The sequence below is a fragment of the Muscardinus avellanarius genome (genome assembly GCF_963383645.1).
Source record: "Muscardinus avellanarius genome assembly, chromosome: 11".
NCBI classification, from domain to species: domain Eukaryota; kingdom Metazoa; phylum Chordata; class Mammalia; order Rodentia; family Gliridae; genus Muscardinus; species Muscardinus avellanarius.
This window is the reverse complement of record NC_137797.1, coordinates 99,704,402-99,773,307: the sequence shown is the minus strand read 5'-3', so window position 1 is coordinate 99,773,307 and position 68,906 is coordinate 99,704,402. Positions and strand designations below refer to the sequence as shown.

Genomic DNA, 68,906 nt, shown 5'->3' with positions numbered 1-68,906 from the left:
AGAGTCTCACTAAGTTGCTGAGACTCACGTTAAGTTGCTGAGGCTGGCTTCTAACCTGCAATCCTCTCATCTCAGCCTCCCAAGTACTGGCATTACAGGCATGCAATACCATGCCTGGCTCTTTATTTTATTTATTTATTTATTGGTGGTATTGGGAATTGAACCAACCTCTGAGCTATACCCCAGCCCTATTTTAGTTTTTATTTGGAAAAAGGATCTCCCTAAGTTGATGACAGCCTCAACAAATTGCCAAGGCTGGCTTCGAACCTGCGATCCTCCTGCCTCCGCCTCCCAAGTACTAGGATTACAGCTGTGCACCCACGCCCAGCCGCTCTGCTTATTATTCTCACCTGCAGTGCACAATGATGGGCCCCGCGTGGGGCAGGCTTTCCTGCCGCTGGTTGATCTGGTCCAGGAAACTGAGGACACCCCCAGGCTCACTGGGGACCCCATGGTCAGGCCAGCTCAGGTACTGGTAGTGCCAGATCTCCCGAACAAGGTTCCCCTGGGCCAAGGACCTGGGGTCAGTGCTGGTTGCTCCTGCACGACACCGCACCCTGCCTCCTTCCACCGCCCAGACAAGAGAAGGGCCCCGGGGGGCTCTGGGAGCGGGCAGGGGCTGGGGACACTCACGTTGTCCAGCGGGGAGACCTGCAGGGTGCGGAGTTTGTACTCAGCTGTGTCGTGCTCTCCACAGTTGGCCACAGAGTAGAGTCCGTAGGCGCGCTGCATGCCCGGCTCTGGCCAGTACGGGACGCATTTGTTCTAAAGAGGGGTGGGAAGCCGGGAGTGGTGGCACACGCTTATAATCCCAGCATTCGGGAGGCTGAGACCCGGAGGATCGCGGTTCGCGGACAGCCTCAGCTACTTAGTGAGGCCCTCTGCAACTCAGTGAGATCTGGTTTCAAAATAAGGAATAAAAAATAGGGCAGGGGTGCAGCTTGGAGGTCAAACGCCCCTGGGTTCCATCCCCAGACCCCAGAGGGGTGGGAATGAGGCTCTGTTGTTTTTGTTTTTTGTTTTCAGTACTGGCATGGAACCCAGGGGCATTCTACCTCAAAGCTACACACGCAGCCCTATTTTTTAATTCTTTATTTGGAAACAGGGTCTCAATGAGTTGCAAAAGGCCTCACTAAGTAGCTGAGGCTGTCCTCAAACCCAGATCCTCCTGTCTCAGCCTCCCAAGTACTGGGATTACAAGCGTGCACCACCATGCCTAGCAGATTTTTATTTTCCTTTCTTTTCTTTTCCCTCATTGCTGGGGATGGAACTCGTGCTAGACAAACGCTCTACCACTGAACCACTGCCCCGGGCCCAAAGGGCAGTTTGAAGCTCGAGTCTGGAGCTCAAGTTGAACTCTAGGAGCCACAGTATAGAGCGGAGACTTTGTCTGTAGGCCTGTCACCCAGAAAACACTGGGCCCTTATCCTCAGAGGCCCCGTCCACCCTGGCATCTGAACTTTCTTTGCTTTCCCAGTGGCAAATGACAGGTACTGGGGAGGGAATTCGGGGTGCGGGGTGGGGGTGGCGCGGGGCTCTGCCCTACCCGGCCTTTCTCCACCTCGCGGGTGGTCATGACGATGACGCGGGTGTTTTCTTGCCACACCATCTGCCAGAAGTCGTTGACCGTGGCGTCTAGGCAGCCCTGACTGGCGATGTAGGTCTTAGAGTTCTCATCGGGGCTAAGCAGCTGGTTCTGGAGAGCGCAGAGAGACACGCCCCAGGACCCTGAGCCCCTGGGCCTGGGACAGGCCCCTGCCACCTCCCCTACCCTGCCCAGACATCAGCGCTGGCTGGGCCCAGGTGTGTCAGGATCCAGGGCCCCAGGAGGAAGGCCCGAACAGACCCCACCCAGCCTCTGCTCCCACAGGGCGCAGAGCACCAACCTTGATGTAGTTAGCATTGATGTAGTCAGACCCAGGGATGTTACTGTCACGACCCTGCAGGATTACTCGGCTGTGGTCAACTTGAGTGAATGGAGGGGAAGAGGAAGGCTCGGGTCAGCCAGAGACTTGCCCCCCTACCCAGCCAGACCCTACCTACCCTGCCAGACCATTCTTGTCTCCAGAGCCATCGGGCTCACAGAGGACTGCAGGTGTCAGGGGACAGATCTGTCTGGAGTGGGAAGTACAGGTTTTATAAGGAGGGTGGTAGCCAGGTATGCTGGCACACACCTGGAATCCCAGTGTTTGGGAGGCTGAGACAGAAGGGTTGCAAGTTTGAGCCAACCTCAGAAACTTAACAAGACCCTGTCTCAAAATTTGAAAATGAGCTGGGCGTAATGGCGCACGCTTGTAATCCCAGCATTTGGGAGGCTGAGACAGGAGGATCAAGGTTCACGGACAGCCTCAGCTACTTAGTGAAGCCCTTTGCAACTCAGTGAAACCCTGTTTCAAAATAAAGAATAAAAAATTGGGCTAGGGGTGGGTGTTGCTCGGAGGTAGAATGCCCCTGGGTTCCATCCCCAGTACCACACACACAAAAAAAAAGAATAAAAAATTGGTCTGGGGTGTAGCTCGGGGGTAGATGCCCCCTGGGTTCCATCCCCAGTACCGAATAAATAAATAAATAAATAAATAAATAAATAAAATAAATAAATAAACAAACAAATAGCTGGGGATTTAGCTCAGAGGTAGAATGCTCCTGGGTTCAACACCAATACCAAAAATAAACAAAGAAATATATAAATAATAAATAGAAGTAAGAGGAGAGGGTGGTGTGGACCGGGCCGGGGGCCATCTGCCTACTGTGTGTTTATGAAGAGGCTGCCGGGGAAGAGTTTTCTCTGGAGGGGAGCTCCGCTGGGCGGGGTGCGGCCGCTCTTTGGGCAGAGGCAGAGGCTCTCTGGGATGGGGTCTGGCTGGGCAGAGGCGGTCTGTGGTGATGGGAGTGGGGAAGGGCTGCGGCCGTGGCACTTACAAGGCAGAATGTTTTTGTAGCGGTTCTTGCTCTTGTTCTCTGGCCGCTGTCCTTCCAGCCTCTGGTACAAGTTCTTCACCTCCTGCTTCTGCAGACTCTGAGAAGGGGAGTGGGGGTGAGCACGCCCCACGAGGGTGCCGGCTGGACCCCGCGCCGCCCCAGCCCGCTGTCCCACACACACCTCGAACTCCTCCCAGAAGCCGGCCTTGGCTGTGTCCTCAGACTCCTGCATCTTGTTTAGCTCCAAGACCCGGTTCTCAATGTCAGCCGCGTTCACCCGGGTGGCGTAGTAAGGCTGGGGTGGAGAAGGATGAGAAATCCTTGGTTCTTAGAGTACCAAGAATGTGGCGCACGCTTGTCATCCCAGCCTTTGGGAGGCGGAGACAAGAGGCTCTGGGTTCACAGACAGCCTCAGCTACTCAGTGAGGCCCTCTGCAACTCAGCGAGACCCTGTTTCAAAGTAGAAAATAAAAAATAGGGCTGGGGGTATTGCTCAGAGGTAGAATGCCCCTGGGTTCCATCCCCAGTACAAGAGAAAAAAAAAAAAAATAGCCAAGAAGCTGCACCCCCCGGGGGGAGGTGGCTTGGGGAAGGAAGGAGGCAGCCCGGGCCTCCGCCTCACCTGTCGCAGGTACACGAAGGCGCCGGAGGCCTCCTCGATTCCTGTCTTCTTGAAATGCTCCACCAGGTCTGTGAGGCTGTCAAAGTTCTCCGAGCCGCCCACCGTGTAGCGTCCACCCTGAGGGGTGCCAGCCGGGGCCACGACTCAGGGCCTGAGTGTCCCCGGACTCTGGACTCCCAGCCAGGGATCCGAGGCCAGTGGACACCCCCCCTCCCTCTGTCCATGCACCAGCAGGATGCCCCCCTTCATCCCACAGGGCTTCCTCACCTCACACATGACCTTGATGTGGGTGACCTTGAGCGGGGAGCCAGCTCCGGCCTTGGGCTGGTCGCTGAGCACAGACAGAACAAAATCGCCCGGCTGGCTAAGGCTCTCCCGCACCAGAAACGTCCAGGGCTCGCCCTTGGCCTGCAGCAGCGCCTCTGCCTGCGTTCCAGACAAATGGCCATGGTACCACCTAGAGGAGGCGCAGGAGGGGGTAAGAGCTCTGCTCAGGGGAGGCAGAGCAGAGGCAAGACCAGGCAGGCAGATGGAGACCTACTACATGCCCGAGCCCTAGGCTGGATGCTATCAGATCTACCACACTGTTCCACAAAGTAATGAGAAGAAGCCGGGCGTGGTGGCGCACGCTTGTAATTTCCGTACTTGGGAGGCTGAGACAGGAGGATCGTGGTTCACGGACAGCCTCAGGTACTTAGTGAGGCCCTCTGCAACTCAGTAAGACCCTGCTTCAAAATAAAGAATAAAAAATAGGGCGTGTGGTATAGCTCAGAGGTGGAATGTCCCTGGGTACCACCCCCAATACCACACACACAAAAAGTAATGAGGAAAAAGAGTCAGGGACAACTGTAGTCCACACACCTGTAGTCCCAGCTACTGGGCAAGCTGAGACAGGAGGATCACAGGTTCAAGGCCAGCCTCAGCAACTTAGACCCTGTCTCAAAATTAAACATGAGAATGATCAAAGCCAGGTGTGGTGGTGCACGCTTGTAATCCCAGCATTTGGGAGGCTGAAACAGGAGGATCGTGGTTCGTGGACAGCCTTAGCTACTTAGTGAGGCCATTTGCTACTCAGTGAGGCCCTGTTTCAAAAAATAAAGAATAAAAAATAGGGCTGGGAGTAGCTTGAAGGTAGTATGCTCCTAGGCTCCATCCCCAGTACCGCAAAAAAAAAAAAAATTAATTAATTAAATAAAAATAAAAACTAAAGCCAGGCATGGTGGCTTACACCTGTCATCCTAGTACTAGAGAGACTGAGACAGGAGGATCATTGTTTTGAAGTCTGCCTCAGCAACTTAGTGAGGCTCTCAGTAACCTAGCAAGACTAATAAAATAAAAAATAAAATAGGGCTGGGGTGTGGCTTAGAGATAGAATGCCCCAGTAGCACAATAAACTAATTAATTAATTAATTTAAAAAGGTCAGGGGTGTAGCTTGGAGGTAGAATACCTCTGGTTGCAACCTCTAGTACCAAAAATTTTTTTAAAGTTCTAACCAGGCTTTGAATCCAGAGCCCACCTCTGAAAGACAGACAGACAGGCCCCAGGGTATTTGGAGGGATGAAACCAGCCTGAGCTTGGGAAAGAGAGGGGAGAAAGGGGAGAGAAAGAGAGAGAGGGAGAGGGAGAGGGATAGGGAAAGGGAGCTCGCAAACTGCAGAGCGGTGGGAGACAGGGAGGGACTGAAGCCAGAAGGTAAGATGCTGAGAACTCCCCAGGGAGACGAGGAACACAGACAGCCCCTTGGGAAGAGAGGGACAGGGTGATATCATCGCAGGGGGAGGCTGGGGCTCAAAGGGGCTGTCGAGACAGAAAGCAGAACTAAGACCTTTCCCCAAAGCACACCCCCTTCTCAGGAGGAAACTGCAGCCCCAAGATGCCCAGCCCCACAGGAAACCACGTGACGGAAAAAGCACAAAAGTCCTTCTGGGGAGAGAGTGAGAAATGAGGTTGTGAGGTTTCCTCAGCCCAGGGATGGGGGGAGCATTTTCCAACCGCAAGGATGGGGGGAAGGAGAGAGGGGGCCGGCCCGTCTTGACCCACCTCGCTCCTGCCCAGAGCACGCTTTAGTTGAGACATCACCAAAATCTCTGGGCCACCCCTGGGCCCCATGAGCCCACCTCCGGGGGCTCACCAGAGCCCTCCCCCCCCCGGGCAATGGGGAGGGGGCCGAGCCCCTTCCTCCAGGGCCCAGGATGAGGAAGTCCCCATGCAAATGCCGGCTGACCGCAGGGAGAGAGCTCAGCCGGCTGGCCATCCCAGTGAGGGGAACAAATGCAAATTCCTGCAGAAGAGGAGGGCCCCACAGCTAGAAGTTTGGAGAAGGAGCCTCCTACAAACTGCAAGATCAGGGGTGGGAACCCAGAGCACCTGGAAAAGTTACCCGACTCAACCTCCAGCACCCCGCCTTCCAGCTTTGCCTGTCCCCAACTCTGGGAAGCCAGGCCTCAGCTGCCTCCTGCCTCTGGGCTCCCCCCCCCCCACCAGCTGCTCCTCTCCTTAAGGAGAAGAGAGTGGATGTGGGGTAGCGAGGGAGGTCTGAGCGGCAACCCCCCCAGGAGTGCTGTTGCAGGTGGGGGCTGGGGAAGAAAATACTAGGGAGGGCATCCTTCAGAGTCATTCATCCCTGTTTTTCACTGCCAGAAGAGGAAGGCCTCACAGGAAGCAGATCAAATGGCTCCAGGGTCTTTCTTGCTACGTGGCTGAGGCTGCCCTGGAACCTGAGATCCTCTTGGCTGGGACTCTCAGGTACTGGGATTCCAGGCATGTGCCACCATGCCTGGCTTAGTTCTAAAAAATACTGCTGCACCTGGGTGTGGTGGTACACACCTGGAATCCCAGAACTTGAGAAGTTGAGACAGGAGGATTGCAGGTTCACGGACGGCTTTAGCGAGAAGTGAGACTCTCATTAACCTAGCAAGACCATGTTTCAAAATAAAAATAAAATAGTGCTGGAGGCATAACTCAGAGTAACTGTCTGTGAGTGCCACAATGTGTGTGTGTGTGTGTGTGTATGTGTGTGTGTATATGTGTGTGTATGTGTGTATATGTGTGTGTGTGTGTGTGTGTGTGTGTGTGTATGCATAATAATATTGTCATGAATCTCAAAAATAACTGAAAATTGTCCTGGGGTGTAGCTCAGTGGCAGACTGTGTACTTGGTATGCACAAGGCCCTGGGTTTAAACCCCAGCACACACACACACACACACACACACACAATACCTGACAGAATCAAGGTTCAAAGTCATTTTCAACAATAAATATAGCCAGGCTTGGAGGCGTATGCCTGGAATCCCAGTACTCGGGAGGCTGAGACAGGAAGATCACAGTTCATGGACAGCCTCAGCTACTATTCTTTATTTCAAAATAAAGAATAAAAAATAGGGCTGGGGGGATAGCTCAGAGGTAGAATGCCCCTGGGTTCCATCCCCAGTACCGCCAAAAAAAAAAAAAAAAAAAAAAATTCCTGACTCCCTCCTTTCATCCATGCTTTGGAGGGACCAGCCCATGTTATGGGGACCACATCTTTGCAACAAATGGGAATGGTGGGAGTACTGCCCCATTCCCAGGACAGAACTGGGCCCCTTACACATGTGACCACTTTACACCCTGTTTTTGAGTCTCTATGTTTGGGTCAAGCAACTGGCCAAACTCCATCCAGCCCCAAAGGACGAACCCATCTAATTACATGTTGCTGAGATAAGGCACCGAGTGTCTAATAAAAGAGAATTCCAATGGTCGCCTCCCATGTCAACATCTCCCTGGCGTAAGTCATCCCAGGCCGGTGCGGGATGGTTGCAGAAAGGCAGATTCAGCGCCACAGAAGGAGGAAGAGCTTTCTAGCAACAGAGCCTACCTGCTAGGAAACCCTGGCCATGAGGAGTAGGGCCTTGTCACTCACAGGGCTGGGTTGCCAGGTGACAAGGACCGGGAGAAAGGCAAGGTGGCCCTTGCTTGCTTGCTCAGGGGTAGGCTAGCCTCCGAGCCACCCTGGAGGAAAGGCGCCAAGAGCCCTGAGATGATGTGGGGTGGAGAAGAGACCCTGCCCAGGGCCAGGATCTCCCCTCCCTGACAGCTGGGGGGTGGCAGCACCTCCGGGGGAGGAGGAGGGGTCGGGCCTTGACTCTCTCACCTCTCGCTGGTGGGATCAGAGCAGTTGAGCGGATACTTGAGGTGGATGATGGTGCCGTCGCGGTCCTGCAGGACGCCCTGCTGCTGCGTGTAGTACTCCACCAGCTCGGTCAGCGTGGCGAACTTCTCCCCGCCGTACAGGTCGTAGAAGTCCCCTGAGTTCTGGATCCGAATATGGGTCACCTGATCCCCCACCCTGCAGGGCACCGGGGAGTGAGGCTGGGAGCAGAGGTGGAGTGGGAGGGGACAGGCTGAGTGTCCAGGCACACACAGCTGGGGGCTTGGGGGCCAGGACGTGGAGGAGGCTCAGGGACCAGGGAGGACTGCTCAGGGTGCGGATCGGCACAGCGAGAAGCCACCTACCTGACGGAGAGGGAGAAGTCACCCTGGTTCTTCCTACTGGGCCGAGCCAGGAAGCTCCCATGCACGCCTCGGCCCTTGAGCAGGGTCTCTGCATCCAGCCCACTGAGGTCTCTGTGAAACCACCTGGAAGGTCCAGACAGGATGTGAGGAGTGGCCCCTGGTCCCCCAGGGCCCCCCTGCCTCCTGCCTTCTGTGGATCCCTGGCCCTTACCTCACCATCCTGGGGGCTCCGGGGGAAAAAAAGGGGGTGTAGGAAAGGAGGTGGCACAGCCTGTCTGGACAGGCAGAAAATTCTGGGGCTGAGACTGGACCGCAGCTCTCAGCACCCGGGCCACCTCGACACCCCACTGTGATGGTCCTGGGTCTAGGGCTGGCACTCCACTGGCCCGGGGCAGCAGGGCGGGGACAGGAAGGGGCGCGGCCGACCCCTTGGGGGAACTCACTCTACTTCTCCTTTCAGAGCAGAGCTAGGGAGGAGAAGCAGAAAAATGGCAGGGCCTGGGGGAGGAACCGCCATCCAAGGATCAGGAGCGCAGCATGGCACACAGCGTGTTCCTGGACCGGAACGCCTGGAGAAGGGCTTGGCTCAAGATCATGAGCCCCAAAGGTCCCTCCTCATCTCTCCTCTCCACTAGCTGCTTCTGCACAGCCTTCCTTGACACAGGCTCAGAAGAACAGTGATGCTGAGCCTGGCATGGAGGCACACACCTGTAATCCCATTGCTTGTGAGGCTGAGATAGAAAGATCACAGGTTCAAGGCCAGCCTCAGCAACTTAACAAGAGACACTGTTTCAAAATATAAAAATTTTTTAAAAGGGCTGGGGTAGCCAGGCATGGTGGCGCACGCTTGTAATCCCCGCGCTTGGGAGGCAGAGACAGGAGGATCGCGCAGGTTCGAAGCCAGCCATGCACGCTGGCTTAGGAGAGCCTGTTTCCAAATTAAAAAAAAATGTAAAAATAGGTCTGGGAGTGTAGCCCGGAGGTAGAAGGGCTTCCAGGAACCCCAGTACCACACACACAAAAAAGGGTTGGGGTGCCGGGCATGTTGGCGCACACTTGTAATCCTATGATTTGGGGAGTTGAGACAGGAGGATCATGGTTCACGGACAGCCTCAACTACTTAGTGAGGCCCTTTGCAACTCTGAGACCCTGTTTCAAAATAAATATAAAAAATAGGGCTGGGGCTAGCCGGGCGTGGTGGTGCACCCTTGCAATCCCAGCATTTGGGAGGCTGAGACTGGAGGAATCACAGTTCACGAACAGCCTCAGCTACTTAGTGAGGCCCTTCGCAACTTAGTTGAGACCCTGTCTCAAAAAAATAAAGAATAAAAAACAGGGCAGGGGGTGTGGCTTGGAGGTCAAATGCCCCTCGGTTCCATCCCCAGACCCGCAAAAAAAACCAAACAAAAAAAAAAAACCTTGGAAGTAGAATGCCCCCAGGTTCCATCCCCAGTACAGCAAATAAATAAATAAATAATAAAAAGGGCTGGGGTGGGGGCTGAGCATGGTGGCAAACACCTATCATTCCAGTACTTTGGAGGCTGAGACAGAAGGCTCTCAGGTTTGAGGCCAGCCTCAGCAATTTAGCAAGATTCTGTTTCAAAATAAAAAAAATAAGCCAGGCATGGTGGCACATGCTTGTGATCCCAGCATTTGGGAGGCTGAGACCTGAGGATTGCAGTTTGCAGCCAGCCTCAGCTACTTAGTGAGGCCCTTCACAACTCAGTGAAACCCTGTTTCAAAATAATGAATTAAAAATTGGGTGGGGGGGTGTAGCTCAGAGGGCAAATGCCTCTGGGTTCCATCCCCAGACCCGCAAATAAAATAAAATAAAATAAAAATAAATAAAATAAAAGCCAGGGTCAGGCATGGTGGTGCATGCTTGTAATTTCACTACTTTGGAGACTGAGACAGGACATTCACAAATTCTCACCCCAGCCTCAGCTACTTAGTGAGGCCCCCTGCAATTTAGTGAGGCCCTATTTAAAAAAAAAAAAAAAAAAAAATAGAGCCGGGCATGGTAGCGCACTCTTGTAATCCCAGCATTTGGGAGGCCTAGACCAGAAGATCGTGGTTCACGGACAGCCTCAGCTACTTAGTGAGGCCCTCCATAACTTAGTGAGACTCTGTTTCAAAATAATGAATAAAATAAAAGCCGGGTGTGGTGGCGCACACTTGTAATCCCAACACTTGGGAGGCTGAGACAGGAGGATCGCACAGGTTCGAAGCAGGCTCATCTACTTAGGCTCTCAACAACTTAGTAAGACCCTGTTTCCAAATAAAGTATAAAATAGGTCTGGGAATATAGCCCAGAGGTAGAAGACAGCCCCTGGGTTCCACCCCCAGTACCACAAAAAAATAAAAATAAAAATAAAAATAATGAATACCATATAGGGCAGGGGGTGTAGCTCGGATGTCAGTGTCCCTGGGTTCCATCCCCAGACTCGCAAACAAAACAAAACAATCCCCAGCAATTTCCAGGAAACTTCTGGAGTGCTGCGAATGCTATTTCTCCATCTGGGTGGTTTTTACCTGGGTGTGATTAAATGTGAATTTAGGCTAGGGGTGTTACTTGGCGGCAGAGCACGCACTTAGCATGAAGCCCTTAGTTTCATCCATAGCATCAAAAGAAATACATTAATAAATACGTGTGAAGTGAATCAGGTTATATGCTTAATATCTTTGCACATTATGTTTTGGTAGCTCAATTAAAATAAAAAAATAATACCAAAGCCTTATTTATTTATTTATTTATTGTGATACTGGGGATGGAATCTAGGGGCATTCGATCTCCAAGCTACACCCCCAGCCCTATTATTTATTTATTTATTTATTTATTTATTTACTTATTTGCTGGTCTAGGGATGGAACCCAGAGGCATTTGACCTCCGAGCTACACCCCCTGCCGTATTTTTTATTCTTTATTTTATTTTATTTTTTTTTTACCACATTTTTTTTAACTTTTGTAGACATACATGCACACATCGCCCAGTCAGCCCCCACCCGATCCCCACCCCATTCTCTCCCCATCCCTCCTTCCCATGCTTGGCTTAGTGGTTGACATCTAGTATTATAGCAATTTATCCAAAATTAAAAATGATAATTTCACATAACAGTTTCATTTGTCTGATACCAAGCGTTGATGACTTAAAGATAAGATTTCAATATTTCTTTTTGCTTTCTTTCTTACCAGAGAATATTTTTTTTTCTATTTTTTTTAGGTGAAACTATCATATATTTATATATTTATTTTTCAGAAAAAAACTCTATCCTAATATGGAATATGGACTCTAGATACCCAAAACAATCTTGAAAAAGAACAAAGCTAGAAGATATATATTTTCTGATTTCAAACCATATAAAGCTACAATAATTGAAACAGTGTACTACTATTCTAAAGGCAGATATATAAACCATTGGAGTTAAATAAAAGCCTAGAGCTAAATTCTTCCCTATATTGTCAAGTTATTTTTGACAAGGTTTCCACGAACATTTGGTGGTAGAAATAATAATATTTTAACTAAATATTGTTGAAACATAATAATTACATGGAAAAGAATAAAGTTGGACCCTTACCTAATCCCATATACAAATATTAACTCAAAATAGATAAAAGACCTAAATATAAATCTTAAGACTATAAACTTTTAGGAGAAAATCTGGGTCATAAAACCTCACAACACTGAAATTGGCAGTGATTTCTTGGATATGATTTCAATGGCACAGGCAACAGAAGAGTATTCAAACTCCCTAAAAAATAAAAAAAAATATTGTATATCCAAAGACAACAGAGTTAACAGTTACTAATAGAATGGGATAAAATATTTCCAAATGCTATATCTGAAGGTATATTAATATTCCAACTAGAAATCCTAAAAATTAACAACAATAAAGGCAAACAATACAATTTAGAGATAGGTAAAAGACTAACATAAGTAATGAATCTCCACAGATAACCAATCTTAGTTGACTGTTGGATGGAAACTCTTGTTTCTCTGGTTCTGGTGTGTGTTACCTATTTCTTCTTTGTAGTTAATCTCTTTGAGTATTTTCTCTAGTGCTGGTTTTGAAGACATAAATTCCTTCAGTTTCTGTTTGTCATGGAAGCTTCTTATTTCTCCATCTAATTTGATAGAAAGTTTTGCTGGGTAGGAAATTTTTGGCTGGAAGTTGTTTTCTTTCAGAGTTTGGAATATGTTACTCCAAGCCCTTCTGGCTCTCATAACTTGGTTTGGGAAGTCTGGAGTGATTCTAATTGGTTTGCCTCTGAATGTCACTTGGCCCTTTGTTTTTGTTGCCTTTAAGATTCTCTGCTTGGCTTCCACATTGGTCATTTTGACAATTATGTGGCGTGGGGATCCTCTTCTCCGATCCTGTCTAAAGGGAGTTCTATACGTTTCCTGGACCTGTGTATCAACCTCTTGCTCTATGTTTGGAAAATTTTCTGCTATTACTTCCTTGAAGAGATTGTTGATCCCCTTGGTTTCACTTTCTTTTCCCTCCTCTATTCCAATTATTCTTAGGTTAGCTCTCTTAAAATGGACCCATATTTCTTCAATGTCTGATTCCTGCTGTCGGATATTTTTTCCTAGATTAGAAACTATGCGTTCATTTTTGGAATGATCATCTTCTAAGAGCGAGATTCTGTTCTCCATGTGGTCTAATCAGTTGTTTGTGCTTTGAATTGAGGGCTTTACTTCATTAATTGCATCCTTTATCTCTTTTTGGCTCTCTCTGAGTTCTTTTCGAAGCACCTCTATTATTTCTACAGTTATTTTCCTGATTTGATCTTCTAGAAATCTCTGCTTTTCAGTTTTATTGGGTTCTGATGTTGTGGGGTTGTGGGCATTTATTGCTCCAGTATTATTCCTCTTTCCCATGATTTCGGATGTTTGTGCCTTCTCTGGGTTCTTCCCTTGGGTCACTATGCCTTCACTTAAGGTGTTCTGGATCTCGAGTCAGTAGTATCTCAGACCCCACTACTCCTTTACTGGGTTGTATCACAGAGTCTCCGACCCAGAGAGTCGATAGAGGCTGCTTTAGACTGTGGGGGGTGCCAGGTTGCACGTTCTCCTATGGTGTGATATGTCTGCCACCACCCCTCCCCCACTGGGTCAAGTCCCAGGGAGTACAGTACTGGGATTTCTCCCCTGTGGCCCGCAATTTGACTCACTGTTCTTGAGTACGCAGATGTAGCTGTATTGGATTCGGTGAATTCTCTGCTGCTGCCACTGGTGGCAATATGGCACCGCTGCCACGCCCTCGGCCGTGAGGCTGGCGTATTTCTTCTTGGTTTTGATTTCCACTCTGAATCCCAGCGGCGTGTGCTGAGCTCAGCCACTGGGAGCTTTAGATTTTACCTGCAGCGAGAAATCCCGCCTGGCTGTTTCGCAGCAGCTCACCTCGGCTTGCTGTAGCCATCCGGTGAAGTTGCCGCTGCCGCCGGCAGTATGGCGCTGCTGCCGCGTCCTCGGGCGTGAGGCCGGTGTATCTCCTCTGTGGCTCTGAGCTCTGTTCTCAGTCTGCTTTCTCTCTGGAGCCTGGTGATTTTTTTGTTTCTGGTGATGGTGTTTTCTGGCTATGAAAGGCGCTGATTTGTGGTAATGGAGATTGGTTGTTAGCGGGGCTCTAAAGCCCCGCTTTTCTCGGTCGCCATCTTCCCGGAAGTGTTTATTCTTTATTTTGAAACAGGGTCTCACTGAGTTGTGGAGGGCCTCACTAAGTAGCTGAGGCTGTCCGCGAACCGTGATCCTCCTGTCTCAGCCTCCCGAATGCTGGGATTACAAGCAGTGCCACCACGCCCGGATTATTCTTTATTTTGAAAGAAGGTCTCACTGACTAACTTTTGGAGGGCCTCGCTAAGTAGCTGAGGATGGCTGTGAACCTGCAATCCCCCTGTCTCAGCCTCCCAAATCCTGGAATTATAAGTGTGCACCACCATGCCTGGCTCTGTTTTTCTTCTCTCACTAATGGCCTTGGGAATTTACTTGGTCAGTTGATCACATGATCCAACTTTGACCCCACCTTCAGCTTGCACAATTGTCCCCTGAAAGACCTGGAATTCCCATGGACTCTGTCCGCACCAAGGGACGCTGACACAGCACCACCGCCAGCATCCCGGCTCACCTCTCCTGATGTTCAGAACCCAGCACTGATGTAGTGAAAATATCTAGTGAGCACATTCAGCAATGCACATGCACAGATATGGCTCCCCACACACCCTGCATGTCCTCCACACACACACATGCACACAGCACACCACTTACACACATGCAACCCTGCCACGTGCACTTTGCTCTGCATGCCCGACCACATACCTGTCTGGGACACACATCCACCACAGAAACATGGCCCTGACCACACATGGAGTTTCAACCTCAGCCCCAAATATCTGCTGCAGCCTGGACCCACAATAAGTCCTCCCGGGGTTAAATGGACTGGGAAGGAAGGCAATAACGAAACGCCCAAGAATCCTGAGCCATGGAAACAGCAGGAATTTTTCTAAAGGGTATCATCAAGCCAGAAGACAGACAAACTCTCAGATAAGATCAGATAAGATGTGAAGGCCTGGCCAGGCGTGGTGGCACGCGTCTTAACTCTAAGAAGGAGGATTGCAGATTCGAAGCAACCTCAGCATTAGCGAGACCCTCACTCAGCAACTTTGTGAGACCCTGTTTCAAAATAAAAAATAAAGAGGGCTGGGGATTTAATCCCAGTACCCCCCCAAAAAAAGAAAAAGAAAAGAAAAGAAAAGAAAAAGAAAGAAGGAAAGAAAAGAAGGAAAAGAAAAGAAAGGAGAAGAGAAGAAAAACCTAACGCTGCTACCTGGAACACGGAGGCAAGCAGAGGACTTGAGCCAGTTTGAGACCAGCCTGGCTAACATAGTGGGATAACAATAGTAAGTCAGGTGTGGTACGCATGTGTGTAATCCCAGTACTTGGGAAACCGAGACAGGAGGCTCTGGGTTCATGGCCAGCCTCAGCTATTTAGTGAGGCCCTTCTCAACTTAGTGAGACTCAGTTTCAAAATAAAGAATAAAAAAACAGGGCTGGGATGTAGCTTGGAGGTAGAATGTCCATGAACTAAATCCCCAGTACCACACACACACAAATATATATTTGTATATATGTACACACACAGTAACAACTATTTGTATTACATTTACATTATATTAGGTATTATAAATATTCTAAAGAGCCGGGCATGGTAGCGCATGGTTTGTAATCCCGGCGCTTGGGAGGCTGAGACAGGAGGATCGCACAGGTTCGAAGCCAGCCTCAGCTACTTAGTGAGGCTCTCAGCAACCTAGTGAGACCCTGTTTCCAAATAAAATATAAAATAGGTCTGAGAGTATAGCCTGGAGGTAAAAAGCCCCTGGGTTCCACCTCCGGTACCACAAAAATAAATAAATAAATAAAAATAAATATTCTAAAGATTATTTAAAACCTACAGGACTATACACAAAGGTTCTATGCAAATACTACACCATTTTATATTATTGTTTTTATTTTATTTTGTTTACAATACTAGGGAATTGAACCCAAGGACTCACACACTGAGCTACATCCCCAGTCCTTTTTATTTTTTTAATTTTTTTAAAATTTTTTTCCCAGTCCTTTTTAAATTTAAGAGAAGATCTTACTATGTTGCCCAGGCTTGCCTGGAATTCGTGATCCTTCTGCCTCGGCCTCCTGAGGAACTGGAATTATAGGTATGCACCACTGCACCCAACTAAGTACATCATTTTTTTGTGTGTGTGGGTCTGGGAATGGAACCCAGAGGCATTCAACCTCTGAGCTACACCCACTGCCCTATGTTTTTTGTTTTGTTTTGTTTTTTGTTTTGTTTTTTTTTTTGGGGGGGTGGTACTGGGATTCCTGGAAGCCCTTCTACCTCTGGACTACACTCCAAGACCTACTTTTTATATTTTTATTTGGAAACAGGGTCTCCTAAGCCAGAGCAACTGGCTTCGAACCTGCGTGATACTCCTGTCTTTGCCTCCCAAGCACAGGGATTACAAGCGTGCGCCACCGTGCCCGGCTTTTTTTTTTTTTTTTTGCTGGTCTGGGGATGGAACCCAGGGGTATTCGACCTCTGAGCTACACCCCCTGCCCTGCCCTATTTTTTATTCTTTTATTTTGGAACAGGGTCTCACTAAGTTGCGGAGGGCCTCACTAAGTAGCTGAGGCTGTCCACGAACTGTGATCCTCCGGTCTCAGTCTCCCGAATTAGAAGCGTGTGCCACAATGCCCGGCTCCGTTTTATTTTGAGATAAGGTTTTACTAGTTTCCATGGCTGGCCTTAAACTTCCTATCCTCCTTTTCCAGCCTCCAGGACAGGTAGGATGGTAGTGGTACACAACCAGTTCTATCTAGTTGTGACTAGCCTAATTTTGTTTTTGTTTTTTTTTTTTTTTGGTGGTACTGGGGGTGGAATCCAGGAGCTTTCTACCTCCGGGCTATACTCCCAGACCTATTTTATATTTCATTTGGAAGCAGGGTCTCACTAAGTAGCTGAGGCTGGCTTCAAACCTGCACGATCCTCCTGTCTCAGCCTCCCAAGCGCGGGGATTACAAGCGTGCGCCACCACGCCTGGCTGTGACTAGCCTAATTTTGGAAACAAAAACTAAGACTCGGAGATGTTAAGTAATTTGCCCAAAGTCACAAGTTAATGAGTGGGAAGGTAGACAAACCCACGCTTTCTGTCTGATGCCAGAGCCCTTTGGCCTATCCGCCACCCCAGCCTCATTGCTGAGGCGGGCTTCCATGGGGTCATTGGTGGGCACCATACAGCCCGGGAGGGAAGATGGAGGAGCCTAGTTGCCCCCACCCCTTGGCATCAACCACAGAGGCAGCGTGCACAGAAGCATCTGAGCAGGCCCAGCGTGAGCAATGTGGCCAGGGCTAGCCGGACCCTGAAGTAGAGACCATACACATCTGGGATGAGAAATCAAGAAAGGATTTTGCCTGGTAGCAGTGGTGCACTCCTTTAATCTGGTACTTGGGAGACTGAGGCAGGAGGATAGCAGATTCAAGACCAGCCTCAGCAACTTAGCCAGACCTAGTCTCATAATAAAATATAAAAAGGACTGGGGTATAGTTCAGGGGTAGAGTGCCCCTGGGTTCAACCCCTAGTATAGCTAAAGTATAGCTAAAGTAATTTTAAATAATGAAGGAAGCCGGTGGTGCACGCTTGTAATCCCTGTGCTGGGAGGCTGAGACACGAGGATAGCATAGGTTCAAAGCCAGCCTCAGGCTGGGCGTGGTGGCGCACGCTTGTAATCCCCGTGCTTGGGAGGCAGAGACAGGAGGATTGCGCAGGTTAGAAGCCAGCCACGCGTGCTGGCTTAGGAGACCCTGTTTCCAAATAAAAAAGTATAAAATAGGTCTGGGAGTGTAGCCTGGAGGTAGAAGGGCTTCCAGGAACCCCAGTACCACCACCAAAAAAAAAAAAAAAAAAGCCAGCCTCAGCTACTGAGTGAGGCTCTCAGCAACTTAGTGAGATACTGTTTCCAAATAAGAAATATAAAATAGGTCTGGGAGTATAGCCAGAGATCAAAAGCCCCTGGATTTCACCCCCAGAACCACCAAAAAAAATTAAATAATGAATTAAATAATGAAGGGAGAGAAGGGAGGAAGGAAGGAAGGGAGAAAGAAGAAAAGAGAATACCAAAAAAAAAAGGAAGGAAGGAAGGAAGGAAGGAAGGAAGGAAGGAAGGAAGGAAGGAAGGAAGGGTCAGCAGGACTGAGCAGGGCGTGGTGGTGAGAGGAGGCTGAGACAGGAGGATCGCAGGTTCACAGCCAGCCTCAGCTACTTAGTGAGGCCCTCTGCAACTTACAGAGAACTTGTTTCCAAATAAGACTAAAAAATAGGGCTTGGGGTGTAGCTCAGAGGTAGAATGCCCCTGCATTCAAGCCCTAGTATCACAAAAAGAAGGAGGAGGAGGGGGGGGGAGGAGGAGGAGGAGGAGGAGGAGGAGGAGGAGGAGGAGGAGGAGGAGGAGGAGGATTAGCAGGACTGGGAACAATGAACCCACAGTCACCAACACTCCCTAAGCAGTTGTTCACTTCTAGCCTCCAACCCCCAACAAAGTGTAAAGTGCCGCTGAAGTCTCCTCTTCCTTTAGTCCTGTCCTGTCACTCTCTCCCTCTGCCTGGGGCTCCATCACTAGCAGGCACCTCCTCCCGCAGTCCAGCCTCGAAGGCACTCCTGCCGAGGCCCCCCACCCCTCCAGCTGGTCCCCAGCACGCTGCCTCTTGTCCCTGGCCAGCACACACAGCTCTGTTTCCTGCATTACACTTCTAACCATCCGAAAAATCCTGTGTATTGGGTTACTTGTTCCGTCTCTCATCTCCCACTGGAATGTCAGCTCCGTGAGAACAGGGATCAAATCTGGTTGGTTTGATTGTTTGTACTGGGGATTGAACCCAGGGGTGCTCCGCTTCTGAGCTCCACCTCCAGCCCCTATTTATTTATTTATTTACTTACTTACCTACTTACGTGTGTATAGTGCTGGGGATTGAACCCAGGGGAATTGTACCTCCAAGATATACCCTCAGCCCTATTCTTTTTTTTTTTTTATTGTTTTGATTTTATTATTTTTTTGCTATTTTCATTGATGTACCTATTGTTTCTTCGTGCACAATGTTCTTTGACTTTTTTTTTACTTTTTTTTTTTTTTTGCGGGTCTGGGGATGGAACCCAGAGGCATTCGACCTTCGAGCTACACCCCCTGCCCTATTTTTATTCTTTATTTTGAAACTGGGTCTCACTGAGTTGCAGAGGGCCTCACTAAGTAGCTGAGGCTGGCTGCGAACCGTGATCCTCCCGTCTCAGCCTCCCGAATGCTGGGTTTACAAGCATGCGCCACCACACCCAGCTTATTCTTTATTTTGAAACAGGGTCTCACTGAGTTGCAGAGGACCTCACTAGGTAGCTGAGGCTGGCTGCAAACCTGCGATCCTCCTGTCCCAGCCTCCCAAGTACTAGGATTGCAAACGTATGCCACCATGTCCCACTTGCCCCTCTTTTTCATTTGGAGACAATCTCACTAAAGTTGCTGACAGCCTCACTAAATTACTGAGTCTGGCTTCAAACCTGCAATCCTTCTGTCTCAGTTTCCCCGGAAATGGACTACAGATGTGGATCGCATCACCATACCCGCTATTTTTATTTTTACTTTTTTGGTACTAGAGGTTGAACCCAGGGGCATTCTACCTCTAAGGTACACTCCCAGCCTTCCCCTTCTCTCTCTCCCTCTCTCTCTCTCTCTCTCTCTCTCTCTCTCTCTCTCTCTCTCTCTCTCTTTCTCTCTCTCTCTCTCTCTCTCTCTCTCTCTCTCTCTCTCTATCTCTCTCTTTTATTCCTTCTTTCTTTTTTTATACTGGGGATAGAACCCAGGGACATTCTACCATCAAGTTACAACCTCAAGCCCTATTTTCTATTTTTTTTTTTTTGTGGAACTGCAACCCAGGGACATTCTACCTCTGAGCTACACCCCAATCCTATTTTTTATTTTTATTTTGAAGCAGGGTCTCCCAGAGTTGCAAAGGGCCTCACTAAGTAGCTGAGGCTGTCCGCGAACCCGGATCCTCCTGTCTCAGCCTCCCGAATGCTGGGATTACAAGTGTGCGCCACCACACCAGGCTCTCAGCCCTATTTTCTAATTTTTATTTTGAAACAGGGTCTCACTAGGTTGCTGAAAGTCTCACTACTTGCTAAGGCTGTCCTTGAACCCACAATCCTCCTGTCTCAGCCTCCCAAGTATTGAGATTACAAGTGTGCACCACCACACTCAGCTTCATCTTTTTAAAAAGTATTTAAACCGGGCGTGGTGGCACACACTTGTAATCCCAGCATTGGGGAGTCTGAGACAGGAGGATCTCAGGTTCAAGGCCAGCCTCAGCTACTTAGTGAGGCCCTCCACAACTTAGTGAGACTCTGTTTCAAAATAAAGAATAAAAAGTAGGGCAGGAGGTGTAGCTCAGAGGTAGAATGTCCCTAGGTTCCATCCCTAGACCCGCAAATAAATAAATAAATAAATAAATAAATAAATAAATAAATATTTAGTGTGTGGTTCTAGGGATTGAACCCAGGAGCATTCTACTTTTGAGCTACACCCCCAGCCCTATTTTATTTTTTGATTTTGAAATAGGGTCTTGCTAAATAGCTGAGGCTTTTGCTTAGTTGCTCAAGCTTGCCTCTAGCCTGTGATCCTCCTGTCTCAGCCTCCCCGGTACTGGGATTACAGGTGTGCTCCACTACCCATTCTGTTTTGCTCACTCTAAAATTACCAGCATTTTTTTTTTCTTTTCTTTTCTTTTTTGCGGTACTGGGGATGGTGGAATCCAGGGGCATTCTACCTCCGAGCTACACCCCCAGCCCTATTTTTTCATTTTCTATTTTGAAACAAGGTCTCACTAAGTTGCAAAGGAGCTCACTAGGTAGATGAGGCTGTCCAAGAGCCTGCCATTCTCCTGTCTCAACCACCCAAGTACCGGGATTACAGGCACACGCCGCCACGCCTTTTTATTGCCAGTACCATTTTATTACCAGCATCTTAAACACACATGGCATATTGTAGATGCTCAACATGTCTGTGTTGAGTGGATGCAGAGGGGCAGCGGCCGTGAAGGGAAACAAAATAGAAACGCAACCGGATGTTGGGACGGGAGCAGAGAGCTGGCTGGGAAGGGCAGCTGCTCAGGCAGGTGTGCACCTTATTGACTCATGTCTGAGGTGATGTGATTTACCCAGCGGGAAAAGGTCCCAGGCAGGATGCAGAAGCAGGGACCAGAGGCTAGAGGTAGAAACGCGATGGTGAGAAGAAATAAACCCGTCAGCGGAAAAAGTATGAAAGGAAATGGGGTCCTTGGGAACGCGAATGACCCTGAGGGTCCTTCCATCTTGGAGAAGAAAGTCCTTGGGGCCTGGCAGCCAACCCGGGCAGAAGCAGACTATACTCATGGAAACACACCTGTTGGAAGTAAGCACTGAACAATGTCCCTCCCTCCCAAGCTACCCAGGTGCGTGGGGGACTTACCCACTGGACAGCATCTCCCTGGAGGGTATGGAGCTCGCAGGCACAGGGCCGCAGGGGGTGGGGCCGCGCCAGGGGCACAGCTGTGCACAGTGGTCCAGGAAGGAAGACCCAGCCTGATCTCAACACTTCCTCCGCGATCCAGCCCACCAGGCCAATGGCACTGCAAAAACAAGCCCGGGACTAATGGTCTCAGAGAAGGGACAGGTGGGGCGGGGCTGGCCTGAGACCGCCCACAGTAGCCAGCCACCCGGGTCCAGCCGCTGAAGCCGCCTGCCTGGCCAGGGCCTCCTCCCTTGGGAGGGGAGGAGCCACCCCTGCTCCAGGTGGAGCTCCAGCTGACAGAGCTGGGGCAGGGCCTGTAGGGGCAAAGACCAGGAAGTAACCCTGGCCACCGGAACACCCACCCATGGGGGGCCTCTCAGCCCAGGAAAAGCCCGGGAAGCCCACTCCTCGGAGAAGGAGGTGCCCCCTGTGCTGGCCCACCCGCCCACCTGCCCTTGGGGGGGGGGGAGGAGCCTCAGGCTCCCACTGGCACGCAGGGCCCAGCACAGAACATGGGCGCGTGTGCACGCACGCACACACACACACACAACACACACTGACACCAAGGCTAAGTCACAGACATGTTTATTATCCTCTGGAACACTCGGGTCTTCCTTTGGCGAGGCCCACGACTCTCAGGAGGCAGCCACGCTGCCCCCGGCAGCAGGCCCGTGGGGTGGCAGCGTCATGGGCGGCAGGAACAGGGCCTTCAGCTTGCCCGACAGGCTGGCAATCTCAGGATCCTGGGCTTCGTAGGACTTGACCAAGCGGGCAAATTTAAGGACACCTGCAAGGAGGAATGGAAAGTCAAGCCGCACCCTCGGGGGACCAGTGTGCCAAAGCCGGCGGAGGGGGTGGCTTGAGCGTGATCTCGGCTGCTCTCTCTCTCTGACCCATCTGCACAACAGGACACAAGCAGGCCCCCGTCTCGCTTGGTTTGGATCAAGCACCTCTTGCTCTCCACTCTCCCAACTGGATGGGAACAGTGAATAAAAATGTCCCCAAACTGTGTGTTTCTCACTTCCGGGGCGAACCCATTTTAGCAGTTTAGTCCCAAGAATCCCAAGTATGGGCTTCCACGCGCTCCCAGGTCTGCAGTCATAGCCAGGCCACAGGAAGGCCTGGAGGCAGCTGGGCCCAATCCATGAAAGAAGGCAGCTAGCTGCCAATCCCCAGGCAGACGCACACATCTCACTAAAGGCTAACAGAAGCGGGGGCGCTGGGGGCCCCTGGACACGCACTTCTAGAATCTGTTCTCTCGTCATACAGTGGAATAATGGTGTAATTAGCGGTAACTACAGAAGTTCACGGCACACCCCGGGCCCGGCGCACCGAGACTGCTAGATTGTGGCTGCCGCCCTGTGGCGAGAAAGAGGACGACGGCTCCGGGGCCCACGGACCCTGCACCCTCTCCCCCACCCATCCCGCCGCTGACCCACCTTCCCCGTCGCAGCTGAAGCCATAGGCTTTGATAACCTCCTGCTGGATCTGCGTGGCCACGGGCAGCACGAACTGCAGCATCTTGCCCATGTCGTTGCACGCATTGTCTCTAGCCTCGTCCATGCGCACGGCGTTCTCCGGGGCCGAGAACGCTTGGATCACCTCCGCCAGGACCACTGCGCCAGAAGCGTGCAGGGAGAAGTCCCCCGGGGCGGGCGTCGGAGCATCGGCGGACACCGCAGGGGAGAGGGCAGGGAATTAGTGCACGGAGGCCGTCCGCATCCGGATAAAGCTCGTACTGCGAACCCCTGCTCTGGGAGGCAAGGTGCCCCACGCGGAGAGGGACGTGCGCCGCGCCCTCGGCCCTCGTTCCCTACGAAGGGGCCGGTCTCTTGCCCCTTAACCTCCCCCAACAGAGCCCCGGCTCGGACCGAGATGCTTCTCACCCTTAGCCTGCTCCGCGCTCAGGGGCGCGGGTTGGGCTGAGGCGGACGCCATAGGACGACCGAAGCTGCACGTGCAGTGGAGGTATGAGAAAAGCAATCAGGAGGGAGGAGCCGCCTCCCAGAGCCGCCTCCGAGGCCGGCCGCGCGGAAGGGAAGCAGTGTCTGCCGAAGCCGGAAGTTTCCCGGCTCTAAGCCTTACGCCCAGATTCCCAAATAATCCTCCGGCAGCAAGTAAAAGCGCCGCCCCACCTTAAGACACAAGGGGTCTATTGTTGTGCACGAGCTGGGGGAGAGGGCTTTCCGGCCGGAGCCAGAAAGCCTGCTAGACAAATTCTAAAAGAGCTGCAACACTGCCGGAAGTGCGCCTGGAGAGGACGGGAGGTGTGCCTCAACTCCACTATCGGTGAGGGTGACACCCAGGGCGCTTTTCGAGCCCCCGCCGACTGTAGAAACAACAAGGCACACGAAGACGTTCGCTAGGAAAAACAATATTCTAAGGAACTTACTGAAATTATTCTTTTCTAGAGTTAGCGAAGGGTTACGACCGGCTATGCAAATGACTGGATGCTGACTGGCTAAGAACCTAGCCAATCACAGGCCCTCCTTAAAGAACGGCGATAGTGATTCGCAGCTTTCCTAAAATGGCCTCTTACAGTACTGAGCATCGCTGCGCAACACCCAGTATTCTTTCCCTTCTAAGCATTGGGTTGTTGCATAGTCCTTCCTCCCACCGTAAGGTGGTTGTTTTGGTACTGGGGCTTAAACTCAGGGACACACTATCTGAGCTATGCCTCCGCCTCCATTTATTTATTTATTTATTTATTTATTTATTTATTTGGTCGTCTATGCCTCCACCTCCATTTATTTATTTATTTATTTATTTATTTATTTATTTATTTATTTGGTGGTACTGGGGATGGAACCCAGGGGCCCTCTTCCTCTGGGCAACACTCCCAGACCTATTTTATATTTTATTTGGAGACAGGGTCTCTTAAGCTAGCTGAGGCTGGCTTCGAACCTGCACGATCCTCCTGTCTCAGCCTCCCAAGCGCTGGGATTACAAGTGTGCGCCACCACGCCCGGCTCTCCACCTCCATTTAAATTTTTAACGTGGAAACAGGGTCTAAGTTGCAGAGGCCTACATTGCCGAGCCTGGCCACCAACCTCCGATCCTCCCGTCTCAGCCTCCCAAGTACTGAGATTACAAACAATCTTCCCATTTCAGCCTCCCAGTAGTGGGATTGCAAGCGTGCACCTCCCTGCCCAGCAGCTCCCAGCTTATTAATGTCAAATACTAGCCACACTGGCCTGTTGGAGCTATGCCCACCCCAGCTTTATAACCATTTCTCAAACTATCCTATCAGGACTCAGGACTGTGAAGGTCATTCGCCAGGACTCTGGCACCTCATAGGATCAATGACAGGAGGTCTATGAGGTCTGACTAGTTACCTGCACCTGCCCTGCTCAGTGCTAGGCCTGGGGATCTGACTTCCCATCCCTGAGGGACCAGGAAGGCCCGGTACCTATGGTTATGTCCCCACACCATGGTGCCAACAGAGCCAAGGAATTGGGTTCTTGTGTGTGTGTGTGTGTGTGTGTGTGTGGTGCTAGGGATTGAACCCAGGGGCATTCTACCTCTAAGCTACACTCCCAGCCCATTGCTGAGGCTGGCTTCAAACTTGCGAGCCTCCCATCTCAGCTTCCCAAGTACTGAGATTACAGGCTTTTGCTACCACGCCCTGTGGGATCTGGCCTCTTCTGAAGAGACTCAACTCTTCAGGGTCCCTACACCCAGTACCTCAAGTAGGTCCCATCCCTTCCCGTTTCAACCCAGCCCCCACCCTGCCCCCATGGCCCACAATGAACAAGCCACAGCCATTTTCCTGGGGAATTGTGAGGATGTTTTTGTTTGGTTGGTTTTGGTTGGGATGTTTTTTAAAGAGCATCATATAGATATTTATATATATAAATTATTAACGTGGGGAGGGGCAAAGGGCATACATCGCAGAGGGGGTGCACACGCGGGAACGGGGTGGGGCAGGGGCGGCACATGATGCTACGCAAAACAGCCACATCTAACAGATGAAATAATCACACCAACAGGGCGGGGCAGGGGCCACCGAGGGTTGGGCTTCCCGGGGGAGGAGAGCGGGACAAGGAAGAGGGACCTGGTCCGAGATACTGTGCGCATTCTGTCCCCACCCTTGCCACCTCCCCACTTCTGCACACCACCTGGGCCTTAGCCTTCCGGCTGTCCCTCCCCTCCCTCCCTCCGAGTAGCATCCTCTCTGGCCCTGGGGGCAGCCAGGAGGAGGTCCTCCAGGGTCCGGATGCAGGAGCAGTGGCGCTCTCTTCGTTGCTGGTTCTACAGGGGTTTGTCGCTCTCCTTCTTCAGGTGACTGGGGAAGGACCGTGCAAAGCAGAGGTGAGACTGAGGTCAACCCTGGGGGGGGCACCCCGCTGTCGAGCCGTCTCCCCTCGCGGTACCTGTAGTAGTCTTCCTGGGCAGGGAGCGGCACGCTGTGCAGCGGGTGGTGTGCGTGCAGCCATTGCTGCTGCTCGAGCGCCAGGCGCTGCAGCTCCGCAGACTGCGCGTGCATGGCCTGCAGCTGATGGGCCGCGGACATCGGGGCCGAAAGGGAGGCCGGCAAGTCCCGGTAAGGGGCAGCTGTGAACAGGAAGAGCAGGGGGCACATGACTGATGGATGCCAAGTACCTGCTGGGGGCCGGGGGAGAGCCCGCCATTTTACAGACACAGGAAGCTCAGAGTAGAGAGCCCTGCGGGCTGCCAATAGCAGGCTGGCATTAGGAGTCAAACCTCTTGCCTGCCTCTGAAACCTGAGCCTGTCCTGGGCAGGGCCTCGGCTCTGGCTCCTATCCCAGCTCCTCATGCCTCCAGGCCCACCCACCACCCAGCTCCCCCTCTTTGTCCTCTCCGTAATGTTGCCCTACCCCAGCCTTGTCCTTACCAAAGAGCTGGTGACGAAGAACTTCGTTCTCGTGCAGAGGGTGAGGAAGAAGGGGGTTAGGGAGGGTCCCAGCTGGGTAGGGGATCCGGGTAAGGTGAGACCCTGAGGCCAGGGGGTCAATGAGAGGGTGCACCGAGGCAGAGGCTGGAGGGCAGAGAAGAGGAAGGTGTCACTAGAAGGCACACTGAGGAAAATCCATGCATTGGGGCCATGGAAAGGCACAAGGGTCCAAATGAGGCAGAGGAGCCGAGCTGCAGACCTGGAGGATGGACAGGAAGGGACCCTACCGGAGTAGGGACATACAAACGACAGCCGACCGAAGGCGCCAGGAGTCTGAGGAGGGAGGGGACAGGTAGGAAGTGAGACGGAAAGAGAGGAGAGGTTAAGAGGGAGAAAGCAAAGTATAATGCTAGGTTGGGTACTGAGAAAGTGGAGAAGGGTGAGTGTGGCGGTGCACACCTGCAATCCCAGTGTTTAGGGGGCCTGAGACAGGAGGATGGCGGGTTCAAGGACAGCCTCAACAAACAGTGAGAATCTCATCAACCTAGAGATACCCTGTTTGAAAATAGAGCTAAAATGGGAACCAGAGCCGGGTGTGGTGCCGCACGCTTGTAATCTCAGCAATTGGGAGGCTGAGACGGGAGGATTTCGGTGGACAGTCTCAGCTATTTAGTGAGGCCCTTTGTAACTCAGTGAGACCCTGTTTCAAAATAAAGTAAGAAAATAGGGCTGGAAGTGTAGCTCAGAGGTAGAATGTCCCTGGGTTCCATCCCCAGTACCACAAAGAAAAAAGAAAATGTGAGTCAGTAAAGCTCATTATTGCCTGTGACACCACAACCAAAGCTACGGGTCTTATCTTTTTTTTTTTCCCCTGGTACTGGAACCCAGGGGCATTCTACCTCCAAGCCACACCTCCAGCCTTATTTTTTATTCTTTATTCTGAAATAGGGTCTCACTGAGTTGCAAAGGGCCTCACTTAGTAGCTGAGGCTGTCTGTGAACCGCGATCCTCCCGTCTCAGCCTCCCCAAAGCTGGGATGACAAGTGCGCACTGCCACGGCCGGCTCTATAAGGTCTTTTCTAAAAGGGTTTAGACCGAGAGCCTAGAGATGACATGAAAGGCCTCCAGCTACAACAGATGGAGAGGACGGTAAGAAACAAGATTTGAATCCAGAAGAACAAGAGCACTCAAGAGAACTCATGAAGCACTGGGGAAAGTGGGCATGAGTCTGGGAAGGAGGTGTCCCTTGCAAAGACTCCAGGTGGACCTCAACCGGGTAAGGTGCCAGGCTATGCAGAGGGCGGGGGGTGGTTAACACAGGCTCTGGCTAGGCCAGGATGGGGGGCAGGGCGAGCAATGTCAGAGAGGCAAAGGTGGGGCAGCCGTCTCAGAAGAGGTCCATGCCAGGCCAGGAGAGGGGAGCGGGCCCAATCCTGCCGGTACGGTGGCCACAGAGGGCCAAGGCAAGGAGGCCGGGGTCTCACCTGCGTGAATGGCGTCCTGTTGGTGCAGGTGCAGGTGCGAATGGATGTGGGAGTGCTGGTGGTGATGAGGGGTCACGTTGAGCATCTGCAGCCGGGCCAGCGGGTCATTGCCCAGGGCGGCCACCCTCTCCGCGTGCTGCCGCTCAGCTGCTAGCCGTTCAGCATAGGACATGTCGGGCCGCAAAGCTGGCCCAGCTGCCAGCGCGAGCCGTTCTCGCTCCAGGGGCCCCAGGCTCGGATGGAAGGGGAAAGGGTGCAGGCCAGGAGGGCCGGGCTGCAGAGCCAGGCCTCCGTGTCGGGGGAAGGGATCCAGGCCTGGCCCAGGGACCCCGTGGAGGGGTTCCAGCTCGCTAGACTTCACCTCGAAGCCGGGCTTGAGCCGGTCGCGGAGGTCTCGCTCGCGGGCTTCCCGCTCCCTCTCGCGGGCAGCGGGGTCACTGCTGTACAGGGCTGGGACATTGTAACCCAGGAGCCCTGGATCCACTGCTCCGAGTGGCACGTAGAACGGATGGTTGCGGTTGCCGGGAGACATGACGTGCGGCCGGGCATATTCGCTCAGAGTGCGTAGGGCTGGTGTATCAGGACCCAGGTAAGGGGGCACTGTAGCCACCGCACTACCGGGCTCGAACGGAGGGCGATGGGGCACTGGGCCCAGAGATGGGCACTCCACTGGAGCGCGGCCCTCCTGCGCCAACTTCTGCAAGGATAAGGAGTCAAAACAAACTGCAGTCATGGGAACAGCCGGCCGCCCCAAGCTGCTCCTCCGTCTCAGAAACTGAAGTACAAGATGCCTCACGCCGCTGTGACTCTGCCTATAAGGACCCTCGCCCCCACTTATATATATATATATATATATATATATATATATATATATACACTGCAGTACTGGGGATCGAACCCAGGGGCATCCTACGTCCTAGCTACACCCCCAGCCTATTTTTTATTCTTTCTTATTTTGAAACAGGGCCTAAGTATTAGCTGAGGCTGTTCGCAAACCGCGATTCTCCTGTCTCAGCCTCCCAAATGCTGGGATTAAAAGCATGCGCCACCACACCCGGCTCCATTATTATTATTATTATCATCATCAGTAGTAGTAGTACTGGGGGTGGAACCCAGGGGCTTTTCTACCTCTGAACTATACTCCCAGACCTATTTTTTACTTTACTTGGAAACAAGCTCTCACTAAGTAGCTGAGGCTGGCTTTGAACCTGTGCGATCCTCCTGTCTCAGCCTCCCATGCACTGAGATTACAAGTGTGCGCCACCACGCCCGCCCGGCTCCATTTTTGCCTTTCTTGCTACCCACTTGTAGTCCCGCCCAAGCAAGCCTTTGCTCAACCCAGCAACAGTAGACTCCAGCTAGAACCATAGGGCTCCGCTTCGGGCCTGCACTGCCTCCTCCCCCCCGACAGGTGGCGACGCGGAGCCGGATGCGCCGCGCAGGAGGGGTGAGGGCGGGGCGGGGCCGCGCCGCGCGTGCGCACTCACCACGCTGCGCTCCAGCTCGCGCTCTTTCTCGCGCTCGCGCTCCTTCTCTCGCTCCCGCTCGCGCTCGCGCTCCTTCTCCTCGCGCGCGCGCTGCTCGGCCTCGCGCCGCACCTTCTCCACCAGGTCCGCCCGCTTCTTGGCCAGCTTGGAGCCCTCTAGCGGCACGAAGTACAGGTCGCTGCGCGCGCACGAGTTGAAGCCGCGGTCCAGGTGTTTGTTGAACCTGCGGGGCGCAGAGGCAGCGCGCGATCGGCCCGCGGCCCCCAGCCATCAAAGCAGCCCCCGCCCGTGCGTGCGCTCAAAGCACCCTCTGCGCGCCGCCCCCAGCCGCTCACCTGGCCGACTGGCTGGCGTGGCTGGGCACGTCCACCACCTTGGGAGGGGGCGAGGGGCTGCGGGCCGGGGGCACCGGGCTCTCGGGGGGCTCATACTCCTCGGCCGGCTCCTGCTTGATCTGCGCGGCGCTCAGCGGCGGCCCCGACGCCGGGGCTGGCGGCGGCAGGGGCGGCAGGGGCCCGGGCCCCACGGTGGGCGAGCCCGGCTTGAAGGTCCCTGGGCCCGCCGGCGGGGAGGCCCCTCGGTAGCCCGGCGGGGTCCCCGTCCTGAAGGAGGGCGGCGACCCCGGCTTGTAGCCCGGCGGGGTGGCTGTCTTGTAGGACCCCGGGGACGGGGCCCTCTTGCCATACGGCGGGGGTCCAGGTGGGGAGGCCGTTTTGTAGCCTGCGGGCGAGGATGCCACGCTGGCAATGACGGTGGAAAGGGTAGCCGAGGAGGTGGTGACCGGAGGCACTGGGGGGAAGGGGTAGGGCGCCCCTTGGGGGCCCTGGGAAGGAGAGGGGTGTGAACACGGGTAGGACCCTTGAGAGGAGGAAGAGGAGGAGGACGCGTTGGAAGAGGAAGAGGCTGGGGGGCCGTTGGGGCCCGCCTGGCTGTAGGGCACCTGGCTGTGAGGCGGGGGCAGGTGTGCTGGGCCTGGCGGGTAGGGCCTCAGGGACCCCAGGGAGGGAGACATGGTGTAAGGGTGTGCGTGGTGGGAGCTACTGCTCTCCAGCGGGTGCGGGTAAGCTCCAGGGGGAGGGGGCCCAGAGCTTCCATGATGCTGCTGTTGCTGCTGCTGCTGGTGGTGATGGTGATGTGCTGGCGCTGGAGGGTGGGCAGTGGACTGGCCCCCAGTAGGAGGAGGGAAGGGGCCTGGGTGCGCGCTGCTGTTGGCCAAGAGGCGCCCGTAGGGGGGCGGGGGCGGGGGCCCCTGGCTCCACACGGCCTGGGATGGGAGAGAGGGCTGCGTGTACTTGGGTGGCTGGTTGGACACCGAGAGGCTTGTCGGGGGAGGGAAGGAGTGGGGGTAACTGGGCAGTGCCTGGGAAGCTGGATACTGGGAGGCGGAGGCGGAACTGGAAGAGGCTGCCGCAGAGCTGCTGCTGGAGGACGAGTAAGGGTACCGCATGGGGGGTGCGGGGGCCGAGGAGGAGGAGGAGGAGGAGGAGGAGGCAGGGGGCAGAGGGTGGGGCGAGGGAGCCAGGGCCGGGCCCTTCTCTGGGCCAGGAGGAAGTCCGCCCATGCCCTGCCCCATGGCATGAGGAGAGGGGAGATGCCCAGGCAGCGGCTGGGCCCCCAGGCCCGGAGGAGACGCAGAAGCGTTGTTGAGGGGTCTCAGGGCAGGCGGGGGCGGCAGGTTTGGTGTCACGTGGGGGAAGGTGGCTGGTGGTGGAGCGGAGGGTAGGCTCCCACCACCCACTGGAGTATTCGGCGGCTTTGATGGGGGGGCGCCACTAGCTCCAGAGCTTGACATTGAAATGGGGGTAGTCGGTGGGGGGTGCTGCTTACCCCCACTAGGGGCCCCCACTGAAGAGGCAGCCCCGCCCCCTTTGGGACCCATCGAGGGGCCAGACAAAACTCCCCCTCCGGCTCCCCCAGGGTAGAGCTGTGGGTGAGGGGGCGGGGCCCCAGAAGGAGCCTGGAACATCCGGGATGTGGGGGGCTCCATGGGAGCGTGGTACCCAGTGGGCGTCACAGAAGGATGGGGTTCAAAGCCAGGCTCTGGCTGCCGGGGGGTGCTGTCTGGTGGTGGAGGCGAGGGAGGGAAGAGCGGAGGAGGGTGGTAGGGGCGGGCTGGGCCCTGGGACAAGCCCGAGGACGAATCCGAGTCATTCTCCACACTTCCGGGGCTGTATATGCTGGGGGACGTGCTCCGGTTGTCCTGGTCTATGTCCCGAGGGTCAGTGCTGCCGTCATCGTTGAGGCTCCGTCCGTCCAAGCTGTCCAGATCGGAGGGCGACTGTGGCCGGGGGAGCTCCTGAGGCAGAGGGGGGCCACGTGTTCCTCTCTCCCTTTGCTGCATCCAGGAAATGCAGGGCAGTTCCTCCCCACGGCACACAGCAGTGCCGCGGTGCGAGGGGTACCCTTCCATCTGAGAAGGCGGTGCCCCCTCCCCACATCTCAGCCGCTCCCCCGCCCGGCAGCCAGGCTGGTCTCCCTCCTGTCCAACCCTGCTCCTTCTCAAGCACCTCTCCCCTCCTCTCATGGCATCAGCCCCCAAATCCTTGGTTCTTCAAGACCAGGATTTGTCTGTTCCTTCCCCTAAGACTTCTCACCCAGAGGCTGTGAGCCTCCAACTCTCCCAGTCCCCTCTGGCCCTGTCTGGTCATTACTGGTGGGACCAAAGCCCTACAGATCTGTCTGACATCTTATACACAACATACTACAATAGGGCTCTTCTATATCCCAGCAGCGATGGAGGTAAGAATAGTGAGCCAACAGGAAGCTTGAGGAAAGAATGATCAGGAAAGTGGGCCAGGGGCTACCAAGGTCTCCCACCTCAGTTTTGGTCTTTTTTGGTACGTTGGTCTCCTCGCTTTCGCTCTCTGAGACCTCCTCGCTCCGGCCCTGCTTGGTGACTTTTGGGGTGGAGGCTTCCTCTACCCGGGCCTTCTGTTAAAGGAGAAAGAAAAGTCCGTCTGCCACCTCCCAAGTCTCCACTCTGACCGTCTGCCGACTGGAGGTTCCCCACGACACAGCCCCAGCCCCAGGGCCAGGGGCAGGGAGGACCTGGGCACAGGATACCTTGGCCGTCTGCCTGGCCTTCTCAGCTTTGCCATCACTGCTGGACGTGCTGACCCCTCCCGGGGAGGCCCGGCCCCTCGATCTCAGCTCTTCCCGGGGCCCAGGGGCCTCTTTCTTCCGTCCACTCCTCATTGACATCTGCGGGAGGGGGGGATAACGTTGTTCACGTTACATCTAGCCGTAGGTCGCGTGTGATTTCTGTTCTTCCTCCCGCGTCTCTGCCCCCGCCTCTCAGCGTTCATGCCTCTCGCTGTGCCGGTTACTCACTGAGTCTTTATTCTGTCGTGTCTTCATTCTTCAGGCTGTGGAGACCCCATTCTCCTCTGCCTGGGCAGCTGAATACAGAATCTTCTCGCCTTCACCCCAAGCCCCCCACCACTGTGGCCTGGGACGCAGGCGCAGTCACCTGGAACTTGCAGGGTCTGGGGTCTGCTTTCAGTGAAACCTGTTGGGGAAAGACATCAGAGAACAGCCTGAAGGGGGTTGTGCGGTGCTTGTCGGAGGGCTAAGCAGCCAGCCCTCAGCCTTCTGGCCAAGAGGGACAGACACAAGACACCGCTGGCTTGCTCCATGTGCTACCTGCGCGTCGATATGAGGGAGAGTCCACTCATACTATAATCTAGCTCCAGGGAAGGCAGAAGATTCTGATGTACCTAAGAGCCCCAATCCAGGAGATCACATGAACCCCCCCATCCCTAAATAATATCTGTGTGCGCATGAATGCCACAGAGCCTTACAAAGAAATCGTAATTCATTGAGTATTTTCTGTGTGTCAAGCCCTTTACATACATGACTTCACGTGATATTTACAACCACCCTGAAAGGTGTTTTACTGTTCGCACTAGACTGGTGGGGCACTGAGGCTCAGGGATGGTACGCGTCGCCCAACCTCCCAGTGAAGAGCCAATGGGGAGCCAGAATCAAGCCCTCGCCTCTCTGACTTCAAAGCCTCCGCCCTGTCTTCTCTACTTTGCTGTGTGCTCCTAGAAGTTGGTGGGGAGGATTCTCAGAAGGCCTAGGTCAGTCACAGAGACACGGATCCTTTTTCACATCAGAGTAAGTGGGAGAATGTCCCATCCCACTATGCACAGGCGCATGACCCAACCAATTCCCCAACCAAACCTAGGCATCCTCAAATCACAGAACTTCACATTGGAGAGCCTCATAAAGACCCAGCCTCGAGTACAGTCAGTTTCCTAGAGCCCCAAGTTCTGCATCCACAGATGCAACCAACCGCAGATGGAAAAATATTCGGGGAAAACATTCCAGAAAGTTCTAGAAAGTAAAACTTGGACTTGCTACACAAAGAGCCCCACATGGAATCTTCAAGAATAAAGTGATGTGTAGGTATATCCTGCTAGGGCCTCCGCCCCTCACAGATCCGCCGTCCTTCCAGCCCTCATTCTTTGCCTCAAGTCCTTCAGAAACTTGGTAGTCAGGCCTATGACGGTCAGCTGCTTCTGCTCTGAAGACTTAACACTTTCTTCTTGCCACTAGTCTCTCAATATAGTATTATTAACAACTATTTACACAGCCTTTACATTATATTAGGTATTATAAAATAATCTAGAGATGGATATTTAAGTATCTAGACATGGGAGCCAGGCATGGTGGTGCATACCTGCAATCCCAGTACTTGGGAGGCTGAGACAGGAGGACCGCAGGTTCGCAGCCAACCTCAGCCACTTAGGCCCTCCACAAGTTAGTGAGACCCTGTTTCAAAATAAAGAATAAAAAATAGAGCCGGGCATGGTGGCACACTCTAGTAATCCCAGCACTTGGAAGGCTGAGACAGGAGGATTGCACAGGTTCGAAAATGAGGTTCTCAGCAACTTAGTGAGACCCTGTTTCCAAATAAAGTATAAAATAGGTCTGGGAGAAAGCCCCTGGGTTCCACACCCAGTAACACACACACACACACACACACACACACACACACAGAATAAAAAATAGGGCTGGAGGTGTAGCGTGGAGTTAGTGTGCCCCTGGGTTCAAACCCCACACACACACACACAAAAAAAAAAGGGTTGGGGGGCTGGGGTTGTAACTCAGAGGTGGACTGCTCCTAGGCTCTATCTCTAGTACCACAAATACACACACACACACGCACGCACACAGGAGAATGTGCATAGGTTATATGCCCACTGCCCCTCCAGGTACCAAGGGATCTGTTCCATCCCTAGACTAGGGGAGAAGTCAGGGTTTTCACATTAACCACCAAAGACTCAAAATATTAGACAACAACAAAACAGATTTAAAAAACCAGTGAGAACACATCACAATTTACCATTTCAAGCCTCTACAATCTATGTACCCACGGCTATCGACAGAGGTACCATCATACAGCCATGTCTCCACAGCCACCTATTTCACTTGCATTTATTTCTTGTGAAGTCAAGTCTCTCCTTACTACAGACCATAAGATCTTTTAGTGGTTTTGTTTTTTGTTTTTGGTACTAGGAATTGAACCCAGGGTCATTCTATCTCTGAACTACACTTCCAGCCCTTTTTATTTTTTTTTTTTATTTATTTTTTTGGTGGTACTTGGGGTGGAACCCAGAGGCTTTCTACTTCTGGGCTATACTCCTGGAATATATATATATATACTTTTTTTTTTCTTTTTGCAGGTCTGGGGATGGAACCCAGGGGCATGTGGCCTCTGAGCTACACCCCCGGCCCAATTTTTAGTCTTTATTTTGGAACAGGGTCTCACTGAGTTGCAGAGGGCCTCACTAAGTAGCTGAGGCTGGCTTCGAACCTGTGCGATCCTCCTGTCTCAGCCTCCCAAGCACGGGGATTACAAGCGTGCGCCACCACACCCGGACTGATGTTCTTTTCTTAGTAATGACTTTCTTTTTCTCTCTCTCTCTTTTTTTGTTTGTTTGTAGTATTGACTGGGGATGGAACCCAGGAGCATTCTACCTCCAGGCTACACCCCAAACCCTATTTTTTTTATTCTTTATTTTGAAAAAGGGTCTCACTACATTGCCAAGGGCCTAAGTAGCTGAGGCTGTCCCCAAACCGCGATCCTCCTGTCTCAGCCTCCCAAATGCTGGGATTACAGGTGTGCGCCACCACGCCGGGCTAAGATCTTTCTTCCTGAGTTAAGTACTGCTAGGCTTGGTGGGACCCTCCTAAGCCTGACCACCTATTCTGAGTTAGGAGGCCTATTAGGTAAACGGTTCTTCCACATTATATATGTAAATATTTTCCCCAAGGAATACAGAGGCATTACCTCTCACTCACCCCCCTGAAGCGCACTGAGGCTGGCCAACCGGGAACCTTCCTAGCCATTTACTTAAGTCACAAAATAGCTGGGACAGAGCCTCTACTCTGACCTTTCAACTGATGCCCAGTGGACTAGTCACCCTCCTCCAGCTACAGCTAATATCATATTTTTGAACTGTTGTGTAGATTGGCTTTAAAATACTATCACCTGGAGAAAAAGAAAAAAAAAAGCCTAAAGAACAAGACCAAACAAAAGAGGAAAACAATCTTAACAACACAACAAAGGTGACTGTTTGCCAGCCCTCCTAGAGACCCTGTTCACTAAGCGCTCCGAGCACAGGAGGTCAGAGAGACACAGGAAGGAACCTGGGCACGCGGCAATCACAGAAACGCCTGTCTCGTTGGACATGTGGTACCGGGGACGGAACCCAGGGGCATTCGACCTCTGAGCCACAACCTCAGCCCCTTTTTGATTCTTGAATTTGAAACAGGGTCTCACTAAGTTACAGAGGGCCTCCCTAAGTAGTTGAGGCCATCCGAGAACCTCGATCCTCCGGTCTCAGCCTCCAGAATGCTGGGATTACAAGCGTGCGCCACCACACCCAGCTTTATTTTTATTTGGAAACAGGGTCTCACTAGGTTGATGAAGAGTCTCACTACTTGCTGAGGCTATCCTCAAATCTGAGATCCTTCCGTGTCAGCCTCCCAAATACTGAGATTTCATGTGTGTGCCACCATGCCTGGCTAGATGTGCTTTTAAAATGTGTTTACTGAGCCGGGCGTGGTGGCGCACGCTTGTAATCCCAGCGCTTGGGAGGCTGGGACAGGAGGAGCGCACAGGTTCGAAGCCAGCCTCAGCTACTTAGGCTTTGAGCAATTTAGTGAGACCCTGTTTCCAAATAAATTATAAAATAGGGCTGTGGGTGTAGCCGGGAGGTAGAACGCCCCTGGGTTCCATCCCCAGTACTGCCAAAAAAAAAAAAATGTGTTTACTGGAGGGACCTTTTTCTTTTTCTTTCTTTTTTTTTTTGGTGGTACTGGGGTGGAACCCAGAGGCTTTCTACCTCCGGGCTACACTCCCAGACCTACTTTACACTTTATTTGGAAACAGGGTCTCACTAAGTTGCTGAGAGCCCCACTAAGTAGCTGAGGCTGGCTTCGAACCTGTGCGATCCTCCTGTCTCAGCCTCCCAAGCACAGGGATTACAAGCGTGAGCCACCACGCCGGGCTTGGAGGGACCTTTTTTAAAATAAAAAAACAAAAAGGGCTGGGGTACAGCTCAAAGGCAGAGCACCCCTGGGTTCAATCGTCAGTATATTCCAAGTCACAGGGCTCTCTGGGAAGAGCGTCCAGGGTGAATTTCAGGATCATTGGCCCAGCTCCCACCATTGCAGCCAGACCAACAAACCAGCCCAAGATGACTCTGAGATACCAGGGCAGCCCAGACCAGCAGACAAGGAAGGACTGGCCTAGGCCTTCTTAGAATCCAGGGTGCAGGAGGGGCCTCAAAGGGCGCCATCTATAATCCCTTCACCTTACTATGGAGAGATCAAAGCAAGAGAAGTGACTAGCCCAGGGTCACGTTAGAGGCTCGGGGAATACGTCCCGGCCTCCAGGCTCCAATCCAGAGTATGTGCACGGCCCAGGCGGCAGAGAAGCTCACCTGGGATGGGCGTGGAAAGCCCAGCCTGGCCCAGGAGCTCCAGAAAGCAGGAGGTCAAAGGTTAGTTGAGTCCTGGGCTGGCCCCAAGGACAGTCAGGGAAAGAGAGGAGATCCTCTAGAAGGAAGACTCAAAGCAGGAACAAGTTTTAAGAAAATGGAAGAAGCGAAAAGACAACTGTGAAAATCTAACAGGAGAGAGCTGAAGGCCAGAAGAAACCACCCAAAGACGGTATAAGCTATTCTGTGTTGGGGTGCTGGGGGTTGAGCTCAGGGCCTTGTCCATGCAATGGGGAGCATTCCACCACCGAGCTACCCCCCGCCCAGCCCAAGATGGTGTAACTTGAAGACCATCACGCCCCGGTGGGAGGACATTGGAAAAAGCAAATAACCTGCAAGTAACAGGTCTACTGTTGCAACAGACTGCTGGATGGAGGGGTGCAGCACCTGGGAACCCCCTCTCTACTGGCAACACCAGACCATCTTCCAGAACCCCAAGAGTCCATAAGACACAGCCACAGGCGGAGGTCCCCTCGACATTCCGAACCCCCACCACTGGCCATCCCCCTGGACCACTGCCATGGCAACCAAGTGGCAAAACAACGTGCCCCTCAAGAGACCATCCCAGGGGTCCATCTGGCAGCCACCACCCCCACCCCAGTTGCCAAAGCAACTCCTCCCCTCCGATGGCACCCTCAGGGAGAGCCATCTACCCAGGCACGGCCGAGACCTCTCGCTCCCAGCAGGAGTGAGGCCTTCCCCGGGGGATCGGCCCGGGATGCGAGGGTGGAGGTCACAACTTGTTTGGAATGCCTCTAGGGTTGCCCAATTCTCCCTTCCATCCTCCCAGAAACCCTTTCTCCCTAACTCTGCCCGAGGTGTTCCCGGCCTTCTCTTAGTTTCGGGGCTGGGCCCCGACGCCCCTCCGAACAAGTACCTCGGCCTCGGGGATCGGGCGGACGGGGTCAGAGGCGGCCGGCAGCGGGGCAAGAAAGCCGGGGCACAAAAGACGAGGCCGCCCCACCTCCGCCCGGGGCTCGGCGCCGCCGCTGCAGGCGGCCTCGGGCCTCAGTTTCCCCGGGCCGCGGCCCCGCGGCGGCTGCAGACCCCGCTCCCCACCACACCCCTCCCCGGACCCACCCCCCCGGCTCGCGCGGCCGGCGCCGCCGCCCCGCCTCGCTGCCCTCTCGGCGCCGCCGCCCCGCCGGCCCGCCGCCTCGCCCCGGCCCGGCCCGGCCCCGCCATGGAGGCGGTGGGGGCGGGGAGCGCTTACCTGCGGCGCCGGCGGCCTCGGGGCGGCGGCTCCGGCTCCGGCCCCGCTCAGTCGCCGCCCCGGCCGCGGCGGCCCCGGCCCCCCCGCAGGGCGGCCCCCATGCCGCGGCCTCCGGCCTCCGGGCCTCGCGGCCTCCGTCCCCGGCCTCCGCTGCGAGCCGCGGCCCAAGCGCGTCCGGCCGCCCCGGCGCGGGCTGCGGAGGGCGGCGGGCGGGGCGGCGCGTCCGGGGCCGCGCGGGCGGGAGCGGGGGAGGGGCGGGAGCGGGGGAGGGGCGGCGGGCGGGGCGGCGGCCCGGGAAGTTCGGGCGCGGGGTCGGCCGCGGGTGGGAGGAGCCCGCGCGGGGGCCGGCGCGCGGCGGGCGGGGGCTTTGTGTGCCGCGCGGCGGAGGGAGCCCGGGCTGGAGGGAGGGGGCTGGGTTTTTTTTTTTTTTCTCTCCCCCAGCGAGAACGCGATAGAAGTTTGGGGACTTGGAGGGGGGGAATTTGAACGAGGAAGACATATTTAAGAGAATGGAGGTTTCTGGACGAGACTGAAGGGGCTTGGGGGAGTTGGTGTTGGGCAAAGTGGGGGACTCTGAGGATTGGGGGTGATGGAGGGGAGCCGGGGAGAAGCGAGCCTAGAGGAGGTGTCTGCGAAGGGAGAGGAGGAAGCGGAGGAGCCTTCGGAGGGATGGAGGAGCAGGAGGGACCAGAGAAGCCTTTTCCAGGAAGGAGGGGGCTGGCTGGATCCCGGGGTGGGGGCTTCCAGTCAAACTGGAGGGTCTGTTTCCTTTGGCAGAAAAAAAAAGGGGGGGGAGTTAAAGAAGACTGGAAGAAAATGGAGACTAAACAAGGTCTTCTGGTGGCAATATGGAGGGAAAGACAGTAATGGGGACAGAGAACGTGCAGGTGGGAAGGGAGACCCCTGGGAGAGGACAGGCATGGGGGATGCAGCCCCGGGGAGAGGGGTTCGCCAGGAATCTACTTCCATCTCCATCTTCCTCCCCAAGCCTGGTTGGAGCCTCTGCTAACGCTATCTTAGGTCACCTGGACGGCCGAATGGGGATTGGGCTCAGTATGGACCTAGGTACCCTGGGTGCCAGCCTTGGCTTCCCCATCCCCATCGTCTGAATATGGAACGGATCCCCACCACAGACCACAAGCTCTTCCAACCCTGCCTCTCCACCCGTCCACAGCCTGCCTCTGACAGTCAGTGCGCCAGCCATTCCCCTCTGCGGCCGAAGCCAGGACCCCCACCCGTCCACCCCCAGTGCCTTCTGGGCTCCCTCCCTGGCCCCGCACCAAGCAGCAACATCTCCCAGGACAAAGGACACCAGAGACACAGGGTGATTTTTGGCAGCTGAAATTGGGAAGGCCAGAGAAAGGGAGAGAGGCAGGCAGGAAGAACTGGAGCTGGAGTCAGGATTGGGATGCCTCGGGAGCTCTCCAGATTTTGGGGGTGGGGGTAGGTTGCTTGTGGGGCCCCCTGCAGGAGGCCAAGCTGGGAGCCCTACACTGATAGGCTGGGATAACCTGGGATAACTGATAACCTGTCTTCTGGGAAGGAAGGAAGCTGGCCCTGTAGATTTTGCTCACAATTGCTTAGGCCAGATGCAGCCAAGTCCTGGGAGGGCCCCAAAGCTCTGAACAGATTCCTCCTAAGCCAAGCACTGGGGGGAACTAGGAGCCCGAGCTAGAAGGCTGTCTTGGCCTAGGAATGAATCCCCATCCTCGGAAGTGAAACTGCTCCCGTCTCCACCCCAGGCCCACTTTCTTGGCCATCCCAGGACCTCCCAGAAACCAGGCCAGTTCCAGGGAAGCCTCAGCCCCTTGCATCCATCCACTCCCTAACATGGCTCCAAGACACCTTCCCCCTTCGCCCCCTCTGCTGCATCTCCTTTCTCTCTGCGCCTCTCCGGTTCTCCCCTGGGCCCTGGCTCCAGCCCTTCTCAAGCCCCTTCCCGACTGAGTCTCTTCTCCCCTGTGTCTGCATCACTAAGGCATGGGCCAGGATGGTGAACCTAAAAGGAAAAACATAGCAGCCGGGCATGGTGGCGCACGCTTGTAATCCCAGCATTCAGGAGGCTGCGACAGGAGGATCACGGTTCCCAGACGGCCTCAGCTACTTAGGCTCTTTGCAACTCAGTGAGACCCTGTTGCAAAATAAAGAATAAAATTAAAAAAAAAAATAGGGCTGGGGGTGTAGCTCAGAGGTAGAATGCTCCTGAGTTCCAACCCCAGTACCAAGAAGGAAAAAAAAAATTAGTAGAGAGACGCGAAGGGGAGAGTGGAAAGAGAAGCCAGCACCTACCCCCTCCAATTCCTCCCCTACCTGAGCCCACAACTCAACTGCAAAGAATATTATACACACACACACACACACCATTCCTCACCCCAGCTCCCTCCCTGGCCCCAGTCCCCCACAACCCACTGGTCTCCAGGCAACGGCACAAAAAAGAAAGGGGAGAGAGGGGCCTGGGAGGCCCAGCAAAGCCAGCTGTAACCCAATCCTACCCAGTACCTGGGGGAGGAGGGAGGAGCGGTCAGAGGAGACCTAGCCAGGAGGGACAGAAGAAAGAACAGAGGTTGGGAAAGACTCCACCTACGGTCCTAGCCAGCCTGGGAGTCACTGAGGAAAGATGGGTATCAGGGACCCCAGAGAAAACTGAGAGCCCAAGTGCCATGAGCCCCAAGGAGGGCGGAAGGGGTGCTAGGGGAAGGGAAAGATGAGCTGTCCACTTTGAAAAGAAAAGGCCCTGGAGCTGGAAATGGCTGAGGTGTCAGGGACCTTGGAGTGAGGACAGAGTCAGCGGCCCTTCCCAAACACAACTGGAATCCTTGTTGGGGGGGGCAGGTTGGCAGAGGGAACCTAGGACCAGAAAAGCAGGCGGGGGGCACTCAGAGGGCACAAGCCTACCCACCTGAGCTTGGCGGCCACCGCCGTCCTGCAAAACTCTGCCTCCCCCTAGTGGCCGCAGCAGATCCCCACCTGTAGCCCCTGCCAGCTGGGCTGGGCCCTGGCATCTGAGGCAACCTGAGGGGCTTTGTCCCCAAGGTGGTCCCTGGGCTGTGCTCAAGGCTGAGCTCTCCACGGGCTGGGCTTTAGGGGCTCTCTAGCCACGCCCTGCCGTCCTCAGAGTCCACTGGCCAGGGGGTCTATCAAGCATTTCAGTCCTGACGCTTCAGTTTTCTGGAGAACTCAGTTTCCTCAGGCCCACCTCTACATCTCTGGTAGCATTCTACTCTTGCGAGTTCCCCATTTGCAAAGGCTGGTGACCATGAAGTCCTGTTTTACTCCAGAACCATCCAGCGTTTCATGGGGAGAGGCCCAGGAGGAGAGCTGCCCCAATCCACAGTTTCCTCCTTTCTTGGTCAAAGGGCCTTTGGGAATCTGAAAACACTTTAGATTGCCCCCCCAAGATGTAAACACACATACACACACACACACACACACACACACACACACACACACACACACACAATTTCTCCTTTTTCCAAGGACTCCAGGACCCTAGGTTAAGAACTCCTAACCCACACCAGGCGTGGTGGCACATGCTTGTAATTTCAGCATTTGGGAGGCTGAGACAGGAGGATCTCGGTTTGCAGACAGCCTCAGCTACTGGGTGAGGAGGCCCATTGCAACTCAGTGAGACCCTATTTCAAGATAAAGCATAAACGCCGGACATAGTGGCACAGGCTTATAATTCCAGCACTTGGAAGGCTGAAACAGGAGGATTGTGTAGGTTTGAAGCCAGCCTCAACTACTTAGTGAGGCTCTCAGCAACTGAAACCCTGTTTCCAAACAAAGTATAAAATACGTCTGGGAGTGTAGCGCGGAGGTAGAAAGCCTCTGGGTTCCACCCTCAGTACCATAAATAAATAAATAAATAAATTTCTAATTCACCTGAGTCCTGGGACCAGGCCTAAGGCTGAGAAGGCAGAGGCAACATGAACCCCACCTAACAAGGATCCCTCAGGCAGAGCCCTTTCTTTCTTTCTTTCTTTCTTTCTTTCTTTCTTTCTTTCTTTCTTTGTTTCTTTCTTGTTTCTTTCTTTCTTTCTTTTTGCAGTACAGGGGATGGAACCCAGGGGGATTTACCTCCGAGCTACACCCCCAGCCCTATTTTTATTTTTTTATTTGAAACAGGGTCTCACTGAGTGGCAAAGAATCTCATTAAGTAGTAGTTGAGGCTGTCCTCGAACTGCGATCCTCTTGTCTCAGCCGCCCAAATGCTAGTATTACTAGCGTGTGCCACCACGCCCAGCTGGCAGAGCCATTTCTGAGCCACATCTGTTGAGCTGGTCTTCCTCGCTTTGTCCCCGCCTACCTCTGCTACCCTATTTCACAGACTCTGGGTCCTCCATCTTCTCTCCCCTGGTTGGAACAGATTCAGAGTCTTCACACAAGGTGGTGTGGTGGCGTACGCTTGTAATCCCAGCATTTGGGAGGCTGAGACAGGAGGATGGCGGTTTGCGGACAGCCTGAGCTACTTAGTGAGGCCCTCTGCAACTCAGTGAGACCCTGTTTCAAAATAAGACTAAAAAATAGGGCTGGGGGTATATAGCTCAGAGGTAGGATGCCCCTGGGTTCCATCCTTAGTACTGCAAAAAAAAAAAAAAAAGCAGAGTCTTCAGACACAAGAAGGCACTGTGATTCAGACTTTAATGGTGGGCAGTACTCGTTCCGATGTCACAGAGGCGGTGGCAACAGTGGGACACAGCACAGGGGAGTGAGACCGTGCTCTGGTGCAGCTGGAGGGACAGGGAGTGGAGGGCTGGGGAGAGATGGACGGGGAAGAATACCCAGGCACACAGCCCCACGCTGGACAGACCCAGGCTTCAGTTAGTAAACACACCAGAACTGACGTCAGTGCCCTTTTCTGCTACCCTTCCTGTTCTAGCAAGACCTCCCACGCCAGGTCTTCTTGGCCTCTCAAGCCACAAGAAATACAGATGCGTAATCCCCTGAAGTCAGGCCGGGAGGCCGTACAGTTATGGGAAGATGGCTAATTAATTCACAGGATGAAGAAAAAGTAAATAAGTAAATAAATACACTAACCCCTGCGCTCGGCAGGACCGCACGGCCAGCACTCTACCCCTCCGCACTGCTCCTCACCCTACACACCCCGACGCACCAACCCTGAAGCCCCGGCCACAGACACTGGTCAGTCTTCCAGAGACCCCGATGGTCCTCATTCCCATTTCCAGTTTTTCAGGGAAGAGAGAAGAGAAGGGGAGAAGTGAGGAGGATGGAACCCCCAAAGAACGGGGCCCAGAGAGGCGGGAGAGCAGAGACAGCGGGGGTGGGATAAGCCGAGGAGCAGCCAAGCAGGCTAGTCAGGGGAATGCTGGGTGCCCTGGGCTCAGGGTATCTCAGGGTGAACTATCACAGGTCAGGACAGCAAGAAGGAGGTTCTAGGAGAGTGGGTGGAGGTCCCAAGGCTCCAGGCCAGCGGAGGTATCACAGCACGCTGGGATTGCGGAAATTGTGTCCAGCGAAGCGAGCTTCATCGCCCAGCTCCTCTTCAATTCTGAGATGAGCCAGAAAGGAAAAATCAGGGAAGCAGGACTGTCCTGCTTCTCCCTCTAGGAGTCCCTCCAGCCTCCACCTTCCCTCATCCGGCCAGCTTTTGAGTCCTGCTCCAGGGTGAGCCTTCCCAGGCCACCTCCGTGATCCACCAATCTGGCCATCATAAACCCACCAAGCACTTGGGAGGCTGAGGCGGGAGGATCGCGGTTCGCGGACAGCCTCAGCTCCTTAGTGAGGCCCTCTGCAACTTAATGAGACCCTGTTTCAAAATATAGAATAAAAAAAACAGGGTTGGGGGTGTAGCTTGGAGGTAGAAGCCCCCAGGTTCAACCCCCAGCACCACAAAAATGAAAATAAAACAGTAAACCCACCAAGCAAAAACAAGTATTTTCTGGACATCTACTGTTTCTTTTTTTTTTTTTTTTTTTTTTTTTGTACTAGGAATTGAACCTAGTAGGTAGTCTACCTACTCCACCACTAAGCTACATTCCCAGTCCTCCTCCTCCTCCTCTTCTTCTTCTTCTTCTGAGATTGGAGATTAAATAATCCAGGGGCATTCTACCTCTGAGCTAGTCCTCCAGCCCTATTTTAATATTTTATTTTGAAATATGGTCTCACTAAATTGCGGAGGGCCTCACTAAGTAGCTGAGGCTGGCTGCAAACCTGTGATCCTCCTGTCTCAGCCTCCCAAGTATTGGGATTATAAGCGTGCACCACCACACCTGGCTGTGTGTGTGTGTGTGTGTGTGTGTGTGTGTGTGTGTGTGTCTGTGTGATGCTGGGGATTGAACCCAGGACCATTCTATCTACAAGCTACACCTCCAGCCCTATTTTTTATTCTATATTTTGAAACAGGGTCTCACTAAGTTGCAGAGGGCCTCACTAAATAGCTGAGGCTGGCTGTGAACCTGCGATCCTCCTGTCTCAGCCTCCCAAGCACTGCGATTACAAGCATGCACCACCATGTCCAGCTTGTATTTTTTTATTTTGAAGTGAGGTCTAAACTGCTGAGGCTAGCCTCCAACCTGTGATCCTGCCTCAGCCTCCCAAGTACTTGGATTACAGGCATGCACCACTGCGCCTGGTTTGGACATCTACTGGTTTGTTTTTGTTTTTCAGTACTGAGGATTGAACCTAGGGGCATTATACCTCTGAGCTACACTCCCAGCCCTAATTTTTATCCTTTATTTTTTATTTATTTTTATTTATTTATTTTGTGGTACTAGGGGTGAAACCCAGGAGCTTTTCTACCTCTGGGCTATACTCCCAGACCATTTATTTATTTATTTATTTATTTATTTTAATTTTTTTTTTTTGGTGGTACTGGGGGTAGAACCCAGGGGCTTTCTACCTCCGGGATATACTCCCAGACCTTTTTTATATTTTATTTGGAAACAGAGTCTCACTAAGTTGCTGAAAGCCTCACTAAGTAGCTGAGGCTGGCTTCGAACCTATGTGATCCTCCTGTCTCAGCCTCCCAAGTGCAGGGATTACAAGCGTGTGCCACTACGTCCGGCTCCAGACCTATTTTTTAATACTTTATTTGAAAACAGGGTCTCACTAAGTTGCTGAGAGCCTCACTAAGTAGCTGAGGCTGGATTCAAACCTGTACGACCCTCCTGTCTCAGTCTCCCAAGCGCTGGGATTACAAGCGTGCGCCACCATGCTGGGCTTTTACCATTTATTTATTTATTTATTTATTTATTTATTTATTTATTTATGGTACTGGGGATGGAACCCAGGTGACTTCTATCTCCAGGCTACATTCCCAGACCTATTTTATATTTTATTTGAAAACAGGGTCTCTTAAGCCAGCTGAGGCTGGCTTCGAACCTGCGCGATCCTGTCTCAGCCTCCCAAGCGCGGGGATGACAAGTGTGCACCACCACACCTGGCTTATTTTTTATTTTGAAACAGGGTCTCACTAAGTTGTAGAGGGGCTCACTAAGTAGCCGAGGCTGGCTGCAAACCTATGATCCTCCTGTCTCAGCCGTACAAGAACTGGGATTACAAGCGTGCACCACTGCTGTCAGCTTGGCCATCAATTTTTTGTTTGTTTGTTTGTGGTACTGGGGATGGAACAAGCCAGGGCATTTTACCTCTGAGCTACACCCCAGCTCTGTTTTTTATTCTTTATTTTGAAACAGGGTCTCACTGACTTGCAAATGGCTTCACTAAGTAGCTGAGGCTGTCCATGAACCGTAATCCTCCTGTCTCAGCCTCCCGAATGCTGGGATTACAAGCGTGCGCCACCGTGCCCGGCTAGGACATCTATTGTTTATCCAGGCTCTGGGTACTGGAGATGAAATGGTGAGCAAATGGGGTTTTGAGCCACCTGGGCCTTGGGCTCCCATTCCCCAAGGACCCTCACCTCATAAGCTGGTTGTACTTAGCCAGTCGCTCAGAACGGCAGGGGGCTCCTGTCTTGATCTGAAACATTTCAAATGACAAGCAGCTCAGGGACTGCCCTCAACCCAGGAAAGAAAAGTGCTCCCTCCCTCCCTTCCTTTCTTTCTTTCCTTCTTTCTCTTTTCTTTTCTTTTTGTGGTACTAGGGATGGAACCCAAGGGCATTCTATCTCTGAGCTGCATCCCCAGCCCTTTTTTTTTTTTTCGGTACTGAAGATGGAACCCAGGGGCATTCTACATTCAAGCTACACCCCAGCTCTATTTTTTTTTCTTTTTCTTTCTTTCTTTTCTTTCTTTTTTTTTTTTTTTTTTTTGGTGGTACTGGGGTTCCTGGAAACCCTTCTACCTTCGGGCTACACTCCCAGACCTATTTTTTTTAATATAAGTTTTTATTTGGAAACGGGGTCTCTGGCTTCAAATCTGCGGGATCCTCCTGTCTCCGCCTCCCAAGTGCGGGGGATTATAAGCGTGCGCCACAACGCCCGGCCTCATTCTTTATTTTGAAACAGGGTCTCACTGAGTTGCAAAGGGCTTTACTAAGTAGCTGAGACTGGCTGCAAACCGTGATCCTCCAGTCTCAGCCTCCCAAATGCTGGATTACAAGCCTGTGCCTGGCTCTCCTTTTTATTTTTTCTATCATTTCTTTTCTACAGTGCTCAAGATAAAACCCAGGACCTCTTGCATGCTAGACAAGTGCTCTACCACCGAGCACCACCCCAGCCCTAAAATTTTGACTCCTGTCACTTTCTTGATACCCTTAAACACCTAGAAGGAAAAACCCACCCGGGCCTGGAGCTCACCAATCCCACCAGCATCCCCCTCCACCCGCAGGCTGCCCCCACTCACCTGGCCTGTGCACAACCCCACCACCAGGTCGGCAATGAACGTGTCCTCTGTCTCTCCTGAGCGGTGACTCACCATGACCCCCCAGCCGTTCTCCTGGGCCAGCTTGCACCTGCACCAGTACAGCAGCGCTGAACCCCGGCCCAGCCCCACGCCACGGGCAGCATCCCCCAGCCCCAGCCTTGAGCTAGGTCAACAAACACCGGGAGGGATGCTCTCTGGGAAGGGCAGCAGAGAGAGTGGAACTGAGAACCGGGAATGGGGCTTCTGCTCTCTTCAGCAGCCCTGGGTGGGATCGGGTTGGGAGCACTTGTAAGAGTCCAGCCAGGTAGGAGAGGGCCAGGAGTCACTCACGCCTGGATGGCCTCGGTGACTGAGCCGATTTGGTTGACCTTGAGCAGCAGACAGTTGCAGGCCTTCTCCTCCACCGCCCGCTCGATGCGCTTCGGGTTGGTCACCGTCAGGTCATCACCCACAACCTGGATCCCTCCGTTGGCCGTGAACTTGGACCAGGCTGCCCAATCATCCTGGTCAAACGGGTCCTCGATGGAGACCACTGCGGAGGGAGTGGTGAGAGAGCCGAGAATCCTCCCTGGATACTTTGGCCAACTAAACCTATTATTCATCTTTGTGTGTGTGTGTGTGTGTGTGTGTGTGTGTGTGTGTGTGTTACTGGGAATAGAACCCAGGTGTGTGTGTGTGTGTGTGTGTGTGTGTGTGTGTGTGTGTGTGGTACTGGGAATAGAACCCAGGGGAATTCTATCTCCAAGCTACATCCCCAGCCCTATTTTTTATTCTTTATTTTGAAACAAGGTCTCACTACATTGCAGAGGCCTCACTAAGTAGCTGAGGCTGGCTGGGAACCTGTGATCTTCCTGTCGCCGCCTCCCAAGTACTGGGATGACAAGTGTGCACCACCACGCCCGGCTCCTCGGCTGTGTTTTCTCTTTTTCTTTCTTTTCTTTTCTTTCTTTGTGATACTGGAGGTAGAACCCAGGGGCCTTCTACCTCAGATTTATACCCCAACCCTATTTTATTGTATTAAATTAATTTATTTATTTTTGTGGTACTGGGGATAGAACCCAGAGGCTTTTCTACCTCCGGGCTCTACTCCCAGACCTATTTTTATACTTTATTTGGAAACAGGATCTCACTAAGTTGCTGAGAGCTACACTAATAGCTGAGGTTGACTTTGAATTTATGCAATACTCCTGTCTCAGCCTCCCAAGTGCGGGGATTACAAACATGCACCACCACGCCCGGCTCCCTCAGCCCTATTTTATTCTTTCTTTCTTTCTTTCTTTCTTTCTTTCTTTATTTCTTTCTTTCTTTATTTATTTATTTATTTATTTTTGCGGTACTGGGGATGGAACCTAGGGGCATTCTACCTCTGAGCTTGCTTATTTATTTATTTATTTATTTATTTATTTTTGCGGTACTGGAGATGAAACCCAGGGGCATTCTACCTCCAAGAGACACCCCCAGCCCTATTTTTTATTTTTTATTTTTAAACAGGGTCTCACTGAGTAGCAAAGGGCCTCACTAAGTAGTTAAGGCTATCCGCCAACCACGATCCTCCTATCTCAGACTCCCAAATGCTGCGATTACAAGCATGCGCCACCTTGCCTGGCTTTTATGCTTTATTTAGAAACAGGGTTTTGCTTAGCTGCTGAGGGCCTCCCTAAGTTGCTGAGGCTGGAACCTGCAATCCTCTTGTCGCAGCCTCCCAAGTACTGGGATTACAGGCGTGCGCCCCCACGTCTGGCTAAAACCTGCTCCTCTTCCCCCACTCACCCTCCCCACACATATGCCTGCCCTAATTCTGATCCTGATTCTTATTTCATAAAGCCGCCCAGTAACAAGGGTTCAGAACCTTCCTCACAGCCTACTTGGCATTTTCCTATTCCCACTGCCAGGGAGCCCTTTTTCATTACTGATCCAAGTCTTTTCCTCTGCATTTGATATCTGTTTCCTCTCGCTCTGACTCAGGAAGTTCCTGATGGAGACCAGCTGTCTCCATTCGGGGGTAGAAGCCCTGGGTAGACTTGGAGAGGGTAATTCAGTCCCTCCCCAGACTGTCTCTTCATTCATACATCAGTCATGGCTCCATTCAGTAGCCACAATTTCATCAATCAAAGACACTGAAATACAAAGCTGGGTGTGGTGGCGTATGCTTGTAATCCCAGCATTCGGGAGGCTGAGAAAGAAGGATCATGGTTCAGGGCCAGCCTCAGCTACTTAGTGAGGCCCTTCGCAACTCAACGAGACCCTATTTCAAAATAAAGACTAAACAGTAGGGCTGGGGGTGTAGCTCAGAGGTAGAATGCCCCTGAGTTCCATCCCCAGTATTGCAAAAATAAAAAATAAAAATAAATTAATTAATAAATAAATAGGGCTGGGGGGTATAGAGGTTGAATGCTCCTGGGTTCAATCCCCAGTACCGCAAAAATAAATAAAATAAGATAAAAATAATTTAAAAACAGGGTTAGGGTGTAGCTCGGAAGTAGAACGCCCCTGGGTTCAATCCCTAGCACCACAAATAAACAAACAAACAAACAAACAAACAAATAAAAATGCTGAAATACACTCAGTTCCCTGCTAAGCCATCCACCTCTCACCAGCCCTGGATCCTTCCCCAGCCCTTCCCATGATCCCTGTAGCTTTGGGAACCCGTGACTCTAATCAGGACGCAAAGCAGATGGAACGTTCATCACAGTACTTGGACATTAACAGGACAGACAAAGCCATGTTTGCTAAAGGACCTCTTTACCTAGCTCCCTAGTTCCATCCAGAGTTACCCCAACATATTCCTGCTTGCCCCTGCTCCTCCCCAGCCCTCTCTCCCACACCCTTTTATTCTCACCAGGATAGTTCCTGACAAAGTCCTGGTAGAGCGCCCCCAGCTGGTCCCCGGTGATGCACCGGGAAGGATCCGCCGGAGACTTGAAGTCCAAGTCGTATTTGCCATCTCGATAAAACTCAGAGGCAGCAACATCCATGCCAATGACAATCTTTTCCGTGTATCCAGCCTTGTCGATGGCTTCCTTGACCAGCTCCAGAGCTAGACAGCGATGGGAGGCGTTGAGATTATGAGCAGGAGGAGTGGGTAGGGAGGGAAGATGGAAGGAAGAATTCAGAGAAGTGGAGGGCTGCTGCTGGGGGAGGTGTGGGGAGGGTGGCTGCTGGAGTTGTCCCAGGTCTGGGAGGAGAAGCCATCTTGTAGTGGGTAGAGAAATGGAATTGTTACAAATTGTTACCTAAGCTTGCTCTCTCTCTCTCTCTCTCTCTCTCTCTCTCTCTCTCTCTCTCTCTCCTCACAATGCTCACAGTGATGCTACAAAGTAGAAACTTTTTTCTTTTTTCTTGGTGGTACTGGGATGGAACCCTCTACCTCCAGGCTACACTCCAAGACCTATTTTATATTTTTATTTGGAAACAGGGTCTCTTAAGCCAGCTCTGCTGGCTTCAAACCTGCAGATCCTCCCATCTCTGCCTCCCAAGGGCGGGGATTACAAGCCTGAGCTACCAGGCATAGCTACAAAGTAGAAACTAATGTGTGTGTGTGTGTGTGTGTGTGTGTGTGTGTGTGTGTGTGTTACTGGGGATGGAACCCAGGGGCATTCTACCTCCAAGCTATACCCCAGCCCTATTTTTTTATTTTTTATTTGTCTCACGGAGTGGCAAAGGGCCTCATTAAGTAGCTGAGGCTGTCCACGAACTGCGATCCTCCTGTCTCAGCCTCCCGAATGCTGAGATTACAAGCCTGCACCACCACGCCTGGCTACCCCCAGCCCTTTTGATTTATTTATTTGAAACAGGGTCTCACAAAATTGCTGAGGCTGGCCCTGAACCTGCAATCCTCCTATCTCGGTCTCCTAAGTACTGGATGGTAGGCATGCACCACCACACCCAACTTTATTATTTCCATTTTACAGATAAGAAAAAGGAAAAACAGAGACGATCACTACACAGGGATGTCTTCCAGGTTCAAATAAGTCCAGGCAATTTGGCCCCCAAAACTTAACTCATTTCCCCCTACTGGCTCTGCTGGGGATCAAAGCCAGCCCTCTAGAATGGGAGAGGTGAGGGCAAGGTGGCTGCTGGCATCCTCCCAGGTCTAGGAGGAGAAGCCATCTTGTAGTGGGTAGAGGAATGGAATTGTTACAAATTTTTACCACTGAGCTACACCTCCCCCCCCCAAAAGCTTCATTCTTAACCACTACCTATATAATTTTTATTCATGAAACAGTTTTTCCCAGGGTACAGAAAGACTAGGGATCCCAGAGCCCTAGAGATGCTGGGATGGGGATGGGATAGTATGTTTCATCAAACTGAGACTCAATTGGCCATGGTGGCACACGTTTGTAATCCCAGTACTTGGGAGTCTGAGACAGGAGGATCTGGGTTCATGGCCAGCCTCAGCAATTTAGTGAGGCCCTCTGCAACTTAGTGAGACTGTTTCCAAATAAAACATAAAATAGGGCTGGGCCTGGTGGTGCACATGTGTAATCCCAGTACTTGGAAGGCTGAGACAAGAGGATCCAGGTTCATGGCCAGCCTCAGCAACTTAGTGAGGCCCTCTGCAATTTAGTGAGACTCTGTGTTCAAATAAAAAATAAAATAGGGGCAGGCGTGGTGGTGCACACTTGTAATCCCAGCATTTGGGAGGCTGAGACAGGAGGATTGCAGTTTGCAGACAGCCTCAGCTACTACTTACTGAGGCCCTGTTTCAAAATAAAGAATAAAAAATAGGGCTGGGGGTGTAGCTTGGAGGTAGAATGTCTCTAGGTTCCAACCCCAGTAACACACACACACACACACACACACACACACACACACACACACACAAAATAGGGCTGGGGGTGTAGCTGGGAGGTAAAATGTCCCTGGGCTCAACCCCCAGCATGAAAGGAAGGGAGGGAGGGAGGAAGAAAGGACGGAGGGGCGAACTGAAATTCACATGAAATTAAAGGATGGAATGGACCCCATAGGTCACCCAGACTGTTTCCCAGGATTCCCAGGGGATCCAATGAGAATTTAGATGCTATCAGATCTGGTTAGCCGAGTAAAAGTGAAAGATATCTTCCTAAGTCTGCATGTGAATTTTGCGGGCCCCTAGGAGCCTACCCCAAGGGCTGGTATGTACATCCTGGGGTTTGCAGGAGCTCCAGGACCCTCTGCCCACATCCCTCAGGCTCAGGGACCCGTGCGCCCCTTCCCACGTCCCAGAGTAGAGGGAGCCGTGGAGCCGAGTAGGGTTCCTGGTCTCACCTTCACTGTTCTCCAGGATGTTGGGGGCGAAGCCGCCTTCGTCCCCCACGTTGGTGGCGTCCTTCCCGTACTTGGCCTTGATGACCCCCTTGAGGGTGTGGTAGACCTCTGCTCCTAGTCTCATCGCATCCCGGAAGCTCTCTGCACCCACGGGGAGGATCATGAATTCCTGCATGGCCAGCTTGTTCCCGGCGTGAGAGCCACCGTTGATCACGTTGAAGGCCTGGGGACCACGGAGGGGGCAGGAGGGGCAAAAGGCCTTTGGCTCTGTCTGCCCCTGAGAAGCGAATCTAAGGTCCTAAACGGCTCCCCACGGCCCAGACTGTCTGCATCCCTTCTCTTTAGCTGCCCATGGACTTCCGTCCCATCTTTCCTCATGGGGTCCCACCCCCACCCCTGGGAGGGGCTGGGCATGGGGTGCTCACCGGCACTGGCAGGATGAGGTCCGAGTTCCCCGCCAGCTGAGCGATGTGGCGATACAGGGGCATTTCCCGCTCAGCCGCCCCCGCCTTGCACACGGCCAGGGACACACCCAGGATGGCATTGGCCCCGAACTTGGCTGATAGAGCAGAAAGGATGGCACTGAGCACGCATGTCCCCTCCCTCCTGCCCCTCCACCTGTGCTTCCCAAAAAGTCAGTAAAGGAGACCCCTTCCCCCTTGACCCTCTCCAGCCCAGCTGTGTCCCATCCCTGTCTCCTGCAAAAAGCAAGAGGGAGGAGGAAAGGAGGGGATTGGAAAGGCAGAAAGCCACGCCCCTTTTCTAAGCATCCGGCTCCCTCCTCTTTTATGCTACAAAGTTCTTCTTCCTTCTGTCTAATGTCACTGCCTCCCCCCAGGGGCTTGGGGAGGAGGATGCAGCAGTCCTCCGTGGTCACTCCTAAGGAGACCCCTTAGGTCCTCATCTGCCCCGCAGCCCCGCCCTCCAATGACCCACGCCGCCCCCCCCCCATGACTCACATTTGTTCTCTGTCCCGTCCAGCTGCAGCATGAGGTTGTCCAGTTTCTCTTGCTCCACCACAGAGAGACCCTGTGGGCAGAGCCCCCATCACCCAGAGTCAGGATGGAGGCTGGGCCCTACGGCAGAGGGTCCCCACTGGCACCTGGCCAGGGTCCCCGTGGCCTGCCAGCACTAGGGGAGGTGAACTTCCTCCCTCCCGTCCCCAGGTGTAACCATGGGCCTCTCCCGTTCCCTCCCTGCCCCCTGCCCCAGGGTCCTTCAGGACTCTGGTCCTGCCATCCCCGGCAAAAAGCGGGTCTCACTGAGCTGATGAGGGCTGGTGCGATGGTATTGTTGATGTGACCCACGGCTTTCAGGACACCTGGGGGAAGAAAGTGGGCTAAGGCTGGGCCAGGGGAGGGCCCCCAGGCCAAGAGAGGGCCAGGGGACCGTGGGGTGAGGTGAGGTGAGGGGTGGCAAACCAGGAAAAGAGGAGGGGCCTCACCTTTGCCTAGGTAACGCTGTTTGTCCCCATCCCTCAACTCCAGGGCCTCATAGATGCCAGTGGAGGCTCCGCTGGGGACTGCGGCCCGGAAAAGACCTGGGAGAAGAGGCGGAATGGGGAGGGAGGGCAGAGGGCACTGCAGAGCCAGGATTCCTTCAGCCTTCCCGTCCCGGCTCCCAATCCAGCCTCCTGCCCACAATGCGCCCTACCAACACACGCACCAGCTGTAGAGCTGGGGCCTCCTCATCCACCCAGAGGCCCCACAGGCCACGGAATGAAGCTGCACCAGGCAGCGCACCTTGAGCACACACACACACACACACACACACACGCATGCACACACACACGCATGCACACACACACGCATGCACACTTACATGCACAGGCAGACATGCAGGGCACAGACTCGCCTGGCCTGGCTGCCCTAGACAAGGGGATCCCAGCCCCATAGTCCAGCCTCTGCCTGGCCCAGCACCCCATCCCTCTGGGTATGCAGCCCAGACCCGCATCGCCCTACCTTTGGCAGTATGGAGGTCCACCTCCACAGTGGGGTTCCCGCGGGAGTCCAGGATCTCCCGGGCCCAGATCTTCTGTATGGACATGATGACGGCGAGCTCTCCTTGGGTGGAAGGGAAGGAGACAGATTAGAGGCTTAGAGGGTGGAGCCTGCGGTGGGCGGGGCCGCGGACGGGCGGAGGGGGAGAGGTTACCGCAGTGGGTGGGGGTGGGGAGGAGCTGGCTGCAGTCGGCCGGCGTCTCGAGGGGTCCCCTCCCCCACGGGGAGGTCACTGCAGTGAGGAAGGGGAGGTCACTGCAGTGGGGGGCGGGGGGCGGCCAAATGGAGAGCTGAGGCGACCCCGCAGTGAGGCGCGACCGTGGTTCCCTCGGGCCGGGGTTCCCCCACGCGAACCCCAGCGCAGAATGGCTGCCAGCCTGGCATTTTTCCTTGGACCCAGGAAGAAGAGGGGTTGCCTGGGCAGGAGGGGTCTATCCTGAAAAACTCCCATCCCACCCCAACTTAACACCCCGCCGCTGGGACTCTACCCCGCTCCAGGGTCCCAGACTAAGTCCCAGTTCTTCCCCAGAAGCGTGCAGCAGAGTCTGGGGTCGGCCCTCGGTGCCTGGGGGCGCGGAGCAGGGGCGGGGGTCGGGAGGGGCGGCCAAGCCCAGACCCTCCCTGCGCCCCAGTCCCCTCCCTCCCCACGAAGCCGAGAGGAGGAAGGGGCGACGTGCGGCGGGAGTGAGGGGGCGTCTAGAGGAAGCCCGGGGGCTCGAGGAAGGGTGGGAGAAGACGTTCCCCAATTGCAGAGCAAAGAGGGTGTGCAGGCAGGAGGCCCAGCCCGCGGGAAGGCCGGACTTAGACCTGCGGGGCTGCACGGGCCGAGGAGCAGGTGCACGGCGGGCGTCTGGACCTGGGCGGCAGGGCGGGCGGCAGCCGGGATGGGGGAGGCCGGGATGGGGGAGGCCGGGGATGGGGAGGCCGGGGATGGGGAGGCCGGGGATGGGGATGGGGGAGGTCGGGGATGGGGATGGGGGAGGTCGGGGTGGAGGAGGCCGGGGATGGGGAGGCCGGGATGGAGGAGGCGGCGGCGCGCAGGTGAGATGCGGCGGCCGGGCGGGGCGGGGCGCCGGCCCAGGGCTTCACCTCGGGCTGCGGCTCGGCGGCGGCACCGGAGCGCGAGCGGCGGCGGCGAGACTGCGGCTGGGGCGGGCGGGGGCGGCGCCTATAGGGCCGCGCGGCGCATGTGACCCGGAGCCCCGCGAGTGGAGCTGCGGCGGCGGCGCACGCAGGAGCGCGGGCGGGGGCCTGGGGAGAGGGGCGCCGCGACCCGGCCCGGCCCCCCACGGGCGCGCGCTCACCCTCGCCCGGCCCACTCCAAACAGGTGCAGTGGTCCGGCAGGTGCTGAGGCCCACACTGCAGACAGGCTCACGGCCGAGCCGCGTCTCACTAACCCGGGCAAGCACAACAGTCTCAAAACGTCTCTTTATTTGAAAACCAGCAGAACGGCCCCAGCACCCTCGCTGCTAGCCGAGGGCTGCCACCGCCGGGGCTCTGGGCGGAGCTCGGGCCCACGGTGCCCAGGTGACCCTCTCAGCCGGCCGGTGATGGCCCTCCAGCTCCGGAGCAGAAGCAGGTGCCCCGGGGTCCTCAAGGCCGTGGCCCGCTGGAGTCAGGTCAGGGCTGGGCCTGCTCTCCTGGAAGCAGAGAACAGAAGTCCAGCCCCAGCCGAATCTTGGCTGCCTCCCGCCGCACCCTGCCCTCTTCTCTCCTCCCACCGCCTCCTGGGGTTTTCAGCCTCAGAGTTTTAGTGCAGGATCTTTCTATCTGCCATCCCTCCCCTGCTGCCCCCCTCCTGCACCGCCAGCCAACCCTCCCTCCGGTCGCCCTTTCCCAAGTCCTGATTTCCTGTCAGTCTGTGCCTGATACGGCTGCACACCAACTGCTCTGCTGTGCCCGAGTTCTTCCCACCCTCTCTCTTCTGGCCTCTGGACGTAGCTCCCACTCCCCCCCCCCTTTTTTTATCAGCCCCTCCCAGCACCTTTCTCCTCAGCTGAGACTTCCCTGCCCACCACCTTCTGCAGCACCTTCTCCTCCCCGTGGGCCCAGCCTTCGGCCTCCTCCTGCTGCCTCCCTGCCTCCTGCCTTACATCCTAGGACACTGGACCGCTGCTAGTAGGCCGGGTCTTGTTCCAGGTCGTGCTCAGGCTCAGCCTCCTGCTCCTGGTCCTCCTTCATCCTCTGCCGGATCTCCTCGGCCTCAGCCCGCTCCTCCTCCTCGTAGAACTCCTTGTCCAGGCGCTCCAGGTGCGCCATCTGCACCAGGGCCTCCTGGCGGTAGTCGTTCTCGTCGGTGCACGGGTTGTCCAGCAGCACCAAGGCTCGAAGCTTGGGCAGGTCCCGAAGCTTGGCCAGCTCGCTCAGGTCGCTCACCAGGTTGCCCCTGCCGGTGAGGTCAAGAGGGGCCCCTCAGGAACCGGCCTCACATGGGGCCTCCTGGAAACACCAACTGAGAACAGCCAGCCAAGCTGCCGGGAGGCGCTGCCCAGTTGCACTCCGGGGCTGCTGCCCTGCAAGGAGTCCCTGACTGCCATGTTCTATTCTGGGCTGAGTTGTCTAATTATTTATTTATTCATTCATTTATTTTTTGTGGTACTAGGCATGGAACTCAGGGGCATTCTACCTCAAAGCTATACTCCCAACCCTATATATCTATATCTATATATCTATATATATTTGTGGGGGGGTGCTGGGGGTGGAACCCAGGAGCTTTCTACCTCTGGGCTAGACTCCCAGACCTATTTTTTATATTTTTATTTGGAAACAGGGTCTCTAAGTTGCTGAGAGCCTAAGTAGCTGAGGCTGGCTTCGAACCTGCGCGATCCTCCTGTCTCAGCCTCCAAAGCGCAGGGATTACAAGCGTGCGCCACCGCGCCCGGCTCCTTCCTTCCTTCTTGGGTTGACTTCAGAAGCGTTCTACCACTGAGCTGTTCCCACAAGCCCTTTTCACTTTTTTTTTTTCCAGTACTGGGGATGGAAGAACCCAGGGGCATTCTACCTTCAAGTTATACCCCCAGCCCTATTTTTTATTCTTTATTTTTGAAACAGGGTCTCACTAAGCTATGAAAGGCCTCACTAAGTAGCTGAGTTTGGCCACAAACCTGGATCCTCCTGTCTCAGCCTCCCAAGCATTGGGATTACAAGCATGTGCCACCGTTCCCAACTTCACTTTTTGAGACAGGCTTTAACTAAATTGCTAAGGTGGCCCTCAAACTCACAATCCTCCTGTCTCAGCCTCCCAAGTACTAGGATTATAGGTACGGGCCACTGAATTCAGCTCAGATTTCCTCTCAAATACCCTTCTCCCTTCAAATCAGAGCACATCTGTCCTATCAGTAAGGGAGCCATCTCTTACTGGTGGAGTTAACAAGAAGAGAGGCAGGAAATGGAAAGGGAATTGGGGCCTAGGAGAAAGAAAAGGGGAGTGGAAATTTTTATAGGATTGGGCCAGAAAAAAAGAGTCGGAGCAAGCCTGTGATCCTCTTAAGATCATGGACCGGGTGTGATTCCTTTACACGCTCCTGAAGCACCATATAAAGCCTGACACCACACACTTTTATAAATTGTGGGTTGAACAAATAAGGATTCAGGAACCACACATTAGAGAGGTCTTAGTGTTGTCATTAGGACCAAATGCAGAAGAAAGTAAGGAAGCAGGAATGAGGCCTGAGGGGGAGGGTGAGATGAGGCCCTGGCTGGGGGCGAGGATTGGCGGGTAGGGGCCTCGGACAAGCACAGGCTTCAAAGCTGTCCTGAGCTGCACCCGTGTCATCCTAGCACTTGGGAGGCTGATAAAACAGGATCACGGCTCGCGGACAGCCTCAGCTACTTAGTGAGGCCCTCTGCAACACAGTGAGACCCTGTTTCAAAATAAAGAATGAAAAATAGGGCAGGGGTGTAGCTCGGAGGTAGAATACCCCTGAGTCCCATCCCCAGTAACACGCATGCACGCACGCACGCACGCACGTACCCTGTTCTGTTCCTGGCCACCCGTGGACTCGGGCGGGGCCTGGAGGCCACCTACCTCAAGTTAAGATACTGCAGTGATTTCATCTCCTTGGAGAAGCCGTCCAGAGTCTCGATCTGGTTGTCCCGAAGATGCAAGGTAGTGAGGTGGCTCAGGTTCTCCAAGCCTTCCACCTTCCTCAACATGTTCTGAGCCTAGATCCCAAACACAGTACATCAACGGAGACAGAAGAACAGGGATGGGGAAGGAAGGAAAGTCAGGAAGAAGAGGAGCCAAAGAGGAAATACAGGAGGGAAGGGTTGAGGAGGTTTTTGGTTTTTTTTTTTTGGGGGGGGGTAGAGAGCAGTTCATAAAGAAGTCCAGAAGGACTGGGTGTTGCTTGGTGGTAGAGTGCTTGCCTAGCACACAAGGTCCTGCGTTCTATCCCCAACACCAAAAAAAAGAGAAAAAGTCCCGGAGAAGCTGCCATCCCAGAAAAAGATCAGCTGCAATCCCCTACTGTGCATCCCGCCAATGCCAACTCTGAGGAGCTTCAACCCAGCTGGGCATGACGACACACACTTGTAATCCCAGGACTTGGGAGGCTGAGACAGGAGGATCACAGGTTTGAGGACGGCCTCAGCAAGTAATGAGACTCTCATCAACCTAGCAAGACCTTGTTTAAAATATAAAGAAGCCGGGCATAGCCCAGCGTGGTGGCGCATGCTTGTAATCTCAGCATTTGGGAGGCTGGGACGGGAGGATCTGGGTTTCTGGTTGTGGACAGCCTCAGCTACTTAGTGAGGTCCTTTGCAACTTAATGAGACCCTGTTTCGGAATAAAAAGTAGGGCTGGGGTATAGCTCAAAAGTAGAATGCCCTTGGGTTCCACTCCCAGTACTGCAAAAGAAGAAAGAAAGAAGAAAGAAAGAAAGAAAGAAAGAAAGAAAGAAAGAAAGAAAGAAAGAAAGAAAGAAAGAAAGGGAAAAAAGCAAGCAAGCCAGACAAAGCTGGGCATGGTGGCATATGCTTGTAATCCCAGTACTTGGAAGGCTGAGACAGGAGGATTGCAGGTTCGAGGCCAGCCTCAGCCACTTAGTGACCCCCCCCAACTTAGTGAGACCCTGTTTCAAAATAAAGAATAAAAAACAGGGCTTGGGGGTGTGGCTCCAAAGTAGAATACCCCTGGGTTCAAACCCCAGTGCCACACACACACACACACACACAAAGAAGCCAGGCGTGGGGGTGCACACTTGTAATCCCAGCATTCGGGAGGCCGAGACCTGGAGGATCGCAGTTCGCGAACAGCCTCAGCTACTTTATTTTTTTAATTTGGAAACAGGGTCTCACTAAGTTGCTGAGAGCCTCACTAAGTAGCTGAGGCTGGCTTTGAACGTGTGTGATGCTCCTGTCTCAGCCTCCCAAGCGCTGGGATTACAAGCATGCGCCACCATGCCCCGCCTTGTTTTTATTTATTTATTTATTTATTTATTTATTTATTCATTTATTTATTTTGCAGTACTGAGGATTGAACTCATGGGCATTCTACCTCTAAGCCACACCCCCAGCTCTATTTTTTTATTTAATTTTATTTATTTATTTATTTATTTATTTATTTTTTGGTGGTACTAGGGTTCCTGGAAGCCCTTCTACCTCCAGGCTACACTCCCAGACCTATTTTTACATTTTTTAATTTGGAAACAGGGTCTCCTAAGCCAGAGCACGAGGCTGGCTTCAAACCTGCGCGATCCTCCTGTCTCTGCCTCCCAAGTGCGGGGATTATAAGTGTGCGCCACCACGCCTGGCGTTACTCTTTATTTTGAAACAGGGTCTCACTGAGTTGTGAAGGGCCTCACTAAGTAGCTGAGGCTGTCCGCAAACCCGCATCCTCCTGTCTCAGCCTCCCGGATGCTGGAATTACAAGCGCGCGCCACCACGCCTGGCTTAATTTTTATTTTGATACAGGTTCTCGCTAGGTTGATGAGTGGCACTACTTGCTGAGGCTGTCCTCGAACCTGTGATCTTCGTATCTCAGCCTCCCTCGTACTAGATTACAGACATGTGCCACGACAGCCGGCTTTAGCTTGACATCAATGCCTCAGTTATGGCACATTTTGTACTTATATCAAAGCAAATTATCTCTGCATCATCCACACATTATATATGATCGGGCCTACTAGGTAGGAAGCACCTTGTCTGTTTTACCTTTGCATTTCCAGAATACCTAGGACCAAGTAGGGACTCAATAAATGATAACAACCATCGTTACGGTGATGAGGTTAGCAGCTGAGCCTCCTTGAACCCGAGACCCTAGTCCCAGGACAGTGCTCTCCTCCCTGTACCACCTGCGACCCAGTGAGCTACCAGGAAGAGGTTCTTCAGCTTAGGCAGGCTGATTCCCAGGGTGTTCTCTAGCTGGTTCCCTCGAAGCTCCAGGGTGTGCAGGCTGTTCAGCTTCTGGGGGTCCAGGCCAGTCACTGTGCGGATACGATTCCCTGGGGAGACGGAGGGAGGTGTCAAGAACTCTAAGCCGGACATGGAGGCGCACTCTTGCAATCCCAGCATTCAGGAGGCTGCGACAGGAGGATCGCGGTTCGCGGACAGCCTCAGCTATTTACTGAGGCCCTTGGCAACTCAGTGAGACCCTGTTTCAAAATAAAGAATAAAAAAAAATACGGTTAGGGTGTAGCCCAGAGGCAGAATGCCCCTGGGGTCTATACCTAGTACCTTAAAAAAAACTCTAAGGGGCTGGGCACGGCCCCCCTCACAGAGGCCACGCCCCGAGGAGAAGACGTCATCTCTGGCAAAAATACTCCCTGCTCTTAGATTTCTACACTAATAAGCTCCAATGATCTAAAACAGAATCCCAAGAATTCGGACTGTGGAAGAAGTTGAGTCCATGAAAGATAAATTTTCTAGTAAAAGGTCTGAGCCTTCAGAATTTCTCTATATTGTTCCAGCTGTAACAAAGGGCAGTCAGAATTCAGGGGCTGCAAAATTCCTCTAGGCAGGCAGGTCCTTTGACCTAAAGATTAGCTCCCAGCACCTCTCTGCCAGCAGGAGAAGCTGCAAACCTACCTTCTGCCGCCTTTCCCAAAGAGATGTAAAACCGTCTCTGGAATCTGGGCCATTTGTTTCCCCCTTAAGAGATGCTGATAAGCTCTTAACAAAAGCCTACCGTTTGTGACTCAGCAGCAGGACAGTAAAAAAACCCAAAAGTCTGCTTCAAGATTATGCATTAAAGAACAATTATAGAAATCCAGTCACCTGTGTTATAATGTTTTTGCCCTGTCTACTAACTGTAATATAAGTATTTCCTTATAGGGGATGGTGAAGCAGACAGGACCAGACAAATCCGCAACGCAGCCTATGGATCTTGATAAAGGAGGGCCTGGACTAAGCCCTAGAGACAAAAAGACTCTGGAAGGATCAAAGGAGATCCTAGAAGACTGAATTTCCCCAAAACGGACAACAACACCCCCCCCCTTTGCAGAGCCTGCCTGTCAACACCTTTCCGCCTTTCCGACTCCCGACCTTGCCCCTTAGGGCTCACCTGTGAGGCCAGAAACCTGATTTCAATGACAAAGGCCAAGGGGGCTGACTCTAACAGCCCAGTCCCAGACAAATCTTAAACTGTGACGCCATGGATCTTCTTTTGTCCCGTTTATCTTGTTCACACTTAATGCCTCACTATTGTCCTTTGGTGCTTACACGGGGTATAGGGTATAAATACTGGTGATGGAAATTAAAACAATGTCAATTGCACAGAAGGCAGTTGTCCGGGTGATTTCTTCAGATTCCTCTCTCCCAGGTCCCCGGGGAGGAGACCCCACACTTGAAGGAGCTCTTACGAGCTAAGGGAGAGGAGTCGCTGCAGGTATTAACCCCTGCAGGACCGCAACCGAAGCCCTTACCCACCTCTCCGAGGATCTCGGTCCGAGCGGACTCAGTGCCAGATTTATTGCCCCCAGGACTGAGCTAGTTCGTCGCATAATTCCAATACTTAAAAGGTTGAAAGAGAAGGGTTATAGGTTCTAGACAAGCCTCAGCAACTTAGCAAGACCCTGTTTCAAAATGCAAAATAAACCAGGCATGGTGGCACATGCCTATAATCCCAATACTTGGGAAGCTGAATCAGAAGGATTGCAGGTTCAAGACCTGCCTCAGCAAATAGTGAGACTCCCATCAACCTAGCAAGATGCTACTTCAAAATGAAAATAAAATAGGGCTGGGGGGGGGTTATAGCTTGGAGATAGAATACCCCAGGGTTCAATCCCCAGTACAATTTTAAAAAATTCCAAATGCATAACTCCAGATTTTCAGCATCATACACAAATGGTGGGAGCCTGTGCCTCACCCTGTCCCTCTAACACAGGGGGGATGGTGCAGAGGGACCTCTGCAGACCAACACCTCTGCAGTCCCGGAGCAAGGGCACCTGACGGGCACATTTATTATTTATTTATTTATTTATTATTTTGCAGGTCTGGGGATGGAACCCAGGGGCATTCGACCTCCGAGCTACACCCCAGCCCTATTTTTTATTCTTTATTTTGAAACCGGGTCTCACTGAGTTGCAAAGGGCCTCGCCAAGTAGCTGAGGCTGTCTGCGTACCGCGATTCTCAGGTCTCAGCCTCTCGAATGCTGGGATTACCAGCGTGCGCCGCCACGCCCGGCTTGATGGACACATTTACCTCAGCCTCTGAGGCTAAGGAGGCAAATGAAAGGTGCCCAAGTAACCCACCCGGCTACCTCCCTCCTCTTCAAGTCGTTTAAATGGCATTCTCCGCCTGGTGGCACATGCTTGTAATCCCAGTACTCGGGAGGCTGAGACAGGAGGAGGATTGTAGGTTCGAGGCCAGGCTCAGAACTTTTTTTTTTTTTTTGGTGGTACTGGGGGTTGTGAAACCCAGGGGCTTTCTACCTCCAGGCTATACTCCAGACTTATTTTATATTTCATTTGGAAACAGGGTCTCACTAAGTTGCTGAGAGCCTCACTAAGTAACTGAGGCTGGCTTCGAACCTGTGCGATCCTCCTGTCTCAGCCTCCCAAGCGCGGGGATTACAAGCGTGCGCCACCACGCCCGGCCAGCCTCAGAAATTTAGTGAGACCCTGTTTCAAAATAGAACATAAAATAGGGCTGGGGGTATGGCTCAGAGGTAGAACACTCTTGGGTTTAATCCTCGGTACCACACACACAAAAATGGCATATTCTCTCTTCTTTCTCTCTCCTTTTTTTCTCTCTATTTCATTTTACTTTATTTTATTTGCAGGATTGGGGATGGAACCCAGGGGGCATTCTACCTCTGAGCTACACTCCTAGCTCTACTTTTTTTTTTTTTTTTGCAGTCCTCGAACCACGATCCTCCTGTCTCAGCCTCCCAAATGCTAGGATTACAAGCATGTGCCACCATGCCCAGTCCCACCCTATTCATTTATTTATTTATTTATTTATTTATTTATGTACTGAAGGTAGAACCCAGGGGCTTTTCTACCACCGGGCTATGCTTAGACCTATTTTATACTTTATTTGGAAACAGGGTCTCACTAAGTTACTGAGAGCCTCACTTAGTAGCTGAGGCTGGCCTCGAACCTGTGCGATCCTCCTGTCTCAGCCTCCCAAGTACTGAGATTACAGCATGCGCCACCACGCTGGGCTCCAACCCTATTTTTTATTCTTTATTTGAAAACAGGGTCCCACTGAGTTGCAAAGGGCCTAAGTAGCTGAGGCTGTCTGCAAACCGCGATCCTCCTGTCTCAGCCTTCCAAATGCTGGGATTACAAGTGTGAGCCACCACACCCTCCTTATTTATCTGTAGAGGAAAGAGAATGTCATATTTTGTAATGGCAATTACATGTCTGTAATTCCCGTTACTAGGATTACAGGCAGGTGACCACACCCTGCTCGATGGCGTCCTTGCAGTGAAGTCTGTCCTAATCAACCTGTGCCTCCCTAATCCCCCTCCCCCAATCTATTTTTTTTCATAGTGCTTATCTCCTTTAAACATACTATATAATTTATATTTATTTATTTATTTATTTTCCGGAACCTGGGGCATTCCATCTCTGAGCTACACCCCCAGCCCTATTTTATTCTTTATTTTGAAACAGGGTCTCACTAAGTAAGTTGCAGAGGGCCTCACTAAGTTGCTGAAGCTGGCTGAGAACCTGCGATCCCACACTGGGATTACAAGTGTGTACCACCACACCTGGCTGTTTATTTATTCACTTATATATTTGTAGTGTTGGGGATTGAGCACACAGGCATCCTACTTCTGAGCTACACTCCTGTTTTATTTTGAGACAGGGTTTCACTAAATTATCGAGGCTGGCCTTGAGCCTATGATCCCCCTGCCTCAGTGTCCAAAGTACTGGGATTACAGGCATGCACCACCATGCCAAGTTCTACGAGTGTATGAATGAATGAATGAATGGATGGATGGATGAACGGCTACATGGCTCAGTCAAAGACCACACTGCCCATTTCTGCCACCTCCAGGCTAGGAAGGAAAGAATCTTGTGCGGCTCATCCTAAGAACCCACCTTTGAGATCCAGGCTTCCCAGACGAGGATGAGTGATCCCCTCCGTGTCGGTGATCTGGTTGTAGGCAAAACTGGCGATCTGCAAGTAGGGCATTTCGTTCAGCCGGGCACTCCGCAGCTGATTGCTATCAGCCTTGAGCCACAGCAGGTGCGTGAGGAAATTGAGTGGTGACAGGTCTGTCAGGTGGTTCTCGGAAATGTCCACGTAGCGCAGGTGGATGTAGGAGCGTAGCAAGTTTATATCTGTCAGGTCCCTAGGAGACAGCAGAGGGAGGAAGAGCCAGGGCTGTGCGTAAGAGCCCGGCAAGAGCAGGCGAGGTGGGGCGATAACAATCGCCGGGCGTGGTGGCACACGCTTGTGATCCCAGCATTTGGGAGGCTGAGACAGGAGGATCGCAGGTTCACAGCCAGCCTCAACTACTTAGGCCCTCTGCAACTCAGTGACGCTCTGTTTCAAAATAAGAAATATAAGGAATAAAAAAAAAATAGGGCTGGAGGTGTAGCTCAGAGGTAGAATACCCTGAGTTCAATCCCCAGTACCAACCAACCAACCAACAAATAAGTAAATGGGATAACAATAGGTGACAGATGGGAGGAGAAAGAGAAGGTAGATGGGTTTATTTATTTATTTTTGTGTAGCTGGGGATTAAACCCAGAGGCATTCTACATCCAAGCTATACCCCAGCCCTATTTATTATTGATTGATTGATTGATTGATTGATTTAGGTACTGGTATTGGAATGGGGACATTCTACCTCTGAGCTATACCTCCAGCCCTATTTTTTTTTTTTTTGTAGTATGGGGAATGGAATTCAGGGACATTGCATCTCTGAGCTATGTTACACCCCCAGCCTTATTTTTTAGTCTTCTTAGGTTTTGAAACAGATTCTCATTGAGTTGTGAAGGGCCTCTCTAAGTCGCTGAGGCTGTTCTCAAACTGTGATCCTCCGGTCTCTGCCTCCTGAATGCTGGGATTACAATGGTGTACCATCATGTCCCGCTCAGAAAGATCTTGTTTTCTTTTTAATTTTTTATTTTTGTGGCACTGGGGTTAGAACTCAGGGCTTTTCTGCCTCTGGGCTATACTCCCAGGCCTATTTTATACTTTATTTGGAAACAGAGTCTCGCTAAGTTGCTGAGAGCCTCACTCAGTAGTTGAGGCTGGCTTTGAACCTGTGTGATCCTCCTGTCTCAGCCTCCCAAGCACTGGGATTACAAGCGTGCGCCACCACGCCTGGCAAGAACCTGTTTTTAAAATTAAAGGTAAAGCCAGGCATGGTGACGCATGCTTATAATCCGAGTTTGTAATCCCAGCATTTGGGAGGCTGAGACAGGAGGATTGCGGTTCGCAGCCAGCCTCAGCTACTTAGTGAGGCCCTCTGCAACTTAGTGAGACCTGTTTCAAAATAAAGAATAAAAAAATAGGGCAGGGGGTGTAGTTCGGAGATCGTATGCCCCTGGGTTCCATCCTCAGGCCCCCCAAAAAATTAAAAATAGGTTAAATCCCCAGTACCACAAAAAATAAATAATAGGCCTAGGTGTGTGTGTGTGTGTGTGTGTGTGTGTGTGTGTATGTTCCTGCATTACTAGGGATTGTACCCAGCGGCATTTTACCTCTCAGATACATCCCCTACCCTTTTATTTTATTTTATTTTATTTTTGCGGGTCTGGGGATGGAACCCAGGGGCATTTGGCCTCCGAGCTACACTCCCTGCCCTATTTTTTATTCTTTATTTTGAAACAGGCTCTGAGTTGCAGAGGGCCTCACTAAGTAGCTGAGGCTGTCCTCCGGCCGCGATCCTCCAGGTCTCAGCCTCCCGAATGCTGGGATTACAAGCGTGCGCCACCACGCCCAGCTTTATTTTGGGGTTTGAAACAGGGTCTTGCTAGGTTACTGAGAGTCTCACTACTTGCTGAGGCTGGCCTTGAACCTGTGATCCTCCTGTCTCAGCCTCCCAAGTACTAGGATTGGAGGTCTGCACCACCTCACCCTGCAAGTGGTCCCGTACAATAAGCGAAGCCTCCACTCTCTCAAGGACAGATGGGGGAGTCCAGCAGGCGCGCACACACACCGGTCTCCAATTCCCTAGAGCCCATTTGTTTGTTTGGGGTGCTGCGGTTGGAATCCAGGCCTTTGGGCTCATGCTAAGGACCGCACTTAGCCCTGAGCTCCACCCCCAGGCCCCAGAACCTGAAAAGCAAATTCTACCTTTTCTTCCCCACTAGAGCAGAAGGGGAGCTATCCAAACCTTCAGCCCAAACACCCAGCCTGAGAGCGCAGGCTCTCGGTCCTCACGCACCTCTCCTTCAGCTCCAGCTTGACATACGCATGAGCCAGGCCGTTGCCCGTTTTACAGAGCAATGACAGCGCTTCCTTCATCATGGCCTCGGTGAGCGGCGTGGGTATCCACTGCAGGAGGGCGTGCAGTGAGGCGCCCTTTCCCGAGGCCTGGCCTCAGCCCTTGCCGCCCCCTTCCCAGGCCCTCACTTCCTTGGGGAGCTCCTCCCTGTCCTTCCCGTAGTCGTCCCAGTCCTCTATCTCCTTCTCGTCATCTTCTTTCTCCAGATCATCCGGTTCAGGCTCATAGTCTTCCAGATCGTCGTCTTCATCCGACATCTTTCTCCCGCTGGAAGGCTCTGGAGGGATGGAGCTCGGACCTCAGCCCTGTCCTGAGAAAGGAGGTGTGGGCTTCACCGAGCCAGCCCTGGCCTGCCCTGACAGGCGCCTGCCCACCCCGACCTCCGACACACTGCTCTTCTCATCCTGAGAACATCTGGTTTTGACTCCCAACCTCCGCCAACATCCTCCGCCAAGGACCTTCCTGCCCTCTCCAGTGGAGCCAGCCCTCTCCTGCCCTTCCCATGGCCCCAGCCCTCTCCAGCTGCCCTGTCTCCCTGCTTCCTGGACTTCCCTCTCCCCGGGTTCCCACCTCCTCCCAGGCCACGTTCTCCTCCATCTCCTCTACCAAGGTCTCCTCCTCCCTCCGTGGCCTCCTCTCCCCCTCTCATCCCTAACCCTCGCCATTCATTCCTTCGCCCTTTCCCTCCCTGCTCAGCCCCCTGACTCCTCTGGAGCCGACCTGACCCGCCTTCAGCCCGCCCACCCGAGCCCTCTTCGCCCTAGTTCTGCTCGGTTAGATGCAGTTCTGGAGCAGGTCCTGGACCTGGGAAGGAAGGATGGTTGGATGGTTTGGGAAGAGGCAGGAGGGGGCGGGGTTGTGTACTGCTGTTATGGCAACGGGGGCGGGGCACGTGGCTTTTGCAGACAGCGTCGGTTGAAAGTGCAGCAACTGAAAGACATCTCCACGGCAGGAGGCCGATCAGTAGTTGCTTGGTTACGGGGCCAACTTTCTAATCCCAAGGCCCCGGATGAGGCTAAGGCCGCTTGGGGAGGTAATTGGCGGAGATGTAAATTGATGGGCGGGGCTTAAAACAGGCGCCAAGGAGGAAGGCGGGGATATTGGTGACGTCACCGAGACCTTTAAGAGAACAGACCTTCACCATGCAAAAGTAGTGTGAATTCAGAACAAACTCATCCCTAGAAGCAAAAGAGGCATATGTGGTGGCGCACGCTTGTAATCCTAGCATTTGGGAGGCTGAGACAGGAGGATCGCGTCTCACAGACAGCCTCAGCCACTTAGTGAAGCCATTTGCAAGTCAGTGAGACCCTGTTTCAAAATAAAGAATAAAAAATAGGGCTGGGGGTGTAGATTGGAGGTAGAATGCCCCTGGGTTCCATCCCCAGTACAGAGAGAGAGAGAGAGAGAGAGAGAGAGAGAGAGAGAGAGAGAGAAAGAGAGAGAGACTAGAAGAAAGACCAAGATAAGGGGTCTCTTCTCCCCCCTCCACAGGCCCCGCCTAATTCAGCTTTGGGTGGCTTCATAGACACAAGGAGCCCGGGCCAAGGTATCTTCAGACCTGGACTGGAGTCTTGGCAGATTTGTAGTTTACTAGCAATTTACCTAAGACTTTGTAGAATAAGCTCAGAACAAACTATACCAACTGACAGGTCCTGCATGAGTTGTCCTGGGCTGGTTTGATGGAAGGAGAAAACCCAACATCTGCCTACGAAAGTACTCCTGACTCTTAGTGGTTGTATCATCAATGAGCAGTAAGTGACTCGTGTACTTGGAAGGTTGAACATAGAGTCAGGGGGTTTAGGAGGGAGGTAAAAACACCACCCGGGTTATCAGAGACCGCTGCTTTATTCGGAC

The 68,906-nt window shown here is 53.0% G+C and overlaps 5 protein-coding genes across 7 annotated transcripts in view; all 5 read right to left on the bottom strand.

Moving 5' to 3' along the window:
* Nucleotides 1-8,253, bottom strand: part of PTPN6 (protein tyrosine phosphatase non-receptor type 6) — a gene marked incomplete at both ends in the record, with an annotated part of 13,013 nt that extends 4,760 nt beyond the window's left edge. Inside the window, 11 exons of the mRNA XM_080704975.1 lie at nt 351-505; nt 634-765; nt 1,547-1,696; nt 1,887-1,966; nt 2,920-3,016; nt 3,101-3,214; nt 3,542-3,658; nt 3,809-3,998; nt 7,673-7,867; nt 8,035-8,157; nt 8,246-8,253. Coding sequence (XP_080561101.1) covers nt 351-505; nt 634-765; nt 1,547-1,696; nt 1,887-1,966; nt 2,920-3,016; nt 3,101-3,214; nt 3,542-3,658; nt 3,809-3,998; nt 7,673-7,867; nt 8,035-8,157; nt 8,246-8,253 — 1,361 coding nt within the window. The remainder of the gene's footprint in view (nt 1-350; nt 506-633; nt 766-1,546; nt 1,697-1,886; nt 1,967-2,919; nt 3,017-3,100; nt 3,215-3,541; nt 3,659-3,808; nt 3,999-7,672; nt 7,868-8,034; nt 8,158-8,245) is intronic.
* A 13,501-nt stretch (nt 8,254-21,754) lies between these two features.
* Nucleotides 21,755-23,057, bottom strand: LOC308269876 (protein C10; the record flags this gene model as incomplete). 2 transcript variants are annotated; one of them, XM_080705376.1, is made up of 3 exons in its annotated part: nt 21,755-21,906; nt 22,559-22,735; nt 23,006-23,057. In XM_080705376.1, 3 exons carry the CDS (start codon nt 23,055-23,057, stop codon nt 21,755-21,757), a joined length of 381 nt encoding a protein of 126 aa, XP_080561502.1. The 2 variants fall into 2 exon arrangements, with proteins under 2 accessions (XP_080561502.1, XP_080561503.1); XM_080705377.1 differs by having other exon boundaries at nt 22,646-22,735.
* A 2,313-nt stretch (nt 23,058-25,370) lies between these two features.
* On the bottom strand, nt 25,371-32,302 carry ATN1 (atrophin 1; the record flags this gene model as incomplete). Of its 2 annotated transcripts, none has more annotated exons than XM_080705317.1 (9): nt 25,371-25,404; nt 25,493-25,673; nt 25,975-26,118; nt 27,459-28,155; nt 28,946-29,168; nt 29,281-31,241; nt 31,763-31,873; nt 31,994-32,146; nt 32,276-32,302. In XM_080705317.1, the coding sequence occupies 9 exons, from the start codon at nt 32,300-32,302 to the stop codon at nt 25,371-25,373; spliced, it is 3,531 nt and encodes a 1,176-aa protein (XP_080561443.1). The 2 variants fall into 2 exon arrangements, with proteins under 2 accessions (XP_080561443.1, XP_080561444.1); XM_080705318.1 differs by having other exon boundaries at nt 31,763-31,876; nt 32,009-32,146.
* Nucleotides 32,303-43,609: 11,307 nt separating this feature from the next.
* Nucleotides 43,610-54,246, bottom strand: ENO2 (enolase 2; the record flags this gene model as incomplete). Its single annotated transcript, XM_080705358.1, has 11 exons — nt 43,610-43,679; nt 46,050-46,108; nt 46,933-47,041; nt 47,284-47,485; nt 49,793-49,990; nt 52,201-52,423; nt 52,626-52,759; nt 53,160-53,229; nt 53,463-53,521; nt 53,645-53,740; nt 54,162-54,246. The coding sequence occupies 11 exons, from the start codon at nt 54,244-54,246 to the stop codon at nt 43,610-43,612; spliced, it is 1,305 nt and encodes a 434-aa protein (XP_080561484.1).
* A 2,070-nt stretch (nt 54,247-56,316) lies between these two features.
* LRRC23 (leucine rich repeat containing 23) lies at nt 56,317-67,309 on the bottom strand (the record flags this gene model as incomplete). The annotated part of the gene is made up of 6 exons (XM_080704974.1): nt 56,317-56,587; nt 58,229-58,365; nt 60,514-60,644; nt 64,693-64,946; nt 66,993-67,102; nt 67,181-67,309. 6 exons carry the CDS (start codon nt 67,307-67,309, stop codon nt 56,317-56,319), a joined length of 1,032 nt encoding a protein of 343 aa, XP_080561100.1.
* Nucleotides 67,310-68,906: the final 1,597 nt, after the last annotated feature.